General features: G+C 46.6%; 4 protein-coding genes and 1 long non-coding RNA gene across 9 annotated transcripts; 2 read left to right on the top strand and 3 right to left on the bottom strand.

Moving 5' to 3' along the window:
• Window positions 1-5,385: 5,385 nt before the first annotated feature.
• Window positions 5,386-10,432, bottom strand: LOC125335702. Its single transcript, XR_007207524.1, has 2 exons — window positions 9,236-10,432; window positions 5,386-8,265 (listed from the first exon to the last, which is right to left on the bottom strand). It is a non-coding gene; the product is annotated as an uncharacterized LOC125335702 (long non-coding RNA).
• Window positions 10,433-15,690: 5,258 nt separating this feature from the next.
• On the bottom strand, window positions 15,691-34,961 carry MFSD11 (major facilitator superfamily domain containing 11). Its single transcript, XM_048323527.1, has 14 exons — window positions 34,731-34,961; window positions 34,373-34,543; window positions 32,823-32,878; window positions 31,720-31,827; window positions 31,222-31,301; window positions 31,027-31,123; window positions 29,301-29,359; window positions 27,154-27,295; window positions 26,313-26,353; window positions 25,479-25,544; window positions 23,413-23,538; window positions 22,341-22,515; window positions 21,202-21,337; window positions 15,691-20,686 (listed from the first exon to the last, which is right to left on the bottom strand). The coding sequence occupies exons 2-14, from the start codon at window positions 34,466-34,468 to the stop codon at window positions 20,519-20,521; spliced, it is 1,350 nt and encodes a 449-aa protein (XP_048179484.1). The 5' UTR covers window positions 34,469-34,543; window positions 34,731-34,961; the 3' UTR covers window positions 15,691-20,518.
• A 3,801-nt stretch (window positions 34,962-38,762) lies between these two features.
• SRSF2 (serine and arginine rich splicing factor 2) lies at window positions 38,763-42,449 on the top strand. Of its 5 annotated transcripts, XR_007207519.1 has the most exons (5): window positions 38,763-38,865; window positions 39,001-39,409; window positions 39,967-40,277; window positions 40,629-40,732; window positions 41,394-42,449. XR_007207519.1 is itself a non-coding variant. In XM_048323511.1 (4 exons), exons 2-3 carry the CDS (start codon window positions 39,048-39,050, stop codon window positions 40,268-40,270), a joined length of 666 nt encoding a protein of 221 aa, XP_048179468.1. In that variant the 5' UTR covers window positions 38,763-38,865; window positions 39,001-39,047; the 3' UTR covers window positions 40,271-40,277; window positions 40,629-42,449. The 5 variants fall into 5 exon arrangements, 3 of the variants coding, with proteins under 3 accessions (XP_048179468.1, XP_048179469.1, XP_048179467.1); XM_048323511.1 differs by having other exon boundaries at window positions 40,629-42,449; XR_007207518.1 differs by having other exon boundaries at window positions 38,764-38,865; window positions 39,967-41,503; window positions 42,014-42,449.
• Window positions 42,450-43,233: 784 nt separating this feature from the next.
• METTL23 (methyltransferase like 23) lies at window positions 43,234-45,146 on the bottom strand. Its single transcript, XM_048323509.1, has 5 exons — window positions 44,798-45,146; window positions 44,614-44,718; window positions 44,288-44,525; window positions 43,866-43,950; window positions 43,234-43,563 (listed from the first exon to the last, which is right to left on the bottom strand). The coding sequence occupies exons 1-5, from the start codon at window positions 44,876-44,878 to the stop codon at window positions 43,362-43,364; spliced, it is 711 nt and encodes a 236-aa protein (XP_048179466.1). The 5' UTR covers window positions 44,879-45,146; the 3' UTR covers window positions 43,234-43,361.
• A 242-nt stretch (window positions 45,147-45,388) lies between these two features.
• Window positions 45,389-59,721, top strand: JMJD6 (jumonji domain containing 6, arginine demethylase and lysine hydroxylase). Its single transcript, XM_048323500.1, has 7 exons — window positions 45,389-45,639; window positions 46,409-46,797; window positions 49,671-49,957; window positions 51,236-51,371; window positions 51,489-51,627; window positions 52,266-52,393; window positions 54,020-59,721. The coding sequence occupies exons 1-7, from the start codon at window positions 45,511-45,513 to the stop codon at window positions 54,054-54,056; spliced, it is 1,245 nt and encodes a 414-aa protein (XP_048179457.1). The 5' UTR covers window positions 45,389-45,510; the 3' UTR covers window positions 54,057-59,721.
• Window positions 59,722-60,372: the final 651 nt, after the last annotated feature.

Here is a 60,372-nt window from a genome sequence, read left to right as displayed (position 1 = left end):
GGTCGCCCACCCCCTCCCTTGGGACCCGTCAGAGGGGACAGAAGCGCCGCTGTCCCAGTTCCCCCCCAAACGCTGGTGCTCGCCAGGCAAAGCTCTGCTCCTCCCGGCGCTCTGCTCCGCTCCACAGCCGGGCACTGGGAATCTCTGCGCCTCTCCATCTCACATTCCACAAACCCACGCTGCTCCTCGCGTATTCCACAGCCAACAAAGCTCCAGCTCTCCACCAGCGCTGCCCGGGCAGGCTGAGGGGGTGCAAGGCTGGGATATCCCAGGGCAGCTCCCATTCCTCTCGCCCTGGCTGTCCCCAGGAGGCAGCTGGGAGGGTTTAGGGCCAGTGCCATCATAACTGGGGAGGGGAGGTGACCCCCCAGGCTCCTGCACTGCTCATTAACACAGGTTGATTATCCGCAAGCAGAGCATTCACAAGTGGCATCTCCACAACACCGGCCCAGCACCTCACTGCCCTTATCTCTCTGAGATAACAGGGAAGGGGCTCCGCCAGTGCTGCTGCTGCTCCCCGGGGATGGCAAGAGGAGGGGACAGGCTGACCCTGGCAGTGCTTCGCTCCAGTGACGAGCTGAGCCTCATCTCCCTGGGACACCTTCTGGGGACACCTCTGTGCCGGGGACTGGGCAGGGCAGGATCAGACCCCAGCCAAGGCCTTCCACTGTCCTGTTCTGGACACAGCCAGGAGACGAGCAGGGGAGCCCAGCAAAGCCCAGGGCTTTGCCCCTGCTGCTGTGAGGACATCAGGAGCCTCCAGCTGAGTCAGAGGTCCCTTCCTCCTGCTGGGCTTCCTCCAGCCCCCCGGCACAAAGCCCCTGCCCTGCTCTGGATGATGCCCAGCCCAGCTGGTGGAGCAGATGCAGGACCTGGGCACAGGTGGCTTTTGTTGTCAAGATCCTGGGAGCCTCCAGCACCTTCCTCAGCGTCTCAGCCCCACTGTGAAGGTGATGGCAGCTCCAGGTACAGCCCCAGGAGCTGGTGGTGCTGGGATTAGTTGAGGATGGAGCTACTGGGGGCTGAGGAGGAGATACCAGCCCACAGAGCTCTCCAGCTCAAGGCAATTCCCTTGGGTGCCCCCCAGCCCCAGCTGTGTTAAAGGCTGCCGTACCAGGAGGCTGAAAGTGGGAGAAGTCTCATTTCATAGCCCCATCTCTGCCAAAAGACTTCAAAATTCACCGAGGAAATCCTACATTGTCCCGAATTATTCAAATTCTTGATGAAACAAATGGAAAGCCCCCAGCTATGGGCTGGGATCATGCAATTAGATTTTTAGAAAATAAACCTCTGAAACCCTCAGACATTCAAACCTACATGAAGAAAGATGTTCACTTTTCACATACAATGAGTGGAAATAATTTTAGATTTTTATTATTATTATTATTTTAGAAAGAAAATAAGCATATTTCAATCCAGTCAAGAGTGAAATTGAGTTTAACAACAAAGCAATTTCTATTAGTGGAGACAGAGGGGAAAAAATATGGATGAATAGGAAACTCACAAAGAAATGTGTCAGACAACGGTGGAATTAGGAATTAAAAGAGACTTTGCTTTACTGCTGATAATATAAGCACATAATGATCTACCTCATCCCTAATGTGCTCCCTTCCTGTAAAAACACTGTCAAATCACTACAGTGGAAAAGATTGGGGTTTAATTCTGCCCTCCATCTAGCAGGGGAGGGAAAGGGGTGCTGTGCTTTACAACCCCCATTAGGGCTGGTCCCCTTCTCCTAGAGAGCACCTGCTCTTCCCATCCCACTCCTGTTCACCTTGTCCACTCACTGCTGGTGTTTTTGGGGACAGGCAGCATCCAGCTCCAGAGGGTCCCCATCCCAGAGCACACAGCAGCACCACGGGTTCTCTCCCAAGGTGCCGCTGCCCCTCATCGCGAGTCATCCCCATTGCCAAGGATCTCCTTGGGTTAAAAATTTAAAGTTTGAATAATCTTAAGTATCAAATCTTAAAGCAATTACACTGCCCTAAATCTTTATTGGCTTTAGAGATTAACTTCTCATCTCCAACAAGGCAGCTCCACTTGTTTCTGCTCAGCAGGATCACAATTTGAATATGGAGACAAAGGAATATTGATCACGCCCTGTATTGCTAAATGGAATTTTTTGTACCTCTTTCCTTCATTTTTCTTTCTTTTCTATAGTTCTTCTCCTACAGACAAGCCAGTGAAGGCGAACTGCTGCAGGAGCTGGGGCTGGAGCCGCCAGGTGCTCTGTCACAGAGGCAGGGAGGAACGCAAAACTCAATTTCCAGCAAGTCCTGTTCCCTTTGAAATCAATTAGGCAGCTCCCGAGGCCCCGGGTTGAAAAGAGACGGATGGAGGCAATCAAGGGGAGAAGCACTCGAGTAAAAGAGCAGTAAAAGCACGGAGAAATTCCCTAAAATGCTGCTGATCCATCAGCTAAGAAATCATCCCATCATCCTGTGAAGGAAGCAAGGATTTGAAGAGCTGGGTTGGTACCAGCCCTTCCCAGAGCACGGCTGGGACACGCTGCCAAAGCCACCCCAGCGCCGTGGGACAGCTGTGACACAGCACAGGGTGGGTTTTCCCTGGGCTTGGATCCAGCCCTGGGTTAGAGATCCAGATGCATCCATTAGGGACAAGACCTCATTCCCAAAGGGCATTTTGCCCCATCCTGGGGGGGTTCAATTCCTTCAGGCTCAGCGTCCCCCTGGCACAACAGGCATCCAGAAAGTGGCATCACAAGGAGCACACAGTGGCATTTGTGTGACCCTGAGGGGCCCTGGCAGGGGGGAAAGTCAACAGAGGACAGGCAGCGCCTCAGGGAAGGATGGTTTGGGGTTTTCCCTCTCCATTTCCTTGCTCAGGAGGGAAGAGCACACTGCTGGCAGAGCTTGTTCCCACATTTACCCACGTCAAACCTGTCTCAGAGCCTCTGTCTTCCAAATTTCCAAAAGGAAGGGGAGAAAATCAAAATCAGCAAACTGAGGAGCAGTTGGAGCTGCACTTGGCCTTAAAGAGGATTGATAAGTCTCCTCCACACCAGTAAATAACCAGACTTTGCTCCTTGCCCAGAGATGGGAGCATCCCCCCTCCAAACACCTGCAATAAGACACTTGCAATTACTGCTTTGTCTCCTGGAAACTGGTAAATAATTCAAACAACCCTGCTTTTCTTTTTTTTTTTTTTTTTTCCCTTTTGTTTTTCATTTTAATTAATCCACATAGAATTTTGTCCTCCAAACACAATCACAGCAGCCCAGGAACAGCCAGCAGAGGATCTCATTACGCAGCTTCCCAGCCAGATCCTGCAGCCATTATTAATAGAGACTTCACCGAGCGAGGAATTAATAAACCCCGACGGCAAGGGGGAAGGGAAGCACTCCTTCTGGAGCACATCACCCTCTCCACCTTGTCCCTGGCATGGCTGGTTAGAGGCGCCAGGGGGCTGCCATGCTTTAGGAACAGCCAAATCCTGCCTCCTGCAGCAGCCGGGTGCTCGGTCCTGCAGCCCGGTGCCACCATCCTCTGTCAGTGCCGGTGGCCCAGGAGGAGATGCCGGGTTCAAACCAAGCGAGGAAGTCAGGAAAGCTGGCTCAGCACACACAGGTCACTGCACAGCCTCACGGCAGAGTCCAAGGGTGTGTTTTCACAGAGCTGTGCTAATCCTTCTTCTCCCTGCTCACACCAGGAGCAGCCACGTGTCTGGAGCGCTGCCTCAGCACCAGGAATTGCTCTCCCCTGGGGGTGGCTTTATGGAGTGCAGACACACAGGCCCCTCCGAGTCCCTGCCCTGGGAGGAGAGAGCAGGACTGTGCCCCCCAGCACCCCAGTGTGGGGGTAAAACCCTGTGTTCAGCTGATTTCGGGGGTTTGGATCCTGCCCCAATGCTCAAACCCACGTGGTGCCTGTGCTCATGGGTGTCCTGTGGTGAGCACCCATCCATGCATCCATCCGTGCTGGATCTGCTCCGGTTGACCCCTCAGGCAGAAGGAAACACCTCTTCCTTGGAGCACTCCCTGTTCCAATGGGGTTTTCCTGACAAGGCAGTCCGGATGGGACAGCACTGACTATAGGCAGGGACACAAGGGACACCCTTCTCCTGAGGGATGCTCCTGCAGGAAAATGCCAGCATTACCTGGAGTAACTTGCACAGGGACCAGGCACAGCCACAAAAGGCTGGCACCACACCCTTGCTCTGCCCTGCTTTTCCCTATCTGGATTCTTCTCTCCTTGTCCCCCAGCCCCGGACAGCGCCGTGCCGGCTGTGCAGGCTGCAGGAGGGTGTGATTCACTTTGGCTCCACGGCTTCTCTGCCTTGATCAGCTGCACTTAGATAAACAGCAGTACGTCAATAAGCAGCTCTAATTAAAGGTGTTAATAGCACTGGGAGCTGGGGGAAAGCGCATCGAGGCAGGAGGGAGAGCAGTTGGCAATCTGAGGAGAGCGAGGGGAGGAGCTGGGAGACCTGGGATGCTCAGGACTTTCCCCTTCTGCCTTGGGGAGCTTGGCACGCACCCCGCGGGTGGGACAATCAAGCTCCAGGAGCCCCCATGAAATTACCAGGGAAACATCCCCGTCCTGATTATCCTGAATAATTTATGCAGATGCTGTCATGCATTCATATTTTATGGAAGTCTTGCAAAGCCGTGGATATTCACAACCGTTCGCTCCCTTCTAGAAATCTCCATCTGTGAGGGGTGCTGGGAGCCGGAGTGGGAATTACACCTGGGGGACCTCAGCTCCCTGTGGCACTGGGGACAGGGCACGGAGCTGATCAGGGCAGCCACATTCCCAAGGCTGGGTTGTGCCCCTCCATGCCAGCATCCATCCCCCGGTAGCTCCTGGGGACAGCCACGCCAGGGCAGAGGGGACAGGGGACACTGGCACAGCAGCACCACTCCCACCATGACACCACTCCTGCACCTACCAGCCTTCCCCAGCCCTGATTCCCCAAAGCAAAGAGGCTCTGTGGCCCCATGGAAGGACTTGGGAAAGGGTCAGCTCCCACAGCACCATTCCCTGTGCCCAGGAAGCTGCCACACAGCGATGCTGAGCAGGACAAATGGGCAGGAGCTGCTCCCAGGGGTCCCTTTAGCCCCTGATGGGTGGGATGCAGACTGGGGCAGAGGGGACCCCTGCGCTGCCACTGCCTGATGGTGGGCTGGGCATTCCTGCCAGCTCCAGCACTTCCAGAGCTTTCCCAGCGGCTGTCTCCCTGGAAACTGGAAGAAGGAAAGGGCATTGCTTCCCTTCAGGAAAGGTGGGTGGACAAGCTGTGCAGCAGTTCCTTCCAAAAAGGGGGATGGATGGAAGGCTGTGGCTCCTCTGCTGCCCAGCTCCAGCTGTGTCAGGCAGGATCCTTCCTTCCCAGGGATCCTCCACGGATCACTGCACAACCCAGACCTTGCCAGTGCTCCACATCTCCATCTGCTTTGGGGTCAGGACGACTCAGCACCTGGACCCAAGGCCACATGGGGGAGGTGACAGTCACTGCAGGAGAAGCAAAGGACTTTGTGGAGAGCCAACAGAGCAGGAGGAAGAAGGAGCAGGTGGTGGATAGGGAGGAGGAGAACAGATGGGAGTAAGGGGAAAACTTGAGGAAACCAAGAAGAGGTGCTCAGAGCATGCTGGAGAAGGATGTGGCCTCAGGGGAGCCTGCCAGGACCCAGCAGAGCAGAAAGTCAACGATATTAAAACAAAGACACTGGATATTTTCATTCCCTGCAGCTCCTGCTCCTCAGAGGAGAGTGAGGATGTCTGAAACGCAGGCAGAAATTAAACCAGAGGCACTTCAGTCTGCTTGTTCGGCCTGTAAAACATCTGGGGAGAGAGCAGGGACATGGCTTAGAGGGGGCAGAAAGGACTGGCACAGGTCCCCAACCAGCCCCTGTGTCACACCCCCCCACACTCTGGTTCTGCTGTTTGCTTCCCCTTCGGGGACACCCCAGGAACCCTTTGCTCAAGCCCAGCTGCCTCTGCCTGCAGCAACTCCCATCCATTTCAATTAGTGAACCTGCCCCAAAAACGGAGCAGAGGCCTCAGCTCCTTGCGAGCAGAGAGGGGGGACACAGCTCAGGGCAGCCACTCTGAGCCTCATCCATCACACACTGACCACGGGCATGTCCAGCCTCCCCACGCCGGGCAGGGCACGAGCAGCACCCCAGCACCAGCAGCTTAATCAGGTTTGGCCTCTGCCAGCAGCATCTCCCAGCCCAGGGAAGGAGCAGGCTGAGGATCCAAAGGCAGGCAGGAGCCTGGGGACTCACCCGGAGCCAAATTTCCTCCAGGAGCTCGCATCAAGCTCAGTTAGAGCACTGGTGATTTATTAGGAGAGCTACTCCTGGGAGCAGCTGTGAGGCTGCAGAACAGGCGTCTGCTGCACCAGGGAGCAGCACAGGGAGATTTTGGGGGCAGAAGCTGCTGGTTTAGCTCTGGGTGTTCAGCACAGGGTCACCCTCAGGGCTGGCTGGGGCAGCAGAGATGCAAAGGAGGCTCCAAGCCCTGCTGGCAGCAAGTTGAGAAACAGGAGGTGGGGAGAGCACAGCTCAGCTCCAAACCCACAAATGAGTGTTTCTTTTTAATCTTTTCCAGGGAAATGGCTTCTCCAGTTTTTGTCTGGAACAGCCAATCAAACCCAAGGAGTTGCATCCAACTGTGAGTGAGGGGAAAAAAGAAATCCAGGTCTGTTAAAAACTATGAAAGACACCTTGACAGTGTCCCTTTAATGTAATTAAAAACCTATTTAAAGGCATGCCAAATGTTTACTAATTAAACAAGCACTTCATTCTGTAGCCATAATGAAAAAAGTAATTGGGATACTTCAAGCAAACCCCAGGTTTTTAAAGAAATAATTACTTTATAGAAAATTAGTTACTAAATTAAACCATTCTTTACCTGCTGTTACTTTGGCTCTTTTTCTCATTTTTGTGCAGTTGAATCCTGACATTACCTGGGACAGATTTTTATCCTGGATAATGAATATTTCAAAGGACTCAGGAAAAAAGAGGACAAGTAGGAAATGCTAGAAGGTGCCCAAATATTACTATGGGGCTGGTGGACAAAGCATGGCATGGTTGGAACAGACTGAAATGCGCCCTCGTGGCTGCACACCCGGTGCTCTGCTGGCTGATCTCCATCCCAGCACCCCACTGCTGCTCCAGTGCTGCCACTGAGGCAAACCAGGGCCACCAGCTCGGGTACAAACATGGGCCAGCCCCCTGAGCCCCATTGCCATGCTGCTCATGGAGTGAACTCATCCCCTGAGGGGAGAGAGGTGGTGTTTGCCATCCTTGGAGATGCCTAAAATCCAGCTGGAATAGTCCTGGCACACCTGCTGGTGGAGGCCTTGCTTGAGCAGGAGGTGGGGCCAGACAACCTTTCCAACCTCAGCCCCTCTGGGATGCTGTGATGACCAGAGGAGAAGGAAGGATGGTGTTGTAGGGCCACACCACAGCCCTGCCTGCAAATCTGGGCTCCACACTCAGGTGCCATCGAGCAGCCAGGTCATATCTTTGTGCCCTCCTTGCAAAGAAGGGTCCCTGGCTTAGCTCACGGATTCCTCCGAGGCAGAGCTGTCCCCCTGGTGACCACCCACAGACCTGACACACGTCCTAAGGCTTCCCAGATGCTGCCAGTGCTCCAGTGTGAACAGGTCTGAGGCCAGTGTCCAAGGACAGGTTGGATGGGACTCTGCACAACATGGTCTGGTGGAAGTGTCCCTGCCCTTGCAGGGGCTGGATGAGATGATCCTTAAGGTCCCTTCCAACCCGAACTGTTCTGTGATTGAGAGGCAGGGGGAGGGAAACCAAGCACTCCCAACCTGTGTCAGTAACAAACACCCATCACAAGAGGTTCTTTCTGTCTCCTCCTCCTCCTGCAGACTCTCTCCCACGCAATCCTGGCCAAGCCAAGGCTCTCATTTCCATACCAGAGCACGCAGCACTAAATTTAACGTGGCTCCATGAACCACCCAGCTCTTGTTTCCCAGCCAAGGTGTGCTTGCCTCAGCTTGTCAGCTTTACCTGGCTCTTCCCGAGGGCAGGCACGGGCTCTGAGCACGAGCCCACTAATCTGAGGTGACACCAGGCTGAATGCAGAGAGAGGCAGCGAAGGCACACGGTGACCAAACATCTGTGCAGGAGGCAGCAGGGGCTGGCTCCCAGTTGTGGGGCTTGCAGGGGCCTGGGATAGCAGATGGAGAGTCTGATTGCATTTGCTGATAATGGATTAGGAGGCTTTTCTTGGATCTCCACTTTCTCCTGGTTAGCCAGTTCCTTGAGGGGCTCTGCAGGGAGGTGTTACAAGAGATTTATTAACAAGATGAACTGCAATGCCAGGAAAAGCTACTCCTGAAAAATGCACTTTCCATCTCACGTGTGCACAGGCTGAAACCCACCCCATGTGAAAGCACTCAGCATCCTTCCTCCTCTGGCAGATCTGCTCCTTCCCTCCCAGCTGCTGTTTCACCAGAGCAATGGGAAAATGCTGCTGTGCGTCCTCAGCCACCCAACAGCCTCCAAAACATCCTTATGGGCCAACAACAGCAAATGTAAGTGCCTTAAAAGCAAGGCAAAAGAGCCAGCTTGTCCTCAGCACCCCCAGCATTGTCACTGCCTTTCCCCAGGGCCAAACTCCTCTTGGCTGCTCTGGCAACAAGGCACAGGCTCTTCCCAGGGCTGGGGGAGAGACAGCAGCTCCAAAGGTGTCCGTGTAAGGGCAAAGACTGGGTTTAACACCCACAGGCAGGTGTTGGGGAGCTGGGTCTGACTGGCAGGACAGCCTTTGGCACAACTTCTGGAGAGGAGTTGGATGCTCCCCGTTTACCTGACAGCCTCCAAAAATAACTGAGCGCTTCCAGCAGCATCACCTGCTCCCAGCTGTCCTTCAGGACACAGACACACAGTCCCCCCCTGGAGACAAGGCAGATTATTTGGGCTGCCTGAAGCCAGGGGTCACATCTGGAAGCCCTACCTGGCCCCCAGTGTGTCCATCTGCAGCCTAAAGCAGGGCTGTTCCTGCAGGGATCGCTCCCAGCCCAGGGAAGAGCACACTGAAGGTACACACTGCTGGCCAGCAAGTCTGAGTAATCCATTTTTCCCTGTTTTCCCTTGAATCTGATCCACCTCACGCTGCCCCAGACATGGGCTGCTTTAGCAACAATCCCACCCTGCAGGTGAGGAAGCCAAAACCCATCCTAAAGCCAGCAAAGGAGCCAGGATTAGAAATCCAAAGCTCAGCTCACCAGACTGACTCACCTGTCCCACACACAGACACAGCCCAAGGTGAACACTGCTGAACCTTTGAGACAGAGGTGGCCACAGCTCCCTGCCAAGCAGGAGCTACACGGGAAGGAAGGGTGAGGGAAAAAGAGATGAAGTGAAGGGGGAGGCAGACAAGAAGCAGGGAAAGTGAAGAAGAGAGAGAGAGGAAAGCAGGTGAGCACAGGGGTACAGGAACAGGAGTCTCCTGGTGCATGGTTAAGATTATGCTTCACTACAAGTGAGATAAATTGGCTTTTTCTGAAAGGAAGGATACAGAGCACACCATCACCATGTGTGGGAGCCTGACAGCACCTCAGAACCAATGTTCAGGGAGAGCTGAGAGAGTCACCAAGTGCCAGGTCAAATCAGAGTGGTTGTGCTGCCTTTCAGCAGCTCCCTGAGAATTAACCCCTTATCTTGTAACCTTATCCCCCTGAGGAGTGGTGTTGGACTGTCTGGTCCCCTGAATGCCATTGCAAAACCCCAGCACGGGTAATCCCCAGGGACAGAGCCCAACAAGCCCTGGATCTCCATCAGCTCATGGGATATCTGCAACAAATGAGGCTGCAGGTGGAGGAGTTACACCCGGGCTGCACAGGAACTATTCCTGCGCCTGCCATCAGACCCAAGGATGAAAAATGAATTCAGCAACTAAACCACAATTCATCTCAGCTGGCTGAGGGCTGCCTTTGCAGCCAGGATCCAGGCACAGGCACCACTTAGCCTGGCCAATTTCCCGTGTTGATGCTTCACCCGAGACCCTGGCAGGACAGAGCCATTAATTACAGAGGCTGGAATTGTCTCTCCTGTAGATAAGGGGGAACCAAATGCAGGTCAGGAGCTGTATGTGCCCAACAGGGGAAGGAACTCTGCCAGCAAGTGCTGTTAAATCCAGTCTTTGCTGGGATCACACGAGTGCTGCGTGCTCAGCCAACCCAGCCACGGGTCCGGCTTTGGTGGGTGGAACACAATTCCTCGGGGAGCAGAGCTGCTGCCATGCTCAGGATTTAATTGCCAGGTGTAGCCAGTGAGAAGCGGGTTCCCTGCTCTCCCCAGGCTCCTCGGAGCTGCTGATCCCCACCCACTCAGCTGCAGGTGCTTTGCAAAGGAGGTCAGGAGCTCCCAGAGGCTCTGTGCCCACGGTCAGGCAGCAGCCACGGGGCCAGGACTGTTCCACTGTGCAGCTGGGACCTCACCTCCTACATCCAAGGCCCAGCAGGGCCCCTGTAACTCCCTTGCTCCTGAGCTGGCTGTGCCATCACACTGGGAGGGTTGAGGGGACACAGAGGTCACACACAATAACCCCAGCCAGGCTTCTGATGATTCACTTAAATACAAAAATAGCACAAAGTGCTTCATGTTCCACCCAGTATCCTCAGAGGAGAATGCTTAGGAGATTCACCTTCCTGAACCAGCAGGATGAAGCTGCCACACCACAAAGAGAGGAATTTTCCAGGATGAGCCTCATCCTCAAATGCCCCACCAGACCAGTATCCTGCCTACCCGTCCCCTTCCAGCTGGCCATGAACTTCCCACCAATGCCACAACATCTCTCCATCCTTTCCTGTGTTGCTCTTACACTTCCCCCCTCCAAACCTCTCTCCTCCACAGCTGGGAGGATTTGCACTGAAATCCAGTCCTTGCCAGCAGAGAGGAGATCAGCCCCACACCTGTCCCAGCTCCTCCCTTGATTTCCCACTCGAGCTGACCCCGAATCCAGGACCTGGAGTCTCCACAGCCATTCAAAGAGGGACAGCAGCTCCTGCTGGCTCTTGGCTGGAGCAAGGAGTTACCTTTACACCGCTGGGTGCTGATGCAGCTGCATTTGTTGGTTTGCTCACCAAAGAGGGTCCAGCTCCTCTCCCAGCCCAGCAGCAATTCCTGGTTTGTGTCCTGGGACAGCAGAACAGGGCTGTTCACACTTAGTGCCTCAAAGCAAACAACATCACTTCGTTCCCCTCCTTTTGCTCCATACAAAACACACTACAGAGGACTCAATTATAGACTAAACCCATCTTCCATCTGTGCTGTGCCACACCAAACAACTTATTAACGAAGAACAATTGTAATTATTGACGCAGAGGTGACTCCAGAAACGCCACCAGAGCAGCTTGTATTTGGGAGCTGCTGTATCCCACAAAACATCCCATTCTGGGCACTTCAGGAGGATGCAAGGCTCCCTTTGCACACACACAGCACAACCTGCCCTCACTCAAGCCTCTTCCTGGTTTCCAGTACCGAGGAATTGGCTCAAATCCCGCAGCACAAGGTCTAAGAGCCCTTCTGCTATTTCTGTGGTCATTAATTATGACAACTGGGTCTCCATCAGGGTGTTACAAGCTGGAAGGTACAACAGCTAATTAACATTGTGCTCTCGGTCCCCACAACCTCCCATCTGAGCCACAGCTCTGCCAGAAGACTTCTGGAGAGACGGCAAGGGGAGGGAGGGAAAAAATATAAAGAAAGACAGAAAATCATCTTGGCTCCCAGCCCAAACCTTTCTCTTTTTAAGATGCATTTCAAGAATCTGGTGGCTGGTAACCTCGCCGAGTTACAAGGGAGGCTGCTTGTCAAGAGCTGACCTGAGCTGGATTTAACTGGGAGCCAGTTGGAGCGAGATCCAAAGGGCACCTTGGGGAGTAGCAGAGGATGGGAACAGCCACCACACGAGCAGAGAGCACCCTCTGCAGCTGCAGCCAGAGCCTGGACCTGCAGTGGGCTCTGGGCTTGGGCTGGAGAGCCCCGGGCTGTTCACAGCTCCAAGCAGCTCCCAGGACAGCGGTGCTGACTGGGGATTTGCAAACTGGATTAGCTGGGAGCAACCAGCTGCTAATCCCAGCTCCTCCTCTGAGGCTGCCTGTTGCCTTAGGCACAACCACTGCCTTTCTGCTTCAAAATTCTCCGGTTCTGCAATATTTATCTCCTGCACAAAGTTGGGGGTTGTTTTGTTGGTTTTTTTTTTTTTTTTGAGGAAGGAATATATTAATAGAGGAAAACCAAATCAAATATTCTCCAGCAGTACTTCCCAGTAGAAAATATTGACCGGTTTCCACATCTAAGTATTATCAACATCCTAAGACTTTAATTCCACGAGAAACAAAACAAGTCCATTTGAGACTTTCAGTCAATGACTTGGGAACATCATCATTCTTACTAAATATATCCCCTCAGGAAAATATTGACCATCAAACTGCACTTTCAGCTGGTTAAAACTACCCAGGGCATTCCCACTCCTTCATTCCACAGCCTGAGCATCTGCCACCTTAACAACTTCATCACCAGCTGAAAAGAAGTTTAATTTTTAATGGAGCAACATGACCTTTCTCTCTCCTCCAAATGAAGTGACACATGCTCACGCAGAGGAAAACCAAACCACACCACGACACGCTGTGAGTTCAAAAGGCAGTGAAGGCACAGAGAGCTCTTTCTGTGCTCTGCACAAGGCTGGCTCACAGGTTCATCTTCACAGACAAGCAGAACCCGAGCTCTGCTGATCCCTCGGTGTTGCTACCTATCAACACATCATCATTCCAGAACTCCTGGCTGCCTGAATATGAAAAATAATCCTCTTGTTTTCCTCCTACATATTTTAGCACTCCCCTCTGCTTCCCACCTGGCTTCTTACCAACCTCTCCTGACCACATGTTGTTACAGCCTTTGGCTCCCTCACAAACTGAAATCTTTGGCTTTGATCCTGCAGAGAATCCAGACCCAGAGTGGGGGTGAGCTATTGTTGGAAAGCCAAGAAAGACCATGTATATATATATTTTTTTTCCCCCACAGTTCAGACTGGGGTGTGTGAAACTGCCCAGTTTATGGCCTGGGAACCCTTTCACCAGCCCAGTCACCCAATGCCAAGCAAAACCTCCCCTGCCTGGTGAAAGAAAAAGCTCATAGTGGATAAAAAAAGGGATCTGGTTGTCTGTGGCCTTGTGTCAGCCCCAGGAATGCATCCATCAGCCTGGAGTTCTGCAGCAGACCCACTGGGTTCCCCAAGCACACCTGGTGACCAAGGCAGGTTGAGCTGCCCAACACTGGGAGCAGCACAAGTGACAGCTCTGCCAGGCGAGGCAGTGCCAGCCCCAGCGAGGGCACAGGCCCACAGCACCCAAACAAGCACTTTCACTATCAGCATGGCAAACACACCAGGATGTCCCTCGGCACAAAGGTGTTTAATCCAAGAAGGAAGAAGAACATGAACTTTTCAGTCTGGAAGCATCTTCAAGCCATCCTCCCCCTCACAATCCCTGCCACCGGTGGTTTATTTGTTTGCTGCACAACATCATAAACATTTTTACCAGCTAGCAAACTTAAAATGCAATTGCTTCCAAGTGAAGCCCAGTGTGCATAATGCTCTCTCTGTCCCTTGGAGTCATTTTTCCTCCTGTGTCTATGGAATCAGGAGCGTGGGCAGGCGCAGTCCCACGCGGGTCCCGCTGAACGCCTGCGGGTGCTGAGCCCTGTCCCTGCCTCTCTCTGCGAAGGGCAGCGCTTCGTGTCTCACTGCCACGTCTGAGAACCAGCAGAATTAAGCTCTTGTGAAGTATAATTATGATAATTATTCATAAATGTCGTCGAGATGTGCCTGTGATCGCTGCTCTCTTTCACTTTGCAGTGGGGTAAGGGTGGCAGATGAATGCAAGCGCTGGAATATTCATTTTTCAGGCTCACTCGTGCCCTATTTTCTCCAGAATTTCCAATTACAGCACAAGTGCCTGTTGAATGCCAGCCCTGCAGGGGAGGAAAAGCAGCCACTTCCATGGCTGGGTCACCTCCACACAGAGAAAACACCGAAATGGAAGCACCAGCTGGACGTGTTGGGTTTGCCCTGTGTGGAGCCGAGCACAGGAACACACCACAGCAGCCATTTCTATCCTATACAGATATTTTACAGGAATAGGTATCATGGGAAGAAAGGCAGTTTAAGAAGTTTGGCCTGCAAGTTTTAGATGTGTACTTGGAGAAATTCCAGCGAGGGGAAAGGCTGAGCACTCACTGCCATCCTCCACATGCACTTTGCTCCATCACAGTGGGAACAGGGCAGGGACACTTCAGCAGCTTCTGATTCTCTCCACTGCCTCTGTTTTCAGCCCCCAACACCCAATCCCATGGCTGGAGCATCCAACAGAGGAAATACCTCCTTAGCACCATCACTCAGCTCTGGAGCTGTGAAACAAATGCTTTGTCAGTCACAATTTGGTGAGCACAAAGCAAATAATGATGTATGGTGGCGAAGCTCCTTTCAACAGCTGATTACACAGATAATAACCTATTCGGTTTTAGGTGGTTTAGGGTTTTTTAAACAGATTAATAATCATAAACTCAGAAGGTCAGGCATTAGCACAAGATGAGTGGCTCTGACAACAAGCACTGCGTTTACAAAGGATGCTTAATTGAAGCTAATTTCACTAGGTGACCTTAAACAGCAATTTCCTTTTCATATGACAGAATGACAGATTTTTTTTTTTTAATTTTATTTAAGGCACAAACCTTCTATTTTTCCCTCCCTTCATGATTAACTTTGAAGTGCAAACTCCTGAATGTCCTTTTATCCAAGACTCAAAAGGCTGTGCACAGCAAAAGTTAACCTGCAAGGTTCTTTTCTATTTGTTCACATAAAGGATTGTGCAGTCAGGTATTGAATACAAATTCTTTCCCTCGGAAATCAGAATGCCAAGGCCATCCAAAGATCCCACTGGTGAAACCACAGTGGATTTTGACGAATCTTCAAATTACTGAATCTCAAGGAAAAACTTGCAGCAGGCAGAATTCATCTGTACTGGCCTCCTCCTTGTTACCTTCCCTGAGCACCTTCACCTCTGCAATTGTATTATTTCATGTATTATCCAGCCAAATGAGAGGCAGCAGAGCTGTTCCCTGCTGCTCCCTCCATTCCCGGCAGTTGCAGGATGGAGCCTGCACTGAATCCTGACTTTTACCCTGGACAAAGCCCTGCACAGCCACATTTAATTTCAGATAAGCAGGACCCGAGTACTCCGCGACTCCGATCGATTTTGTGGAGTCTTCCAGACAAGAGCACTTGTGTTAGGAGGAAAGTAACTGAAATCGTGGGAAAGGATACTGGAAAAGAAAACTAACAACAAAAACAAGCCCCAAACCAACATTCAGACATGTTCTACTCTTAACAACAGCATCTGTTTCCTTAAGATGGGCTCTCCATCAGGGTAAGGGAACAGGCTAAGGCTGAAGCAGCCACTGATTTCCCCAAGACGCTTCACTGGTGCGTGTCTACACCAGAATGAAGCATTTCCCAAGGACTCCTCAGCACTAAACCGAACACTTCTGTGTCCCTAAGCAGGCTCTAACAAAGCACTTCCAAGAGCCATCAGTTCCGACTGTGCCTCCCTCTCCCAAAGCCCCGGGCACGACTGTTTACAACAGTGACAAGAACAATTCCGACAACTTAACGAGCCTATTAACAAAAACAATGTCTGTAATTCGCTTTTATTTGCGTGGTTGTGACCATGAGAAGAAGAGGCAGTACACTCACTTGAAATCAGCGTTTCCATTAAGGATAATCATTGTGGGAGCCTGCTCTCAATTACCACCAATTCCAACGCAAGGACACCTTTTATTAAGGTAAAAAAAGGTTTCAATCATTTAGACTCCTGCACGGCATCAAAATGTAAACAAAAGAGAAAGGAGAGCTTGGAGGAAGACTTCTAACAGCAGAGATAACCAACTTAACAGAGGCAGTATGAACTAAACAGAAATCTCGATTTCCAATGCACAAACTCAGCTGAACAAAGCACCCCCTTCATGTGCCCACTGAGACTAATTCTCTCTTCCAGATTTGCTCTTTATTGCATTTTAAGGACCTTTTCCCCACTCTTATTGGTGCTTCTCTGTGGTACTAACACAACCTCTGAAACTAAATTTATCAAGGCACCATTCTGAATTTATCCACGAAAATCACAACAGTCTCTATCTTGCTTTTGGACCAGCACGGTCATATCAGAAGGGCAAGGTCCTTGTAAAGGAGCAAACTTCCCAGTTCAGCTCCATCTCTAAATTATCCCATCTTTTATTATTTTTGTCTGCATGTTAGACAGAGATAATGGAAAACGTGGTATTAACTGCTGCTGCCATTCAATTAACATTAGTGGGGCTACAAAGAAAACAGAGGTGTGGATAAAGCCTTCAAACACACATTTCACCAGGAAAATTAATGGTTGTGGTTGTAAGGTCATGCCTTCACTGACACACATGCACACTTTGGGTCCAGGGTGGGTACTGTGGCTCCTGGCATGATGCTGAACATTGCATTTCCTATTTATACTGACAGCCAACAGTGTTTGCCCTAACACACAGCATTTAGGGTTCTGTTCACACATCCCTCTGTGCATTAATTACTGGCACTTAGGCTGGAGTCCAGGGAACCACATTCCTCATCTGAAGTAAGCTTGTGGAATTCCAAGGAAGTCCAGAGGTCAGTCTGCTTAACTGGCACATGGTCCTGAATTTATGGCCTTCTACATTTAAATTACTTTCCATAAAGTCACAGCAAACCCCACCAGGAAGTTCTCTGTCCAGTATATTTTAAAATGGTCACAAACATTCAAAGAAGTTACCAGCACAAGACTTCTTGTTTTTCATAGCGGTACCACAGGAGGGTTTCTGCTAAGATAGGGACCTTGGTTAAGGATTTTTGGGGGTTCTGGTTGTTTGGGATTTTTTTTTTTTTTTAATATCCCTTAAGAGTTTAGCAGTACCTGCAGAAAATTATAGATTTGAATTATTTTAAAAAAAACTATAAATGGTTCTTTTCCTTATCTCAGCTCGCTAACATAGATTGTACCTAATGAAATTAACACAACAGAAGTAAAACCACATCATTAATTATGAACAAAGTCTACAGCTGTAGAAATTCTCCATGCATCCATGTATCAAAATGAAAACCAACTGGCAAGACAAAATATAGATATGTTTATATGAGATTCATTAAAGACATTTTTTAGCAGCTTATTTGGCACTCAATTGTCAAGAAAATCAGTTTTCATTTCCTGTTTAGCATTTGTTTGAAAAACTTGAGGATGTGATATGTCAAGATATTAAACCTTAGTAACACCTTAAAAGAATGAGGGGGAAAAAATGAAAGAGGACTTTTTAATAAACCAAAGCAAGCTAATGTATAATTTTGCATATAAAGATGAAATCTCTAATACAAAACAAAGCCACAGATAAAGCAAAAGCTTTTTTTTTTCCAATCCCACTTAATTTAACAGTGAGCTCCCAATTCAGATTAACATGAAACTGTTCAAAGGCCACTGAGGTGAAATGAAGGAGGTGCAGCCTCGTGGTTGGTAAATGATGATTAACAGATTAAGAGATGGAATCATAAATGGATGTCAGTGTTACTGCTCTTTATCTTGCTACACCAAAAATTTCAACCAAATTAACAACTGTGTATATTGGAGAGGATTTTTCACCTCTTGGCAAATCAAAAAAATATTTCACTAAGTGAAAAGCAATCATCTGTCAGCAGCAGCCAGAGTAACCGAGGCCTCTCTCTTCAGATCAAATGTCAAAAGCAATACTTACACAGTTAATAGTAATAAAGAATAGCTATCCATGATGCAGCTTGGAGATTGTCATGATTTCTTGTAGAACTTGTCACAGAGCAATAATACTTCCCTTTAATGACCCTATAAATAGTTCTGAGCAGCCTTCTAAGATTATCTGATACTGAGGCAGACCAGAAGAGAGAAAGAGAAAAAAAAAGTAAAGCACCAGATTCACAGAGGTACTGAAAACCCACAAGTCCTTATTCATTAGTATCCCTCTAAGTTTGTTTCAAAGTGCCTTTTGAAACTACATAAACATAGCACTTTTCATTTCTAATAGAATAGTTCATATAATTCTTATGTGGCAAATGAACATCACAGAAGTTCATCATTAAAAGGGATCAATTAAAAAAGCAACCTCATGAGAGCCTAACCTACTTACAATTAAATGGCATTGTTTAAAATGCACTCATAAGTTACTCATCATCACAAGGCCCAAGAATCATTTTTTCACCCAAATACACTGAAAGACAAAACTGCTCCTTGTGAATTTTCATGTCTTTCTGCTCTCATTAATGTGATGGGGGAAAATAGGGCCCAGAAAGGGTTTAGAGGTAAAAAAAAAAATCAGTAATTCCCTATCTGAAAAAAAAAAAAAAGCTTTATCCCTCTTGGTCCTCTGGAGAAAATACAAATGTGTAGCAACAAGAGAATTTTAATCACTGGCAGCATCCTTTAATCCACACCTTTGTAATGCTCAGTATATAAAAACCGTATGCTTCAAATTGCAGGGTAACAGGAGTGGGTGAGAGAGAGACTTTGCAGTGCTGCTGGTGCCATTAATCACATATTGATTGAACACTGAATGCTTTTTCAGGCTGCCTGACAAATTGGAATGGCACTGGTGACCCCTCACTCAAATACACGTTCTGCCTCATTCTCTTTTACATCATTCATTGAATCTCCTGGGAATACCCATAGTCTCTCTCTCCTGCTTGTCCTCACAGATTTCTCTGCTTGCTGGGTGTTCAGGTGCCCTCTCACCCCTCCATCAACACCTTGCTGATCACACAGCAAGAACCTGCCGTGAATTTAAAAATCCCTTTCTCTATCCCTGTAAGAAGATCCCTCTGGGCTCTTTGGCTGTGCACAACGAGGGCTGTGCTCCACGGGAGCTGTGACACTGCTCCTGGAGAGCAAAAGTGACAGCAAATGTCACAGGAGATGCCACCCTCCCTCCCCAGGATTAACCTTGGGAGCTCCTACACAGTTACAACACGTGGGAGCTACTGACACGTAACCAGCCGAGTCTTTCTAAACTTGTCTTTAAAGATAAAACATTCATATTCTGACTGTGCATAAAAAAGGGTTGGTGAACGGTGCTTTTCTAAAAATAGCTCCATGGAGTGTCTAAAAACACCTTCTCAGTGTTCCATGCCTGTTCTCTGCCCACCAGACAAACATAACTGCAAGTACTTCAGAGTTTTGTGTAGGCAGATAAAGTCAAGGTGAGTCAGTCAGTCACTGCCTGTTACATCATCTATAACAGTTCTGGATTAAAATGTAGCTACTATGCCAGTAACCTTCCTTTCCTATTTGGTGGAGGAAGATTACAGTACATTTTCCCCAAAACAGACTGAATAAAACAATTTAGGACCAGTGTTTCAGGTCATGCAGTAGAATAAACACTGCAGTATGATTCTGACAGTTCACATTCTCGGGCCATTTGTACTTTCTAAAGTTATCTCTGTGCTCCCATCACAGATTTTCATCATTTTATGATGAAAATGCCATTGAACTCAAAAGAACTATTTGGGATTCTGGGAGGGAAGCCATGGATTATGGTCCTCCATGGGTTATGGTCCTTCATGTAGCACTACCCTGAGGAAGGTTCAGCACCTTTCCCACCACAATTCCCAACAGTTCAATTCTGAGATGCTGAGCCAGAAGCTGTTTTCCATCATCAATATTTTACAGGCCTTGGCATCCCATCCTTCAGATGGCCAAGGGTCATTTCCTCAAATTCTGGTAAAATCTATCATGTAACACTATAACCTGATCGACTTCCTTACAAGAAAATTAAAAACACCAAACCCAAAAAAGCCCAAAACAGAAAAAAAACCCAACCAAACAAAAAACCCCATGGATCTGACAACTTGGGCACATGAAATAGATTAATAAACAAATGGTTGGGAAACAAGGAGCTGAGAGATACAGAGTAAGGCAACATTTCCCACAGAAATACTTCCTCACATCTAATTGTTGAAAAATTCAATGCCAAATTGATTTCTCAGCTGCGCAGACACGATCTGCAATTCAATCTACCTTATAAAAATATCACTCATTCTATACAGGAATTCCAATGTCTGCAGAACCAGAATATAGGAAAAATAATTTAAGGGACAAACCCCCAAACTAATTCTGTAGTGCACTGTAGAGTGAAATTAGGCAATTACATTCTGAAAGGGACATCTCAGAAGAGAATTGTTCAATACATGGATTCCTGCATTTCCTTCCATTTCCAATACCAGACTTTTAACAACACATATACCACGCTCAGTTGATCCAAGCAAGGAAAAAAAGCCTTTCAAATTTGGCTTTTTTTTCCCCTCCTGTCTCACATTCAGCTGGACTGAAGTAGCAGCTTCCTCCATCTCAACCTGTGCAGCAACTCGACCTCTTTCACCTTTTCACACTTCCCAAAAATCGTGCCTGTGCTGTTCCTCCTGGCAGAGCAGGCCTGGCACAGGGATCAGATGCTGCTGTAGTCTGAGCCACGGGCAGCCAGGGCTGCTGCTGCTCCCCACTCCACTGTGAAGAAGGTGATTGTTCCAAAGAAGCCCACGATCACCATGATCAGGAGCTGCCACTGCAGCAGGAAGTAGTTGCTGTAGAAATAGGCAACTGCAGCACAGATGGACTGAGAGGAAAAACAAAGTGAGAAGATTATCAGTGGAGATTTCCAGGCTGGTGCTGCTACAGAAGGATTATCAAACTGACACAGACAGTTTAATATGAAGCTCTCAGAATGCTTTTGTAGTAGACAGACAATCCTAAGGCTTCATTATACCTCAACATATGCCTCGGCATGTCCCACAACAGATTTAGTTTTTACTTGTTATTTAAACAGTGCACAACTGTAGAAAATGAACACCAAACTCCAAAGTGTTTCTAGCGTTGCAAGCTGGTATTTCAAACTGGTAAAAACACTACCAAAATCTCTGGTATTTCAAACCACTTTGTCTAGAAACAACACAGACAAAGCTTGAAGATCACAGCCCAGAAAACTGTTTCCAGCATCACAAAACTATTTTACACCAAAATTCAGGATGAAATAATTTGCAGAAACATTTTTTTTAGCTCATTAAAAGCCTAACCCAGTATTTCAGTAATATCCCAACAATCCTAGGTCCAAAAAGCTAAGTTAGGAAATACCTGAACAAATTTAAAGATGGCAAAGGCAGGAGCACTGTCCTCTGAATACAGGAATCCCAAAATACTGAGGAGCTGGGTGTTGAAGCAGCTGTCCCCCAGCCCCAGCAGGAAGCTGCAGAGCATGGCCACCTCTTTGCTGAAGGAGAAAGCAATTCCAATTTAAAAGCCATTCATTCAAACAGCTCACACATCTATAAACTATTTTTGGCAGACTTATTTGGAAACTGAGAATGGAAGAAAGTTATCACACTTTTAATTTCCCTAGAAAAGAACTGGGAACGCCTGGCTTGGCAAAAAGAGTGGCTGTTTCATCAGCTTTAGTTTCTTGAATGCCAAGACTTCTAATACTGTTACCTGCAGTCAATTCTACACTGAATCAGAATCTCTAAAAAGAACTCATTCTGGTGCTTGGAGCCACAGAGCCCACACAGCAGTGATTAAAAGCTGAGCCACATGGCAAGTTCACAAAATGTGCAGGAATGTTAGAGAAATACCAACTCATTTGGCAGAAAAATACTCCAGCTAAGACCAGTCACCTGCACAGGCACAAATGCTTAGAATTGCAAGTTAGCAGCTGGGTCTGCAGAACTGAAAATACAGGATTTTCACACAAAATGGCAAAAATACACCCCAAAAGAAAGCTGTAATGATGAGGTAAGAAAGCTTTCTATATTCTTCCCCCAAACACTGAGTGCTCTAAGGGACAGGATGCAGTTAGACCAAGTGGAATTTGACAATAAGCACTGGAAGACTTTGGAAACCAGTGCAAAAGTGCAAGGCTGGTGCTCCCTGATGTAAAACTGAGCCCAAGACTGTTTTGAAATAAACCGAATTCTTAACACCTACTGGTGTTAGATGCTGGTCTTGCTATTGTGCTACATGTCAGAAACATCAGTTGTCAAGTGACACAGGTGCTATTATTCATCCCCAGGCTTTTTATTCTTATGCCATTCAAGTTTCTTAATTGGGTGCGCACTGGTGGAATATCTACCTTTAATAAAAACAGAATTCCTGAAAGCTTTTTCTAGGGAGTTAGTCATAACACAGAAAAAAACTTCAAGGAATTCTCTGTAGAGAAAATTCTGCTGTTCACGTACATCCTGAGTTACAGCAGCCAAAGGAAAAAAAATCTCACATACCTTGGAATCATATAAGCAACTTGATCTGTTCCTTCCATAGGAGCGATGGGGGCATCATTTGGCATGTTGAAAAAAATTAAATAAAAGGCTATGAAGTGGACAAGGATGCCCAGCATCACCACTGGGTTCCTGCCAGAGCGACTCTTCTTGCTCAGCAAGCCAAAGATTCCTCCCCCTGCAGGAGCACAAACGAGGAGAAAACTGAATCAGAAGTGAAGATTGAAATCCCAACAATTTAAATTATAAACGTCCCCACACTGGGTAACAAAGATTGACTGACATGCAAACAGCCCCAAGGAGTTTGCCAGGGAAATGGGGGCAGGAGATTGATCAGATGGTTGCTGATGAAGATATTTCACCTTTTAGCAAGTATTTAACCAGCAGCCAGCTTCCTTCAGTATTGCAACAGCACTAAGTGAAAATGGACAGCCTTGTGCTCAGCTCTTAATTGCAAACCCATGCAACTCAATGGATCTGAGCTGCTAATGAACAGTGGTTTTTTGTTAAACACCACAGTACTTGAGTCTACAGAAAAAAAAGAAATATTTACTTAATGAATATTACCTGCATCCAAATTTATTCAAATATCACACCTCATTTAACACAAGCAAACTTTTTAAAGAAAGAAATCCTTAGTGTAACCATTTATTCAAAAATTTGAAAATTTTATCACCCAAGAAGTAATAAAAATGCAAACATAATACTATTTCAAAATAGCATTTAAAATGGCAAAACGGTGTCAATTCCCTAATAACACTGCAGCCCAGTGTTTCTCACATTTTAAGTCTGTGTATTCCTCCACAGTAACCCAAAGAGAATGCAGAATATCAGAATTCATAGGCATCAGATGTTGGTCTACATCCACTTTACACAGTGTAAGGTACAACTCACAGTGCAGTAAGGAACCACAGTGCCAATTCTATTGCTACTATTTCATTTTGTGTTCACATCATTATTGCTGGAAGCTCAAAACACACTGTTGAGTTAAACACAAAAAAAACCCCACCCCACTTTGAATAACTACATCACCCTAATCCTTTTTGCTCTCAAAAGGCAGCAAATTCAGACTCACCCAAGATTTCTCCAACACCAATAAAAATACCAGAGAGACCAATCAGGCTCTTCTCTTCACTGCCAAACCTGTTCACAGCACCAATGCATGTTCCATACACTCCAGAAAAGAACGTTAACACCAAACCTTGGAAGGAAACCAAACAGAACTGACAGTTGAACTTTCATGGAAGTCATGAGAAAATCTTTATGCTAAAGGCTGATTTCCCCTCAGGTATCTTTAAATCATATATTTAAACAAGGTGTGGGTAATAGAAGCAAAGAGGGGATTTTAAACTCTGTAATTATTATGTTCTTCTATACCAGTTCACAAAAGGCACATTACAAAAGTGTCACTAATTGGTGTCACAGGCACTCAGGTTCAGTGCTGCTACTCTTGACACAACCCCTACACACAGTTTCTATTTCTACTTCTCAAGAACTCTGGAATTTTATCAAATGACAAATACCATGTGAAATAACACAAAGTAACTGATGAAATAAAGCACAATTTCAGTATAGGATTTCCCCCCCTTCAAGTTATGGCATTCCTAAAAGTCCCTGCATCCCCAAATACCAAGAAGGAGCAAAGAATCCTAAAATGAACTTTTCTGTACATAGATAATGAATTTAAGCTGAGGAAGAACTTCTATTTGCTTAAAATCCTCTTTCTTTCTTTCTATTGCCATTAGTGTGAGGAAAGGTGACACCACTGAGTCCAGCTAACATGACCATCAGGATAAAAATACCAACTCAAGAAAAAAGTGTATGTAAAACAATGCAAACTGTTATTCCTAAACAGCTCAAAGTAAAACTTCCTCATTTATATCCTTTGCCTTTTGCTACAGCCAAACTCTGGTACAGCACACCCTGCCCTGCCTGGATAAACTGCTTCAAAAATAGGGGTGCACTTGGAGCCTCTAAACCTGACCAGTAATTTTGGAATAAAAGTCCTTGATGGCCTTATGGAATTTTCTGTTTTCCTACACAAAGTGGCAACACCGACCCAGATCCAGAAGATGGCAGCAGATATTTTTTCCCCAGTCTGGACTGATGTATTTCTATGCCACCTGTAACCCCAAATTTCAGGGTATTCAGGCAAAACCTTGACTGACTCCCTTCCCTTGTTATCTTGCTCCACATTCCCATCCCCAGAGGAATTCAGGTGAGTTAATCTGGGTTAGCACAACACTTGGAGATGCTGTGAAGTAATTTATAACTCAGATTAGTGGCTGGAGCAACCCAACGCCAGAGCTGCTCCTGCTGTTTCTCAACCAGGAGCTGACTGTAAAGTGCAGTGTTTATATTTTGTTCACATCAAAGTTTTTCTTTTCACCTAACAGTAATTTCTCATAACAGTGACTCAGAGCTTAGGTTCTGAAAGTGCACCTATTTAATAAAAAACCCTAATTTGATCACAAACAAAACTACATCTGAAGGCAAATAAGGAGCAAGAACCACCCCCCCCTCCCCCAAAAAAAAAAAAAAACAATTCAAGGATTTTACAGTATTTTTTTGGTGGAAGAATCACTTATATGGCAAAAATATTTTTTTATTTTACAACTCATACATTGGTCCAAGGATGGCAGACCAAGTTTAACTAAAAATTGTTAAAAAGAGTAAGAACTCTTGCCACAGCAAATACTATTGAAAAAACCAGCTGAAAATGGCTAAGCTGCTTCCCAATAGAACCAAGACTAAACTGAAGAGCATTAGGAATCTCCCATGCCTTAATGAAGGTGTGATGTACAAACATTCCCTTAATTCAAATGCAATACAACTGCATTAAACAGTCTACAAACTATTGATAGTGCAGTATCAAACCCCTTAAAAGCCAGCTCTGTAAATTTTGTCTAACCCTCATTTTGGGACCCAGAACTTCACTGAACCAGCACCTTCAGATTTGGATGCACCCCTCCTCCTGTACAGAAACACTCACCAGGACCCAGAAATGTCATGAGTAACCCAAAATTAATTAAAATATCTAAGTAATGTTTGCAGAGGTATGGGTTAAAATTCCAGTCTGGGGTTAAAATCCCAAGCAATGCCTTGCCACTGCTCCATGGTGAAACTCTGCTGGCTTCATACCTGTGTAGGCTGTTGTAACACTGAGAAGCAGCATCTCTTTGGTGAAGCTCAGTGTAATAGATTTCTCTGCAAAGAAATAATAAAGAAAATTAATAAAACTTCCGATCATACTACTAAGATAATCTACACTTACTTTTGCTCTTTGCTTAAAGCAAAAATTGGTTATTATACAAACTGTGCATTAAAGTTTTATTTACTGTTTATTACAGCAGAGTGCTAAATAAAACAACCCTGACCTGCCATCTAGAAGAAATGTGGCATGCAAAACTCATTTCTTGTAAGAAATGTAGTAGGGGAAATATTAAAGAGGAGATACACAGTTTTCAATTATCAGACAATTTTCTGCTCACTGTATTTTTGTACTTTCAGTTCATGGCAACTGTCTCCTGAAAGGATAAATAGGTTTTCAGTGAAGATCCTCATGTTCTCACAACAAACTTAAAAGTCTCAGGCAGAACACATCAAGCTTCAAAGGAAACTGCCGCTGCTTCAGTTCTAAATTGTTAACTGGTATCAACTGGTGACAAAATCAAACACCATATGACTTCTTTTTTATCTTGATATGTTTGTTGATTTTTATTTTTCAATCTCACACTGCCTTTCCCAAGTTGTAACCTGCTCCTTTTGTGCTCATCTGTACAAGGAAGCTGTTGTAAAGCAACAGCTTTGGATCTGAAAACACACCAAAGGAGGAGCACTCCAAGTCTGTCCTGGACTACACAGGTACGTGATTGAAGTGGTTTGTACACGATCACATCATCAGCACAAACACAGAGAGCTGGGAAGGAGATGCCAGGTTTTGCTGAAGCAACTCTAATGTGAAATTGTACTTACTGAAGGCAGCCACTGCTCTCATCATTTTGTTTCGTGCAGACCTGGGTAAACAAATTACTTGGTCAAAATGGAAGAGAATAACCACACTTTATTGCTGTGCTGGAAGGCACCTTCATTTTTCAAACCTTCTGTGCATTTTCTAGCCCTGTACTATACACTGGAATATGACAATGTATTTTAAAAGTTTCTGAGATCTGAAGTAACCACAAAATCTATTTGCTGCCCACACTAGTGAATGCTTGCTTAACAGAATCTTTCTTTTGAACATTTTCAGCTTTCAACATTTTTTCCACAGGCATGCTCACTGATGTTTTTATAACATTTTCATTGCTCTTTAAATAAAGCAAAAATATTTAAGCTGATGCCTCAGGCAAAACTGCACTGAATCTGTGTAACTGTGCATTTCTAATGTATTTATCAGGGTAGCATATATATTTAGAGAAGATAGGAAAAACATGTTCCAGTTTGTAAAACAACCTATAAAAAAAGGAGTACTTTCTGCTTATTCCAGCCTTTCAACTGGGCTGATGAGGGCAAGAGAAAACATAAAAGTGTTTCATAATAATCAGTGGAGAAGAGGTGAAGGGTATCTTTCACAAGGCACTTAACTTATCAAAGGAAAAACTTCACGTGCAGTACTGAACTTCACCCTTGAGAATGTGCCATATCAAGAACATTATTTTTCATACATTCTCATTGCTAAAATACAGACACTTTTCTATTAAATCTGTGAATCCTCCAGGTTGTTGGTAACAATCATGTTTCCAGCACAGATGTTCCTCTGCAGAGTAGGAGCACAAACGAGGAGATGAGACACCATGTTATTGCCATCAACACTTACGAGCTCTCCCCCAGGATGTCATTAGTGGAATCATCATCCCCTGGAGCTTTTGCATCCTCTTGTTTCCTAATCAGAAAGAACAGAACTGTGCCCACAAGACTGATAACAGTCAGAGCAATGAAGACAGTTCTGCGATCGCTCTCTGTGGAAAAACAAACAAGAGCCATAACCAGATGTGCAGAAGTGACTCAAACCAATCCAGCTACCTCCAAACAACTAACACACACATGCTACAGCGTTTAACACACACTAATTTTCTAGCTTACCTTCCACATGGAGCTGCTGGCAAACTCCTGTCTCAGTTTTATGGTGCTAATAAAATATCGGCAAATTAAAGAGGTCTCTCGCATTTTCTGCCATGCAAAGGCTATGACCAAGGAGCAGCCAATTAAAGGAAGTGCATAAATTATTAGCAGAAGAAATTACATATTGGAAGACTTATATAGTTCAGAGTGGACACAGACTGCCCCAAACCCCTTCAGATTTCTAAAAGAAGCTCTTGACCAGCATCAGAACTATGAGCACCGTGGCATCACAAACTCATAGACTGGGAAACTACAGAGGCATTGAAACCACCAAAACCTCAGTAACTGTCACAGCAGCTGGAGGGGACAACTCTGCTAAACAAGCTGCTTACTGCAGCAGAGCACAGACACATCTAACACAAAAGCCACTCCCATTTACCAGTATTAAGCAGGGAAAAAAGCCAGTAACAGCAAATAGTTGTGATTGAATTAATGCATGACCCTGAAGATACTACCTAAGAATGGATTTCCCTCCCCTTTAGCTCAACAGCAAATGCAAGCTTGTCCTGAAAATAATTTGTGTATGATCACAGTTCCAAAAAGAGAAGGTGTGCTTCACACCTTGAAATGCCTGTAATATTTTCATACAGGTAGTAAAAAGATTTGATTTTTAAATGCTGTTAGGGTTCAATATCAAATTTTCTAATAAAGAGGAATCTCAAGACATTTAAGATGGAGGGAAATGTAACAGCAGAACTGCCTCATAGTTAATTGCTCTATTCTGTGGTTAGCAGAGCAGGGAAGTTTGGAATGCACAGAATTTGAGAACCCCCAGGTTCGAAGTGTGTCCAGTAACACTTAAGCCTTTGTGTTACAGGTGAGGGAATGCAGAGGATGACCTTTAAAAAGTAGCTGGTGTTTCATTACCAAACCTGTGTCTGCGGAGAACCTGAAAAGATGGAGCTAACAGAAACAAGAAGTGGACTGTTCTTTCTGTTCTGTTATTTCTGAAGCCTGATAATTATCATTTAAAAGTCAACATCTTACTCCTTACACCCTCATCTGTTAAAGGTTAAAAGAATTGACTATTCTAGTAGATATTTTACATTAGGACTAAATAAGGAAAACCATCAGTAATTATAGAACAGGAAAATCAAACTTATCTGTTTACAGAGCACTGATTTCCCAGCAATGCTCATTTTTGTTATTAAAATCTATTTTCACTATTGCAGTTTTTTAGTGAAACCCCCTCCATACTTTGCCTGGCTTCAACAGTTTGAAATCAGTATTAAATCTTTGCTTTAAAAACACTCTCAACACTGTCCAGCTCAAGAACATGAATAAAGTCCACTGTTCTTCAATTCCTGCTCTTTGCCAGTGTCAAATGGAAAAAACTACAGTATTAATTACAATCCCATCAGGAAGTTTGTCTTCATAAACTAAGGAAGAGCAAGTTCTTTCTCTGCTCTCCCAGCAGTGCTGTCCCATCTCAGCCTCTGCCTCCTACACTGCTTAGTGCCAGCACAATGATTAGTGCTGCCATGAAGGGAACTGGGATGGGTTTTCATTATTTTCCTTTATTTCATAGCTTAATCAATCTCCAATACGATTTAGGAGGACACTCTACACCAGGAGCTTACTTTGGAACAGGATAATGTGTATAATATTACACATACAGCCAGAACACCTCCCCCCTAAACAGGTGTACTTTGGCACAAGTGTGTCTGCACAGTGAAAATCCCAGAGTAGCTACCATGGAAAATCTCCAAGAAGAGACTATCCACAATAAATAAATAAAGTCTGCTTTAGTAGAAGCTTCCTGCCACTTTGGAGTGCACCATTTCATCTGTTTATTCATGCTACTGTATTTCAAGGTTGGCCATATAAACAAGCAGTACCCACCTGATATGTGAGTTTTTCCTTGCCAAGCAAAGTAGATATACAGATTTCCAAAAATCAAGCTGTAAATAAAAAGAACAAAGGTCAGAAACACATTCTATGAAAAAGTTAGGGTTGTAGCACCACAGGAGTAGTATTCTATACAAAAATAAACAAGGCTGTGCAATTGTGAAAGAAATAAAGACACGAGTCACTCTCCATGTCAGCTCTTTCTATATAAAACTTCAAACAAATCTGAGGATTCTGCCCCATAGTGCTGGCTATTCCATTTTCATCAATCAAGACACAAGGTGGTGGCAAAAATGAGGAAACCTCCATCTAAGTTGCTTCTAATTTTGGAAAGGTATAGGTTAGAAAGCTGACATGTTTCTAGAGGTGATTTTGTAATACTTCCTCTGCAGGGTCATGTGTCTTGTCTGAAGTATTGCATCAGCTCAAGGAAATTGTGTCCCTCACTACCTCTTCCCAAATTACAGTTATTCTGAATGAATGATTTAAAAGAGTTTTAGAGCCAATTTTCCTTATATTAAGCCATGCATTTTACTCACTGTAAAACACACAATCAGCTGGGTTTGTGGAAATTGCTACCCTGATAACATACTGAGGGGTTAATTCTGGAACTGAAAACTTTAGAAACACAAGTATGCCCCTGGTTCAGGATGATGTTCTCTCAAACCAGGATCCCATCCCCACAGCAGCATTAGCAATGCAGGCTCAGCACCCCAAGCATTTCTGCAATTCATTCCCTGGTTATCTCCCAGTACTCAGAACTGTTGCATTAAAGGTGGTAAAAAGGTTCTCTCTTCAGGAACCATTTGTGCACCTGTCTCCCATGAATTTTTTTAATTCATTTTTGACCTTGCTGACACAATCCAACTCCACACACAGTCCTGTGGCTGCAAACTCCAGAAGTTTAATCACCCACAAAGCACTTTACCTGTTTCAAACCAGCCCTCTTTACTCTCACCAAGTGACCCCAGCTCCAGCACAGCAACATTTGGTGAGCAACAGTTCCACACTCAGCTCCCCTCCTGCCCTCATGTTTGGGTAACACATTGGTATAACCCTCCTCAGCTGCTGTTCCTCCACAGGAAAGAGTCCCAGCCTTTTCAGTCCCTCTTCAAGCCATCAGCTCTATCTTGTTGCATAATGTCATTATTTTCTCAATATCCTAATGGCATTACACTCCCATGAGAGGCATTAACTATGCTGCACAAAACACTTAATGGCCACAACACAGCATTCACTGCCTTGTTCTCACTGCCCTGCTTGATGCTGAGCCTTTTGTGGATGTTTTTAGTCAAGCAGAACTCAAATAATATCAGAGAGCCATCAAAAACAAGTACAAAATTTCTTTTCTGGCTTCTGACTGACAGGTCTAACTTCAATATCTTCACCTTGGCAGCAAGAACCAGCTTCTGCCTCAATAAAGGACACAAATTGGCACAGCCCTCCACAATCAACAGGATTGCTGTTACATCCCTCGAATGCTCCCCTAACAGAAATGTATCTTTTTAGCACCTCAGAAGCAGAGATTGCAATATCCAGCTTTCATTCCCTGTTCTGTAACACACAACACCAATAAAAATGTTGCTTCCATCTCTCCTTCCCACTGACTGCAAGGTCCCAGGGGAGTACTTTTGGATGCAGTGTCCCACGTATAAAAAGATGTAAAAAGCAGAATGGGTACGCAACCAAAAAAAGAGAAAAATTAACAACTAAAGCTTACCTGAATTGTAGGAGTGCCCAAAAAATTCCACTGTTCCTTCCAATGGTGTTTTCATCAGAATTTTCAGTCAAGCAATTTCCCTGGGCTGTCCAGAGGACTGAAACAGATGGAATATATTGCTCAGGAAATAAAAATACTTTAAAGGTATATTCCAATATCATAAAAAATAGTCAGCAGAGTAAGAGCAATGCTTACCAGCAGCTGCAATGCCAATAAGCACAGAGGCAGTGTAGAAAGCCCATGTAGCTGGTTGGATAAAGACTGCAATGTATAGGCTAGAACAGAACAGATCAGTTTATTGGATACTGACTTAAAGTGGACAATGCTCTTTAACAATCAGATACCTCACTTAGGTGCTTCTAAATCAGCTAAAACTCTCCTAAGGGACGTTGAAAAACAAGCTGTACGTGAAAAATCTTTTTACCCTTCTAAGCACATAGAATTTTTTTTATCTAGTTATTAATTTGAGACCATAACCTCAGTTCCACAATCAGCAAAGTCTGGGAATGCTGTGGAAAAAAATGTGCTGTTTCCAATGGGCTGAAGTACTCTGCAGTTACACATCTGCAGTATCTCCGTGAGATGCTTTTCTTAGCCAGTACAATTTCATGTTTGGCACAGGAGCCTTAGATGCGAAAAAAACTAAAGAAATATTTCCAAGGAAGCAGGCAAAACCTCAAAATTAATACTTACCTGTAAAACACGCCACTAATAACCATGGAGAATTGAGGTCCTACTATTGCAACCAGTGAAGGTGATATAAGATTTGATGCAGACAATACTCCATAAATAATGGACATGCTACAAAAATAGAAAATAAAGATGATTAAATACTTAGAATAAAATACAGGCTATCACTATAACTGATTTAAGAGTGTTCAGTGGATTTCAAAATATTCAGTTAAGTACATACAGAACTTAACAGCAAAACTTTGATGGTCAAACATTTCCTTACTTTCTTCTGTTCCCTTCACCCACTGCACTGCACATGGGAATACAGGAGTGTACAGTGTTCCCTGGAGTGCTGAGTAGAGTCCCAGACTACTGCAGGCAATGACATCCTGTAATTTACAGCATGCACTTGTCAAACTGCTTGAACAGCAGTTATTGTATTTTGTACCCTGTACATCTAGAGGAGAATGTTCTAGAGCCTCATTTACCTGTCAGCGAGGTTTTCATCTTCTGCCAAATACACCACAGAAATTTTACAGACATATTTTGTCCCAGTGGGATTTTTAGTTTAAATTAAGACAGCAAACCCTTCAAAGGAGCAATCAGGTTTTCCTACATGACAGATTAATTTGGCATGCAAAAGGTCCCTGATCATGCCTGACAAGTTTGAGTCTGCCAGTGCAACAAAGAGAATGGCTTATTGTGGCTTTGCTTGTCTTTCTGACTGCTCCTTTCACATTTATGTTGTACTTCCTGAGAGCTGATCCACACCACCTGTCCTACACAAACACAGAGTGTGCAAGGGCAAACAACCAAGGCCTGAGTTAGCAGTTGGATTTATTTTTAAACGTCCACCTTCTTTGCCTCCTAAGGCAAAATGTGGAGAATGTGATGAGAGTGGCTTTTTTCTCCCTACAAAGAAAGCATGCACACCAGATATGTAGTTCAACTGGAAATAATTCAGAGCAGAACTGTGAGAAGCCTGTTTTAAACTGCTTTAAGTCTGCCAATAAATTGTGAAGTCAGCAGAACACTGCAATCTCGAGAGGGTCTCTCTACTGGATGAAACTGTAACTAAGTTCACCCTGCAAGGAGCAAAGTAAGAAGAAAATCTGTGTAATTACCTCGTGTAGCCACTGCCATGAAAGTCTGTGTTGTTTAAATTTGTGATAACAGTTTGCTGTGAGGAAGAGATCATACATTGTAATATATTAGAATCTGTCTTGTATTTTGAGAACACCTTCATCGGTTTGAAATCAGTATCAAACATTAGAATTATTCATTAATAGACACTACAAAGTACTTTAAAAAATTTTAAATGTTAATTACAACTCACACCACCTCCACAACAAAGATGCAGGAGATACTTGGCAGGGAGACATCTGTTTGAACAAGGAATTAGTACTTTATGATTAAATCATGATTTTGCAAGAGACCTAAAATACTTCACAAAACTTTTGTTTCACTTAAGACCTCTCTTACATAGATAGGTATGACTATCTTAGTTTTAGAAATGGGGGAAAAAAAGGAGAAGTTTCAGAATAATCTTAACGTGACCTAACTGTGAATCTCTGATAAGAGTTTCCACTCTTTTCAGCTTCCCGTTATTTCCTCATTCCTTTTTTTTTCCCCTTGAATCAGCTTTAGTGCTCATGAGACCATGTAGTTAGTTGGACTGGCAGATCTGATCACAAGTCACTTGCTAAGACTTTTATGACAATGAATTGCATGATTGCATGATCACAAAGTCCAATTCAGTGAGGTGCTGAATTCACCACAGAATTCCTGAGATCGCTGGGCTGCACTTAAGAATTCACATCAAGTATCACACTGCACTAGGACTTACAAAAACCACCCCAAATAGTTATTTCTATAGTGCAGTGAAGGACATTTATCTGTCTGAACCCAGCAAGGACTCTTCTTGCATGAAAGAAAAGAGCTGTAAGACCTGTGGGCTCAAAAGGGATATTGAAATCTAACTGCCCTGCAGGCACAGAACTAATAATCCTGAAAGCAGCTCTGGAAGTTAAAGGGCTAAGCCTGGCAGTAGCAGGAGTCTAAAAATTTAAATAGTAACAGTAAATTTGCATTATGCTGTGCTCAATTTTTTGTCTGCAAAGAGATACTAAATAGCAGCAAATAACTTCTTCAGCTGGAAGGTGACTTGGCAGTTTAGCAATTGTAGAAGTCTATTTGTCAGGTGTTATCCTCATACTCCCCCTCAATATCTAGTTTGTTAGATTATGAAAATCTAGTTAATAATAGCATGGTTAATAATAACTTAGGCAAATATTTTGAAAGGGACTATACAGAACATGGAATATAGAATATGCAAGGTTCGGTGTAATTCAATTGTTCAACACTGCAAGTGTCAAAGCAGGTACTATTTTAAAGTTCAAACATTTTATAAGATTAATTTTCTACTTTCGAAGCAATCGGGCACAGTTATATATGTAGCTATGCTATCTTAAAGAAACAACCTGCTAAATTATTTGGTTAAACACATTAATCTAGTTAAAACACAACCAAAAGAAGATAAAATGTCAAAGTATCTTGAACATTAGAAAATCCCAAATAAAACAACATTAGAGCACACAAAAGACAAGCCAAGATAACTTGGCTTATATATCATAAATGAGATAGAAATGTGGCATGTTTTGAAAGTCACACCTACCGCGATATTTCCACAGGATTGGAAAGCAGTAAATATAAACATAAATGAGACTCCCAGAATAATGATGTTGAAAAGCTTTTTTCCTTCAGAAGACATTTTGTGTTTTCTTCCCAAGTCCTCAGCCTCAGTCTGGAAAAACTCTTTTTTCTTTTAAAAGTTTCCTCTTAACCTCTGTTTTAAAAAAAAAGCAAAAAGAAAAAAAGCAAGCTTCGAAAATGATGATTAGTTAGGGCTACTTATTAGCTGCTAGAAAATATCAATTAATCAAGAATTCTGGTAACTCTTTTAAATAACGTGCAACAAAATCGGTAACTTTAAAAAAAACAAAAGGTCTGGTACAAAAGGTAATTCCCTCTACCTGTTCCCATGAAGTTAACAGGGCTGACTGCAGTGTGTTACTTCATGACATCCCTTTCTCCCAAAGGAGCAGTTTTCCCAACATCGAGCAGGTTAATCGGCTCCGCTTCTCGTCATTGTTAAAATCAGGATTGTGGTCCCCGGCCTCTCAATCACCTGACGAAGGAAAGATGAGCCACTCGCACCCACGAATCATTTCCAAGCAGTGCACAGGAAATAAGGAACATTTCGGTGTCTCGATCAGCTGACCCAGCCCTGAAAGCCCTTGTGCACTATGGGAAATGCAGTTTCAGCGAAGCAACCTTCTCCTACTTGAAGCGGTGAAAATCTCCCAGTCGTTAAAATAAAATTATTTGTACTAGTTTTTGAGGATTGTAATTTCTATCCACTAAATAACACCTGGTAAGATTAAAAGAAACAAACAAGCAAACTAAAAAAAAACCACACACACACACACACACAAAGAAACCCCCACGAACCAAACCAAAAAATAAAAACCCCACACAACTACAGAATCATGGAATCACAGAATGGTTTTGATCAAAAGGAACCTTAAAGCCCATCTTGTCCCACCCCCTGCCATGGGCAGGGAACTTCCACTAGACCAGGTTGCTCCAAGCCCCCTCCAACCCGGCCTTGAACACTTCCAGGGATGGAAGTGATACCATTAATCTTTTACTTCACAATATTTCTAAATACTAGATTTAAGATCAATTGATCTTCGAGTCATGAAGACCTCTGTTAAAACATCAGCAAAGCTGAGAGAGGATCAGACATTGACTAAACGGCCACTTTTTCCTGTTACCATCCTTTGTTCTGTTGGGCCTCTGGAATTGGAGAATTCAACTAAATCAGTTCTACTTTTATGCTGGCAAAAAAAGACAGAGAAGGAAATGCAGAATTGATTGAAGTAAATGACAAATCATCACATTTTACCTCTGCTGTCTACAGTAAAGGGTTTAAAGAAACAGAGGTCTCAAAGGGAGAAGAGGATTTTAGCCCAGGAGTTAGAAGGGCTTGTTGGGAGAATTTAAACTAGATTTGAAGTGGGATAAGGTTTGCTTGACCAACCTGATCACCTTCTATGATGAAACAACTGCATGGATGGGTGAGGGGAGAGCTGTGAATATTGTCCATCTTGACTCCAGCAAGGTTTTCGACATTGTGTTTCACAACACTCTCCTGAGGAAACGCAGGACGTGTGGGTGAGACGAGTGGGCACTGAGGTGATTGAGAACAGGCTGAATGGAAAATCCCAGTCATAATCAGTGGTACAGGGTCTATTTGGAGGCCTCTCACTAGTGGTGTCCCCCAGGGTTGTTTAATTTCCTCATCAATGACTTGGATGAGGGGTCGATGCCTCCTCAGCAAGTTCGCTGATGGCACAAAGCTGGGAGGGATGGCCGATAGCCCAGAGTGCTGTGAGCCCTTCAGAGGGACCCGGACAGGCTGGAAAGAAGGGCAGAGAGGAACTGTCTGAAGTTCAACAAAGGCAAGTGCAGGGTCCTGCACCTGCGCAGGAACAACCCCAGGCACCAGCACAGGCCGGGACTCACGGGCTGGAAAAGCAGCTCTGTGGGGAAGGAGCTGGGGGTCCTGGTGGCCAACGAGCTGTCCGTGACCAGCACTGTGCCCCAGGGGACAAGAAGGTCACTGGTGTCCCGGGGTGCGTCAGGAAGAGCATTTGCAGCAGTTCAGGGAGCGATGCTGCCCCTCTGCTCAGCCCTGGCGAGGCCTCCCCTGGAGCAGCGTCCAGTTCTGGGCTCCTCGGGATGAGAGAGACACGGAGCTCTTGGAGAGGGTCCCATGGAGGGCCACAAAGATGATTTGGGGACTGGAGCATCTCTGTCCTGGGGAAAGGCTGAGGGAGCTGGGGTCAGAGGGGCCCTCGGCCCTGTCTGTCCCTGTCTGCAGGGAGGGGGCAGAGCAGGGACCAGGCTCTGCTCCGTGAGGCCCAGCCATGGCACAAGAGGCCACGGACACAAAGCGATGCCCAGGAAATCCCATCTGGACACGAGGCAGAATTTCTTCCCTGTGCAGTGACCAAGCCCTGAACAGATTCTCCAGAGAGGGTGTGGAGTCTCCCTCACTGGAGATATTCCAGAGCCATCTGGACACAATCATGTTCCATGAGCTCTAGGATGACCCTGCTGGAGCAGCGAGGTGGGACCAGATAATCCCACTGTGGTCCCTTCCAACCTGACCACCCTGTAGTTCTGTGAAATAAAATCCGCACCCCAGCTGTGGTTATGTATATTTAATACATGTATTACATGCTTTTTTAATTCCCAAACTGTATTTTTTTAAATGCCAGTGTTTTTCAAAACAGCACTAATTTTCACTTGTGGAGGAAAGTCAGTGTGATTATTCAGAGGCTGCCATACAAAGGTGCAATTAAAATATCAAGGTGAAGGGTCTTAGCACAAGAAAAGCTCTTTTCTTCATTTTTGATATTATTAATTTTTAGTAGCAGAATTTTAAGATGCTCTAAAAATAGTGTCCCACTCACATCTTTTCCCCCTTGTGCCAGTACGAGCTTCCATCCTGCAGCACAGCAAACTGGGCTGGTGTGCTGGAACAATTCCTTTGGAAACAGCAGCAGTGTGTGTTGAACCGACTGAAACTGGGAGGAACGGGTATAGGAAACCTCCTCTATCATTTTAGGGAAATCACTGTAAAGATAAAGTTCAAATTTCTCCTTTCATCAGATGAAACACAACATTTTTTAATCAAAATTCTCTGGAAAAGAAAGAAAAAACAAGCATGAGACAATACAAAACGTGAAACCAGTACCAGTTTATTTGTTTTCTGAAGTCATTTGTAGCAGGAAACAAACGGTTGCTTCTGTATTTGTACCCACATCGCTGCTTATTTTTATACTTCTTCAGTGCAAAAAAAAAAAAGAAATAAAACAATTTTAGTAAGACTAAGAATTTAAATTCTAATACTGAAATAATTTTTCATATCAATGCTTTCATTGGATTAAACAGATCAGTAGAAAATAATCTCATTTCTATTCCTTTTTTAACCTAGTATGGATACACCTGGATAGAAACTTTTAACGTTGTGAGATGACAACCAGGTATTACAGCTCAGAAAAGGAGTTTGGACATTTTATTAGTGTCTGAGGTGCCAGAGCAACAACTTCTGGGGTGGGGGAGCAGCTTTCACGGTATTCCCTGGACTCTGGGAAGTCGCTTGTCACCTTTACACAAGGGCTGTGCAAATCTTCCTTGTTCCTCCACAGCACGAACTTGCAAAGCGGGCCGGTGTGAGGATTATTTTAATATTTCCCTGCTCGGCTCTCACAGGCACCGAGGAGCCGGCGGGGACCGCCTGGGCTGCAGCGCGGATCCACCGTGGCACATCCAGAGCCGGCGGGGCCGAGGAGGCTTCCCCGGGGGGAATAAAGGAGAGCCCGCCGAGAGCCAGCTCCGGGCTGCCCGGCCCCTCACAGCCGCCACAAGCACACAGCGGAACCCGGGCACGAAAGGCACGGAACACCCACAGCAGCTGCTCCGGGAGAACCGCCGCCCTCACAGAACTCGAGCCGGCCGCCGGTTCCCTCACGGAGCCCCGGCCCCATTGCCCTCACGGCTCTCCCCTCCGCGTCCGCCATTTTAAACCGTCCCCACCCGCCCGCGCCACAAGAGATTCCCTTCACCATCCTTCTTTTTTCCCGCGGTTTCTCGCCCCTCTCCTCCTCCTCCCACACACACACACACTGCTCTGCCTTTATATTTTTTTTTAATTGTTTTTACTATTGTCTGCGGTTTTTTACAGCTTTTAACGCACATTGTTCAAAAATTTCCCCGCCTCCACCGAGCCCTTCCGGGTCACAGCGGCGGCGTTTTAACAGCCACTTTCCAACCACACGGCGAATTATTAATTTAGAGGCGGATTCCCCGTGCTCCCTCCGGGACCACCTCGGGGAAAAGAAGGAAAAAGGGATCGGGGGTCGCTCCCGCGGCGCCGCGGGCGGGGCGGTGCCCCGTTCCCTTCCGGGGCGCCGCCGGCCATTTTGTGGCGTTAAGCCGCGCGCGCGGGCGGTTCCCCCTCATTTCCTCGTCGCGGCGGGACGGGGTGGCCGCTCCTGGCGCTTCGCTCCGGCCTCGGGCCGCCCCTCGGACCCTGAGGTGGGTGCTGCTCCCTGCGGACCCTGCGGCTTTCCCCTATGCGCTGTAGCTCTCCTCCTTTTTGGACTCGCCCTGCGGTGTGAGGCGCGTCGCCCTCAGGGCCGCGCCGGCTGCTGACCCCCCTCAACCCCTCAGGTTTATTCTCTTCGGCCGCCGCCGCCCCTCAGGGGCTCCTGCCCACCATGAGCTACGGCCGCCCGCCGCCCGACGTGGAGGGCATGACGTCCCTCAAGGTGGACAACCTGACCTACCGCACCTCCCCGGACACCCTCCGGAGAGTCTTTGAGAAGTACGGCCGCGTGGGCGACGTCTACATCCCCCGGGACCGCTACACCAAGGAGAGCCGCGGCTTCGCCTTCGTGCGCTTCCACGACAAGCGGGACGCGGAGGACGCGATGGACGCGATGGACGGGGCGGTGCTGGACGGCCGGGAGCTCCGCGTGCAGATGGCCCGCTACGGCCGCCCGCCCGACTCGCACCACAGCCGCCGCGGGCCGCCGCCCCGCCGGTACAGCAGCAGCGGCTACGGCCGCCGCAGCCGCAGGTGAGAGCCGCGGAACGGGCAGCGGAGTTTGGGCAGTAAACGAGATGAACCTTAGCTATGCGCCTGTGCAGTGGGAGCCGTTTGTTTTCATGTTGGTTGCCTAGAGAGGTGGTGAGGTCTCCGTCACTGAACCGTATGGGCATAAACTTGAGCCGTGTGCTCTAGGACGACCCTGCTTAAGCAGGGAGGTTGGAGCGGGTGACCCACTGTTGTCCCTTCCAACCGGACCGATTCTGGGGTTCTGTGTTCTTTTCCCGGCGAGTTTCGCGGCGGGGCTGGGAAGAGGAAGCGGGGGTTTACTGGAGGTTTACTAGCAAAGGCACCTGGGGTTCCCTCGGAGTGGAAGGGTTTCGCCCTTAGTAGATTTAGCCCCCGGCCATTCGCTCTGAACAATGGCGCCCTCGTAACACTCATTTTCTTGCCCACGTGCGTCCTGTTCCGCCTTCCCTGTCCCGCAGCACTCGCTCCAGTCCGTGCATGACCCGTGAAAAACTTTTAACGCGCCTTTTTTTTTTTTTCTTTTTTTTTTTTTTTTTTTTTTTTCTTGTATGTTTTAGCCCTAGAAGACGCCGTCGCAGCCGATCTAGAAGCAGGAGCCGCTCTAGGTCCCGCAGTCGGTCCCGCTACAGTCGATCGAAATCCCGGTCTCGCACACGCTCTCGGTCTCGCTCCACCTCCAAGTCCAGGTCTGCCAGGAGATCCAAGTCAAAGTCCTCATCTGTCTCCAGATCCCGGTCCAGGTCGAGATCCCGGTCCAGATCTAGAAGCCCTCCCCCTGCCTCAAAGAGAGAATCCAACTCTAGATCCAGGTCTAAGAGCCCTCCCAAGTCTCCGGAAGAAGAAGGAGCTGTATCCTCCTAGGAACATGGTAATGTACCTCGGGATCAGCACAGGATGCATGTTACTTTATTAGAGCACTTAGGTGGGGTGTTGGGTAGTTCTTGGAACATTAATAGCCTGAACCAAGTGAATCCTAGTGGGGCACATTGTTACTTGTTGGTTTTGGTTTTTTTTTTCTTGAGCAGTGCTTTTTGGTTATTGATTTAGGGAAATAATTACTGAAGGGTTTTTTGCGGAGAATTTTTTTTTTAACAGAGAAAATGTTTTATTGCAAGATTAATGCCTTGGTTTTAATAAAATATTGTATGAGACGCAACCTATGATGAAAATGACTATTTCTTACTGTATTTATCCAACATCTGCATTTTCCCCTTTAAAGCTGCGGTCTCCTGTTTGCTAAAAGAATATTGGCCAGTATTGCAGATTTTAACTGATTTGGCTGATCCTCCAGGGACCAGTTTCTGTGGGCGTGTGTTGGAGCAGGTTTGTCTTACACTGTTAAAGATACACTATCCTTTTAGAACGGAAGATCGGTTCAGTGGCCGTTGTACTGACTGGAGGTAATAACTGTCCTAGAAAAGTGGCAAATTCCTTGCAAGAGAAAACCACGGAAACTAGTTTTTCCTCAAGTCTACATCTTGAAGAGGCATCTAAGGATACACCGGGTGGGGAAAGGATAGTGTGTCTTTAACCTTTCAAACTGTTTGGTCCTGTTTTTTAAAAGGAAAGGGCCTGAGCTAGCTCTGAAGTTAGGTAATTGTAGCAAAATTAGTCACATTTTCGGTTTTGAATGCTAATTAGAGTTTAGTTAAGTCTTTATGAAGAAGTATTAGTTTTGTAACTTTTATAGAACTTGGAATAATTTGAGTGTTGAACAGGCTGAATTGAAGTTAATGGTGGCTTGATCTACAGCCTGGTGTTTATTCTCCTTTGTAACTAAACTATTTTGACCGAACCCTACATTTGGCCTCTGAAGTAAAGCAACTTCAAAAAGAGGGGGGAGGTGGAAGACTGTGGAAATTCCTAAAACTTAATTAAATTAGGCAAAGCCAGTTGAAACACAACTAGAAGTATCCCTGAAGTCATCCACACCCAAAATAGACAAGGTAGAAACCTGGCTGAACTTTCCTCTCTTCAAACCTAGATGCTTCAGCTAAATGAGAACCCACATAAAGGACGCCTTTGGGGGGAAAAGATCGCTTGAGTCTTCAGCCCATTGGAGAGACCCTGGCCGAGCAACCAGCTGTTGAAAAGGTTATTTTGTAACATTTTGTCTAACTTTTTACTTGTTTAAGTTGCGCCTCAAGTGGCAGATTTTACATTTTATGTGCCATTTTGTTGCTGTTATTCAAATTTCTTGTAATTTAGTGAAGTGAACGACTACCGATTTCATTATTGGCTTGGATATTTGAGGTAAAACTTCATTTTTGTTTATATAGTGCTGACTTCTATTGGAAATAAGAACTAATGGTAACTTGCTGCCTCCAGTTTCATACTGAGGAATCATGCAGCCATTATATGCTGATAGCTAACTGTCAAAAAGTATTCTCAATTTTGTCTTGATTCCTTAAATAAAATTCTGCAAAACTTCAACTTGAAACTTACTGTAAATGCTTTTTTTTTAAAGAAAGAACAACTTTGACTTAAAATAGCATCTTCAAATTCAAATTGGTAGAAATCTTTTCAGGTGACAGTTGATATTTGCAAGGATTGTTTTACCAGACTCAATTCTAATCTCTTCTCTTATGTATTTTTGTGCACTAGGCGCAGTTGTGTAGCAGTTGAGTAATGCTGGTTAGCTGTTAAGGTGGCGTGTTGCAGTGCAGAGTGCTTGGCTGTTTCCTGTTGTCTCCTGATTGCTCCTGTGTAACGATGCCTTGTCGTGCAGAAACAAATGGCTGTCCAGTTAATTAAAATGCCTGACAACTGCACTTCCAGTCACCCGGGCCTTGCGTAAAAAAAATGGAGCATACAGTGAGCACATCTAGCTGATGATATACACACCTTATTTTTTCCAGAATGGTAAAACTTACCAACCTACATTTATGAACTTATATATGAGAATTGTAATGTTAAGCAAAGAAATGGTTCATTCCTTTGTAAGTACTGATTGGTGTATCTTTTGCTTAAGACATTCTGTACTATACCCACTGTCTCTGTAGTTAATATTAAACATTTTTTCTGTGTTAACTTTTCTCAACTTAATGTCTTGGGTCAGCTTATTTTAGCTTGAAAAGATTTCTGCAATTATACTGTCAATGTTTAACTTCTATATAGTAACCAAATGCATTCTACTGCTTATAAATTTTATCCACTGGGGTTGCTTTTAAATTACTGTGGGCAAATTTTAATTAGCATTGTGACTAACCCAATATTGTGTGGCAACTGGTAACACACCAGGCCACGAACGCAGAACCAGCCAGGTCCTGGGATGGTGTTGTGGGAGGTCCACACTGAGCAGTACTAATAATTGCATTGCTGTGTGCTTGCCCTGGCTCGCCAGGCTGCTGCTTGACGGGGGCTGATCTTTACAGTGATGATTTCTCTTGATTTGGTACCAAATGACTTGTAACTTCAAACATCCTGTGTCAAGGGTTATTGTAATGCCTTGTTTTATCTTATGCATGTATGTTAAATGGGAATGGAAACATCTGAACACTGGCAGTGTGGCTTTGTTGAGGATTAAAAGTACTTTTCTACAAACTGAGGAGTTTGTATGTTCCAGGTTAGCGCAGTAAACAGAGGGGCTGGCTTTTGTATGTGGATCTTTGGGAAGGATTCTCCTGGTAAAGGGATCTTAAAGGGATGGTTTTCATTTTGAAAAGAGTGCAGTTACCTTTTCATAGCTGAAGTTGTGGATTTAGGTTGGATCTTGTGGATTTCCAGGTTAAATTCTGTTGTGTAGTGGCTCACATGATGGAATTGAAGCTCTGAACTATTTCACGGGCTTGGGGGAGGAACAGAAATTTCTCAAAAGCCATAGCTGGGAAACCAAACAGCTTTATTTTTACAGTGCATGTTTTAAGAATTGCTGCTTCCCCAAAATATCCATGAGGTTTGCTGTAAACAGGACTGTTCTCTGCAGCTCTGTGCTACAGCGAACAGCTGAGTATCACCTTGTACTGAAATCTAAAGTGGAATAAACTGAAGTGCCATCTGACTGTGCTAGTGAGATGATCATCATTTCAATTGTGTGTCTTCCTGGCAGAGAGGAGCTGGCCAAGTGCTCTTTGTCTGCACCAAAGGAATGCAAGGGAACGTGGATGCTCTTCAGTTTCCATTTGTAGAGCAGAGCCTCGATAGACCAGTCAGCACTGAGGGGAGGAAACTGTGTGAAAACCTAACCCAGGGTTTGCTACAGTAACTCGAGCAGGCTGTCACCAAACTTCAGTACAACACAGCTGGGTTTGTAACAGTTGAGTAGAACTCAACAGCAAATTGGTGGTTCTTGGATTATTTTCAGATTTTGTTACCTCCAGGATTTACTGGGCAAAAGTAGCCTGACTCACAATAAGGAGCTTTTCTGAGGCAGAGTGGTGCTGCCACAGAGGAGTTAACACTCGTCCACAGCTGAGACAGGAGTTAAGATTTGAGTTTTAAATACGTAAAAATTTACCTTCGGACTTGATAAGTTGTCCAGAATTGAGCATGTGGGTTCTTCTCCAACAAGAAGTAAATCGTAGTTAAAATATCTTCAAAGTCTGTGGAGTTTGGGGGAGATAAAGCAGTTTGGGTTAGTCTTTGGATTCCAGGTGGGGAAAAATTTGCTTGGTTCTATGCCATGGTAATTACAAATCAATGCAAGCACAGTGTATCTGTATGAGAGACCCAAGCACGGCATGCAGGGACTTAGTTAATTACTTCATCTTCTCTTCCCCCACCCTCAGCCACATTTATGACAGCTCTAAACTAGAATTACCCCAGAGTAACAAGGTCAGTAACACAGTGTCACCTGATCTATTGACACTGCTCCCAGCACTGCTTGGACACGAAGTCTTTGCAGTCACAAACCAAAGATACCTGAGAGCATTAACGTACCTTTAGGGTCAAAAAAGACATCTGAGCCTAAAATAATGTCTATAGGAGCAAGAGAGAGCAGCTCTGGAGACATCCGGCCCCAGGTGAGGCCGAGGACAGGCACGTGGGGTAGGTGGTTCATGAGGCAGCTGCTGCGGCAGCTCTGCAGGCAGCGGGGCAGCTCCTCGCTGTCGGACAGGATCACCTGGGCACCGCACCTGGCGGCCACCACGCCGGGGAGACTCACACCGGCACCGATCTGAAACCAGAGCGCGTTCGTGGAGACCGCGGGCGGAGCCTGGCCCGCGGGTCAAGAGAGGGGGTACGGGGCGGGGAGCGTGCGGTACCTCCAGCACGCGCTTGCCGGGAAGGCTCCGCCTGTGCACCCACAGGTACTGGGCCAGGACCACGGCGCAGGGCCACACGTACATCCCGTACTGCGAGTCCAGCACCTGCAACACAGGGAGCGAGGCGCTGTGCCGGGGTCCCGGGAGCTCCCGCTCCTGCCCGTGTCCCGGCTGCCCGCGGTACCTCGGGCACGCGCACGGCCAGCGCCGCCGGACCCTCCTCGAAACGGTACCGCCGTGCGCGCCGCCGCTGCGGCTCCGCCATGGGCCAATCGTGGGCGGACACGTATTGCCGCCGGGCCGCGCTGACCAATCGGCGCCTCCTCCGGGCCTGACGTCACGCGGAGCGCCGCCGCGGGCGCTGATGGCGATGGGCCGCTCGCCCAGCCGCGGCCTCCCCCGGGCGCCGCGGTTAAACCGGGCCGCTCCCGCCCGCGCCGCTGCCCCAGCGGGGCGGGGCGGGCACCTCCGCGGGCCGCTGCCGGGAGAAGGGAGGAAACCGGGTGACCCGCAGCCGGCCCGCTGCTGTCAGGGCAGCGGCAGGCGCGGAGCGCGGGCCCGCCGCGGGAAGGGCAGCGGCGGCGGTGGGGTCCCGGGGGGGCCGCGGGACTGCGCGACCAAGGGCGCTCGGCGCCCGTGCCGCCTCCGTGCCGCCCGCGCTGCCCTTCCTCAACATGGCGGTGCGGGGGCGCCGCTTCCCCAGCTGCGGCCAATCAGCGCCGAGGCGTGGCGGAAGCCGGGGGGCAGCCAGCCAATGGGAGAGCGGCGGGGGCGGGGCCGCGGCGACAGCGGCGGCACGGGGTGAAATTTCTGGAAGGTGCGGCCGGAGCGGGGCCAGGATCGGGATCAGGGTCGGGCCGGGGGTGACGGGCGGTGACGGCCCCCAGCGCCGCCAGTATGAATCACAAGAGCAAGAAGCGGATCCGGGAGGCGAAGCGCAGCGCCCGGCCCGAGCTGAAGGACTCGCTGGACTGGACCCGTCACAACTACTGCGAGACCTTTCCTCTCAGCCCCACCGCCTGCAAGGTGCGTCGGGCGGAGGGTAGCCGGGGGCTGAGGGGAAAGAAGGGCGTGGGGAATGGGAGGGTGGGAATGGGGAATGGAGATGGGGAAATTGGGAATGGAGGGGGGCGCGACCCAGCGAGTCCTGCGGGGAACCGGGGAGAGACGTGAGGGGAACGGCGGGAGCTGAGGGAACTGTGGTGGGGACACGACCGGGGGTTGGGGAGCCCTGAGGAGACAGGGATGGATGGGCCCACTGAGGGGATTGGGAATGCCTGAGGTGAAGGGGGAACTGCGGGATGCGTGATGGGAAGCAGGAAGAGGCCCGTTCCCGAGGCTGGGGTTGCCTTAGAGCTGGCAGGAGGGAGAGGTTCGGTGAGGGAGAGGACTTTCTTCCCTCCACGTGGCGAGGCGTGTGGGAAGGTCAGGGCCCGCCGGGATGGGACGGGCACCCGCATAATTCCCAGGAGCGCTTCCCCGTGTCCCGAGGGGGTGAAATGCAGCAGGGGATGTGTCAGCCGAAAGGGCAGGGTAGCCTCTTCGCCCGGGGAGCTGGCTCGGTGGGGAGCAGTGCCAAAGGCTTCGGGCTGCTCGTGTCACTGATGTGTGCAGGGAGCGGGCCAGGAGAAATGGGCCTGCAGCCTCGAGGAGCTTAAAATAACACAGAGGCAGCGCCATACCCTCGTGGCGTGTGGAGCAAAGGATATGTGTGAAGCTCCCCCACAGGCAAGTGCAGTCCTAGGATGTCAGTCTGTCCTAATATCTGTACTGCTTTCCTCCCTTGGTTTCACAGGATAACGTGGAGAGGGCAGATGCACTCCAGTTAACAGTGGAGGAATTTGTTGAGCGTTACGAAAAGCCTTACAAGCCCGTGGTGTTGCTGAATGCTCAGGTGGGCTGGTCTGCCCAGGAGAAGTGGACGCTGGAGCGGCTCAAACGCAAGTACAGGAACCAGAAGTTCAAATGCGGGGAGGACAATGACGGTTACTCTGTGAAGATGAAGATGAAATATTATATAGAGTACATGGAAACCACACGGGATGACAGCCCCCTCTACATCTTTGACAGCAGCTATGGAGAGCATCCCAAGCGAAGGAAACTCCTGGAGGACTACAAAGTCCCCAAATTCTTCACTGATGATCTCTTTCAGTACGCAGGGGAGAAACGACGGCCACCCTACAGGTAGAGTGACAGCAAGACAAAACTGGGTATTTTCCAGCTCATTGGTTGTTCCTAAATACCTGGGACTGCCTTACATAAAAAAGGGATATTTTTACAGAATCTCTAAAATGAGTGTACATCTGTAATCCTGCAGGAGAGAAGGGCAGGTTTGTGCATCACAATTTCTCTTTCAGCAACGAGTATTGCTACAGATTTATGGTGTGGGTTTTTGTTTTTTCTTTTCTTTTCGTTTTATTAAGCCAGTTTACATCACTTCTTATATTTTTCAAAAATTACATAGTTACTGAGACTTACAAAGATCAGTTTTTCTTGCTCTGTGTGTGTGTCTTCTGGCGTTCAAATTTTAAGTACCTCAGGAACAGCTCCTGGGTTTTGCACCAGTGGCTTATGTACAGCGTGGAATTTTGTTTAATTATGAGTCAGTCCTTTTAAGGTAAAGATCTTAAGCTAGATTGGGATCTAATGTGGGCACTAGTTCTTAGCTTCTCTTCAGATGGTTTTGAGAGAGAACAGTATTTCACATCTATGTAGTCTTTTCAACTCTTTCCTTATTTTTGCTTCAGATTGGAAGAGGGTGAAATGACGTTTCATTCATAAATTCGAATGCAGCAACCTTGTATTTGGGCTTCTAGATACAAAACCTTTTTTATCTATGTTACTGTGACACTTCATAGCAGTATGAATGAGCCCTCCCAAGAAATTAAAGCCTTTACAGTGACATTATAATTGTCAGACAATGCCCGTTGCCCTTTGAGTGACATGAGGCTCTGATGTGGTTTATTTAAATAAAATTGAGCAAGTAATGAGTAATGGTACTTTCCTCTGCACTCTCTCACGTGCCTGTAGTCCAGTTGTGCTTTTGCAGGAGTGAAGCAAGAACCTAATTCCATTTGAGGTCACTGAAGGAGGTGTTTTTACAGTGCTTTTTGTAATTCTCTTCTAAGAACATACAACACAAAACCACACCAGGTGTAGTCTCTAGTAGAAACTGAATACACTTAATTAACTAGAGATCATTTACCCAAGTTAGAGGTAAATGAGAGAATCTGGTTGTGACTCATTTATTTTGCTGTCTGTGTCCCCCACACCCTCTCCACCTACAGGCACATGCCGAGCTCTTTGCTTGTGATCTTGGTATCCAACTTCTTCTATTTCGTCCTAGAAAATGTGGGGTTTTTTTCAGGCTGTTGATGTTTTTTGAGAGCTGACTGATGCACAAGAGCAGGTAATGCCTCCTGGAATTAGAGGGTTCATCTAGGTACAGAAAGGAGTGTGCAGTACTCTTAGAGCATAATTGAAAATCTGACAGGAAGTGGTGCTAATCTTAGTATGAGGAGGATACGACCTGTACAGGTTGATCTCTGGGCTGAGAGGTGTGTGATAGTGTGTAGACCTTAAAAGAAGAATTGGTGCTGTTTAGGACATTTTTATTGGCATTGTTCCTCTTCAAAATAAAGACAGTAATTTTTGGAAGCCCTTTACTGAAGCAGCTGTTTTAATTTGGGGAAGGGGGCTGGGGTTTGCTTTCAGATTGAATTTAGGAGTTGTGAAGTTTTCAGTCGTAAATTTGATGTCTTGGGGCAAACTGTGTTTCGTTCATTGTAAGTTAAATATTTGGAGGAGGATGCTGGTAAATGGCAGTGTTGCTAAATAAGGGTTTTAAAACCTTCTGTGTGTGTGTGTAGATTACAGTTATTGTCAGAAAAATGATATTGGACAGTGCCAGTGCCAGACAGACTTTTATGTGTATAATTTCTTCTGATTTCTTCATGAAAGCCTTGACTGTTCTACTTGTAGTTTAAGCAGCTTTCTAAGGCTAATATAAATCTAAAGAGTAGATTGGCAATAGAAAGGACAAACACCTGCTTATTTACAGCTCCTTTGTGAAGCAGGAAGAAAGCAGCTTGATAAACAAACTTGCTGTCCTACAATTGATGCTGGCAAATGATCCTTCAAAACCAGCTTGATTTACACCTGCACTGGAAAGGAGAGATGGACAACCTGGTGTATTTTCTGAACCTTTGCATTCCTCTTGCTGGGCGTCACCTGCCTGTCCCTACACCATGGAGGGATCATATTGGTGCTTTAGTTTCTGTACTCTCTGCTGCCAATTAAACAATTATTGTCATTTTTTTTCCTCTTGATCCCTGGTATGAAGTCACTTCACACTGCTTTTTCTGGCGTGGTTGGTCTTAGTGCTCCGTTTCAGGGAAAATGAGCAGCTGAAGGTGCTGCTGCAGTTAAACACGTACAGTAGATAAAGTTCTCCACTGGGAGAAATAAACCTTGCAAATGGGCAGTGGGAATATAAACCTCAAATCCTGAATGGTCACTGGAGAATAAGCTCCATGTAGTTAAGTGTTGGAATGAAAAGCCTGTTGTGAATGAACAGAAGGCGCAGAGAGAGGCCAGGGTTGCGTAACTTGCTCTGTTCCTTGTGTTGCCTTTTGTTCCTCATTGTTCTGCAGTTCTGGATGTGCTTGAGCAGGAAATTTTAGAAAACCATAGGAGAGTCCCCCTGCCTAGGAAGAATCCTAGCACAGGCTGTTGGGACTTAATTACACTCATAAACTTTGAAATCACTATTTTGCTGAAGAACTGTTTGAAACAAAAGAGCGCTATGACATTTAGAAAGTCATCTTCACTTGCTCGTCCCGCAGTCATTCCTGTCCCAATTCATAGTGGTTCTTAGGTTAAACTCCTGTTGTACCTTTTTGCTGCAGTGTGAACTTAACAAAATCAAGAGTGTAAATGAAGGAACTGTAATTACTTTAATTTCTAACTGAAAGTGCAATGAATTCTCTGTCTAACATGAAGAAAGGGAGCTACCTGCCTGCTCTATGACTGAAGCACTTTTCTTCCCCCTCCTGCAGATGGTTTGTGATGGGCCCACCTCGTTCTGGAACAGGAATTCACATCGATCCCTTGGGAACTAGTGCATGGAATGCCTTAGTCCAGGGACATAAGCGTTGGTGCCTGTTCCCAACCAGCACTCCCAGAGAGCTGATCAAAGTGACACGGGAAGAGGGAGGGAACCAGCAGGACGAGGCCATCACCTGGTTCAATGTCATCTATCCCCGGACGCAGCTTCCCACCTGGCCCCCCGAGTTCAAACCCCTGGAAGTCTTACAGAAGCCAGGAGAGACAGTCTTTGTGCCAGGTATGTGCAAATCTCTCCAGGAAGGAAATCTGGGAGAGAAAAAGCATGTATGTAATATTCCTGTGTAATAGAGATGAAGGGAATATTTCAGCTTTCTTACACGGCCCATCTCTTAGAAAACAAACTCTCCTGAGCTTGTTTTGAGACTATTCAGTTACTTGCTGAACGTCCCAAAGTGTGTATGGCCTGTGGCATAGGATTGTATGTGGTACAGATGGCAGAACAAGTGGAACTTGTGTTACAGCATCACAGGAATGTGATCCTGAGCTAAATTGCAGTAATAGGAAGCTGTCAGGGCATAAAATAATGGCATAAAATAATAGAGGTGTTTGAGCCCCTAGTAACTCTTAGACAAAAATGCTCGAGTTTATACACACTGGAGCAAATTCATGACTGAGTTTTGCATGTGAATTTTTCTTAGCTGTGGGAAACGAACTACTTAAAGGCACTGACACCTTCCACCCACTTCTCTGTGGTTATGCCTCATCTTGCATTTGAAATCAAAAGCTAAATAAAGCTTTGCTAAAGATGCCTTTCTCTCTGAGTGGCTGCACACTGTGTGCCCATTGTAAGCAGGGGGTGAGGTGAGTTCAGTGCCAGATTCTAACCTCTGAATCTTGCATCATTTATGTGCAGCACAGCCCATAGTTTCTGTCCACATTGCTTGTCTCTAACATCCAGCTGACTTGGTGTGTGAAGGGTGCCTTTTGATTGTCTTGGCACTTATTAGTGACTCCTGAGTGTACCTTCTGTTAAGAGTTTGTAGCTGTCGGGTTCCATTAAACTGTTCCCTCAGTCTTTTATGAGGCTATAAGTGGGTTGTAAGAACTCCACTATTTTTATCCTGTGTGGAGAAACGATTTTGCATCTATTTTTAAATGAAAGGTTAGTCTGTAGTCATAAGAACCTTACCAAATCAGCGTGGAAAGTGCTCTCCAGCTGAACAGAAAGGATCCTCTGTGCAGTCTGGGTTACAATGGCTGTTGCTGTTAAATAAACCGTCAGCAGCCAGCATGGTGCTGTCAAGTCACATCTTCAGTCCTGTGTGTGAGCTGGGTAATTTGGTCAGAGCATGGAGCAGCATTGTGTAACAAGAACCTGTCAGGCATTGGGGTGGAAGCTGAAATAAGGCTGAGGAAAGATGATGTGTTGGCAAACTCACCTGGGTTTGGGAGATAATATCCAGTTCCACCTGCATTATGGGAATAGTGTTCTTGGATGTTCTTGAACTTGCTCTCTGCTGTGCAGCCACCAATGGTCACTGGTGTTGTGTTTTAGGTGGCTGGTGGCACGTAGTCCTCAATCTTGACACGACTATTGCCATCACACAAAACTTTGCCAGCTGTACCAACTTCCCAGTGGTGTGGCACAAGACAGTAAGAGGGAGGCCCAAACTGTCACGGAAATGGTACAGGTAAGAGATTTAGTAGCTTTCTTTGCATATTTTTCATTGAAAACAAAACTTAAAAATATTCATTAACATGCAGTGTTACAGTTCAAGGGCTAACCCTGAAATTTCAACTGTATTTAGGATTCTAAAGCAGGAACATCCTGACTTGGCAGCCTTGGCTGATTCAGTTGACCTGCAGGAATCTACTGGTATTGCTTCTGACAGTTCTAGTGATTCTTCCAGTTCCTCAAGTTCCAGCTCCTCAGACTCTGATTCAGAGGTAATGCTTTTTACTGCAATAGGTGATCCATATTCTGGAATTACATTGTTTTTCCATACCTGATCCTGTGCCTTCATCCTTATATTCATGCCTTATGGAATAAATTAATGGACAGCAGATAAACCAATCTACATGGTGGAAGAGCCTGTGATCTTAGCAGGTTCTGTTTGCTGAAGCCTCTCTTTGCATTGCTGAGTGGCTTCAGTCTGTTTGATCCATGTCTGTATTATACATGAATCTGTCACTCATTTAGCTTGTGGAAAATGGCTGCAAAATGAATGTTCTAAAAATTGGGAGAGGGAACAAAATCCAAAACAGATCAGTTATGACATGGGACTCTTCTCAACACCTAAATCCTTCAGAAGCCAGAGTCTTCTCCTCGAAGATGAGGTCCTTCTAGGGGCCCAAAGGAACACGTTCATTGTCTTGCTCCAAATCAGCTTTAGTCAGTGATGAAATCCAAGAACGTTTCTGTTCCTGATTTTTAAATGCTTAATTTAAAATTTCCTTGATGTGTCTAACCTAAAACAGTACGTTCTTTGAGCTCAGGGTTGCTGAGTAGCTCTTGCGGTGAAATGCACAGCACAGGCAGTTCATGAGGTTCCTCTGAATTGTGGTTTCATCTTTCCATCCTTCAGTGTGACTCTGGCTCCGAGACAGAGGGGATGATGCACCGGAGGAAAAAGCGGAGGACCTGCGGAATGATGGGGAACGGGGACACAACTTCCCAGGATGACTGCGTGAGCAAAGAACGCAGCTCCTCCAGGTGACCCCATGGCAGCTGTTGGTTTTAAACAAGCACAGGACAATGTGAGGGAAAGCTGGCACCCTTCAGATAGGGGATTCCTCAGCAGCGAGGGATGGAGAGCAAGGGATTCCTTACAGGACATAAAGCAGTTGACTAGTGCTATCTTCTATTTTAATTGTTCCAAGCAGAAAACTAAGATTATTGATGTTTTTTTTTAAATCAGGGGTTTTATTTAATAAACAGTTTTACTACTTTTCCTAGTTGTCTCTTTTAATAGATGAAAGAATTTGATTTTTTCTTTGTTTAATGGGAGAGGTGGGATGTTTTAACTGCTCTTCAGAGAGCACAAATGAATAGTGAACAGTTAAAGATGAAGAATGATCAGGCAGCACTCAGATTTCAGTGGCTTATTCAAACAGAAAACCTTTAAGCAGTTGTGTGGTTTCTCTTACTGCTGCCTGGATTATTTCAATTTGTTCCACTGCTTTATCTGTTAAAGGCAAAATTCATCCTAAATTCCAAAGGTCTGTGTTCACATTTAAAATAAATAAATAAACAAATACATAAATATTGAGCAAATTTCAGTCAGTGTGGAAGGAGGCAACATTAATATGGCAAAATTGAGGATAGATACACTTAGGGTAAAGTTGCTGAGGAAAGCAGTTCTCTGGACTGGCCAGGTTAAAAACAGTGGAGCACTGGGAATCGGGGAGTATACTGCAGGGAAGAACTTAAACATTCTTTCCTAAATAAAGCATTTTTCTCATACAGCAGAGGCTTGCCAAAATTCTTAAGCAAATTCCTCGCAGCTTGGTTAACCAATGCTGCTGGATTGGCTGCCTGCCTGCATTAGAGTGCTGGCCAGTTCCTGAGCTCTTGGATGCTCCAGGTTTGGCGTGGATGCAAGTGCTGTGGTGGCTTAGTGCGTGGCTTGCTGAAGAAGGTGTGCAGCAGTAGTTTACCTGAGGAAGTCCATATTCCAGCATGATGCCTGACTTCCCAGTCTAGGGACTGCCTGAAGACCTGTGTGCTCCTGTAGATTGCTCTCTTGTTTCCAGGAGTTGCTTGTAACTGAATACAATTGAATTACAAGTACAGAGCATCATTAAAGGTTGGGGAGAGCTGTACTGACTGCTTATTTTGCCCTAGAGGTTTTCACAATTTGCTTGTGACAGCATTGTCAAATCCCATTTTGGCAGCCAGTGTGACTTCAGGCAGGGAATGAGCAGCAGGAGAGAACAAACCTTAATGCAGACCCTGGTTTAAGAACAAAAGCTGTAAAAGTGCAGATCACGATGCAGATCTGTTCTTCTGAAAAACCCGTGCATTTTAAAATTATTTGCCATTCAAATTTTGAAATGAATACCCTAAATATTAAAAATTAGCACCTTGCCTAGAACATTTGCTTTCTGGGTTTCAGTGTTCTTCCTCCTGTATGTTGATTGTTTCACTCTGTGAGGGTGGGTGGGCGTTCTCTTCCAGCTATCTGATGGCTTAGTTGACAGAAACACTTCCAAACATAAAATCCTAACCCTGCTTGTACAATGCTGGAGGAAGAATAAGCCTGAGATTAATCTGCATGCTGGGATCTTGTGCCCTGCTATGAGGGGAATGCTCAAAGGCAGTTGTACCTTTTTTTGACAGGATTAGGGAATCCTGTGGAGGCCGCAGCTACCCCTGAGGGATAACACCACCTGCCCAGAGGCAGCTGCCGATCGAAGCTCCGTTAGCAGCCAGCCAGCTCTGTTCTACCCCCTTCTGCTTCTATTTCTCACACTCCTTAAGTTTTTGTCACTCTTCCTCGATCCAGACATCTTCGTTACGTGCTGTCCAAGGTTGGCTCCTGAATAACCTGTAGGGGAATGCCCCAACTACGTCCTTTGTGCAATGCTTTGTCCCCTCTGCGCCCCGGGTGAGTGCACTAAAACCCAGCTGTGGGTAAGGACATGCCAAGTATTTAAAGGGTCACGGAACTGGCAAGGAAGACAACGGTCAGTTTTTAAAGAAGTCTTTCTAAAACCAGCAGGTAAATGTAAAAACCTGCCTTGCTTTGACACTGTCATATGTTTACATGTTGTCCTGTACACTTGAGGAAAGGAACACCAGCCCTTTTGGCCTATCGGAACGTCCGGCGGATCTCACACCAGAATTTCAGGAGGAGCAAGGAAGAAACGAGCTTCTGCAAGAACTGAGCTGTGGAAAATGGGTCCTTGAATCTTACCCTGCTGCAGGAGAACACTGCTGTCGGGGCTGGAGCTTCCAAGTGTGTGTCTCATAGAATCCTGGAATACGGGCACTTGGAAAGAACCCATGAGGATCCTCGAGGCCAATTCCTGGCGCTGCACAGAAACCAAGAACCCCACCCTGTGCCCAAAAGCATTGTCCAAACACTTCTTGAACTCAGACCATTGCCCTGGGGAGCCTGTTCAGTGCTCAGCCACCCTCTGGGTGAAAAACCTTTCTGTGATATCCAACCTAAACCTGCCCTGACTCAGCTCCAGCCATTTCCCTGAGTCCTGTCATTGGATCAGTACCTGCCCCTCTGCTGTCCCTCAGGAGGATGCTGAAAACTCAAATGAGGTCTGACCTCAGTCTCCTTCAGGCTGAACAGACCAAGTGCCCTCAGCCACTCCTCATACAGCTTCCCCTCCAGACCCTTCACCATCCTCATGGCATCCTTTGGATGCTTTCCAATGGCTTAATGTCTGTTATATGTTGTGGTTCCCAAAACTGCCCCCAGCACTCAAGGTGAGGCTACCCTAGTGCAGAGCAGAGCAGGACAATCCCCTCCCTTGCCCAGCTGGCAATGCTGTGCCTGATGCCCCTCAGGACACAGTTGGCCCTCCAAGCTCCAGGGCGCTTGTGACTCAGATCCAGCTTGCCACCACCCAGGACCCCAGCTCTCTTTCCACAGCTCTGCTCTCCAGCCTCTTGTTCCCCAGTTTATCCACACAACCAGGAGTACCCTGTCCCCAGTGCAGAATCCAGTCCTTGCCCGTGTTAAGCCCCACACAGTTGGTGATTGCTCACCTAATTTGTTGAGGCCTCTCTACCCTCAAGGGAGTTGACAGCTCCTCCCAATTTAGTGTTGTCAGCAAACTTCATATTCCTTCCAGTCCCGTGTCCAAGTTGTTAATGAGGATCTTGAAGAGCACAGGGATGAGGATGGAGCCCTGCAGAACCCCACTAGTGACCAGTGCCAGCTTGGTGTCACCCCCATCACTGTCACCCTTTGTGTCCAGCCTGTAGGCCAGTTGCTCACCCACCCTGTAACACGGTTAACCAGCTGTGGGCTTGACAGTTTGTCCAGAAGGTCTTTGGGAGAGACAGTATCCAAAGCTTTGCTGAAGTCCAAAAGGTGACATCTACTGGCTTTCCTAGATCAGCAAGGTGGGTCACCCTGTCACAGAAGGAGATCAGATTCAACAAGCAGGACTTTCCCCTCATGAAGCTGTGCTGGCTGGGACTGATGTCTGCATTGTCCTCCAGGTGTTTTTCAGTACTTCCCAGAATAATCTCTTCCATGATTTGGCTGGGCACTGAAGTGAGACTGACAGGCCTGTGGTTTCCAGGGTCCTCCTCCTTGAAAATTGGGACAACATTCACCAGCTTCCAGTCAGCTGGGACCCCTCTGGATTCCCGAGACTGCTCAAAAATCATTGAGAGGTTTTGCAATGACATCAGCAGCATCTTGGGGATTCTCAGATGAATCCCATGAGGCCCCATGAATTTGTAGGAGCAGATCCTGCACAAGTTTGGGGTCGACTGGGAGTTGAACATTCTCACAGTCACAGTCCTCCAGCTCTGGGCACTGAGACCCCCTTGGTCCATCATCTGTGCTGAAGACAGAGGCAAAGGAACGTTAAACGCCTCTGCCATGTCCATGTCCCTGTTTGTGAGGTGACCATCCTCATCCTGGAATGGGCCAGTGTTATTTCTAATTTGCCTTTTGCCATTAATATATTTGAAAAAACTCTTTTTTTATTGTCCTCCATGGTTCTGGCTGGTTTAATCTGCAGTTGAGCTTTGGCCACGTGAATTTTCTCCCTACAGTGGCAGCAGCATTTCTGTGCTCTTCCCATGTCACCTGACCTTGCTTCCACTGGGTGAACACCTTCCTTTTTCATCATGTTTCCAAGAGAAGATCCCTGTTCAGCCAAGGAAGGGAAGGTGGTGTGAATGCCCCAAGCACTGAAGCAACTTCAGCAGAGGTGACCACCAACCTAAAGCATCTTTCCTGGTCTTAATCTGCGTGCTCCATGCACACACCTGAAGTGCAACACCTGAGCCAGCAGCAGTCCATCTACTTCACTGTGTCTGTCACAGTGACAGGTAACAAAGCTGCACTAGCACCTTGTGATGGGAAGCTCGACGGAGCAGGGGAATCCTGGAGTTTCTTGCATGGAAAAAACTGGGTGGGGGGAGGGGGGGAAGTCAGCATTTGCCAGCAATTCCAGTCCTTCAGGTGCAGGTGTGATGTTTAGCACAAGGCAACTGCTGACAAAGTCTGACTCTGGCACGATCACATTTGCTGGGCTTGAAACACCAAACAGTTCCGAGGCCGTGGGCTTGCTCAGGCCGGTGCAGTTCACATCCCTAAACGGCTTTTCTTTGAGATTGTGGCTTCAGATGTTGCTGAAAGTTGCAGTGCCAATTTTAAAGGACTGAGGGGGGGGACATATTGTTGTTTTATGCTTTTTAAAAATGCAATGTGTTGCTTAAGTCTGTGTAGATGCATTTGTGTTATGCCAGGTAAAGCTCTTGTCCCCAAGGGATCTGTTGGAGCTGCTGGCCTGTTTTATTAGCAGGAGCTTGTGCTAGTGGTGTCAGTGGTGTCTCTGTGTGGCTGAAGGTGCTGCCAGGAAATCTGAACTTCCCATGGGCTGCTTCCATGGGTGCTCTTCTGAGCCCTAGGAGGTGGATACAGAACTCACTTCAGCCGTTCTCTGGGAGAGGAGACTTGACAGCAGAATTGCTGTGCATGTAGTAAACACACAGCAATGCCCAGGCACTGCTGAAACAGCAAATTAAAAAGAGGTTGAAGCCTCAACTGTGACTTTATTAAACGTGTTGGGTTTGGTGGAACCTGGAGCGTTGCTTTTCTGGATTCTCTGATCCATTTTTAACCTTGTCTCTTCCCTATTTAAACACTCCTAGGCCATATCCTTTTGTACAAAGGAATCCTAAATATGTTTGTCAGGATCTCTGTTTTTGACTTTTCTGTGCCAGTCAGTTTGTGTAGGAGCAGTGTGGTGGTGGGGAAACGGAGAGGGAAGGTTTACTGATACATTCTTTAGCTGTCCAGACTTCTGAATTTCCTGTGATAGATAGCCAAGCATAAGCAAGCACACTTGCTCTGTAGCCGCTGCAAATTCTTCCACAAGATTACTTAAAAAAAGCCTCTAACTTCTCCAGCTCCTGGCATTTCTGGCCGAGGCTGAACAGCCTGGGAGCCTGCACAGTCTGTGTGTGTGTCCTCTCAGAGCAGGCTGCAGCTGCTGCCTTTTGGAAGAATGGAGAGGCAAAGGCTCACAAGACTCAGCTCTGTCAGGGTGAGGGGAGTCCGTGGACAGCTGTCCCTGCCCTCTCTGGTGGCTGGGCAGCACCTCAGTGAGATGCAGCTGCATTTGGCACAGTCTTAAAATCTAATGTGAAAGCCTGATTGCTGTGCTGGGAAAGCCACACCTCTGCCTCTAGAAGCACAGTGGGAAGATTCAGTGTGCAGAGCATTCTTCCATGCCTGTGAACTCTTCCATGGTGTGAAATAAAGCAATTCCAGGTGAAGCCTGTGTTGGTGTGACACCCCTCACAGAAAAGCAGCTTGTTTACAATGGACTGCAGATGGCATGATAGCAGCAACCCTCTCCTGACTGCTCCACAGGGCACTTCCTGCTGTGAAACAGTGTCTGTTCAGGCTGCCTGGGAATCAGGACTCTGGGATCTCCAGTTCTTCCACTTAGGGCTTTTGCCTCAGCCACTTTGGTGAGTCTTTGTTTGAGCAGTGAGGAAAATCCCTACCTCGCAGGGCTGTTGTGAGGCTGAACTCTAACTGCTGTGTAAGATGCTTTGAAGCCATCCACCCACAAAAAGTGTTCCATTCATCCTGAGCAACCTGAGACTTCCGAGCCTGGTGGGAGCTTTTTGTAGCAGAAAACATTGGGGATGTTGTCCAACACTCTTGGCCACATGGTGTTCTGTGGTGGCCCTTCCAGAACTGCTGTGTGGTACATAAATTGTAGCAGAACAAGACTTTCTGTTTTCACCAGGGTTGAACTGTTGCTGTTCCATGGCCTGCTCTAAACAGGAGGTCCTGCTAGAGCAGGATCTGTTTCTAAAAAGGTCTAGATGCAATTCTCTCATCAGGGAGTCAGCTTCACTGATCTTACAGGAATGGGGGGAGCTGGTGCTTCCCAGGCCCTCATTCCAGGCTGGGTGAGTGAGGAACAGTTAAAAACTGTGCTCCCTTTGTGCCTAGCTCCGTGCTTGTGGGAAGCTGGCTGGGGAGAGCGGGCTCTGTGCTCTCATTTCTCCAGGCTTGTGCTTCATGTCTCTTGTTCCAACCCCACTGCTTTTGTACTCTGGAGGCCCTGGGTGCAGCAGGTCCAGCACCCCGTGAGCCCCTCATTTCCTTGAGCCCCAGAGCAGCAGCACAGCTTTGCCTCAGCCCCCTGGGGCTTTGGGGGCTGCCCTGTTCCCCAGGGATGGGCAGAGAGCCTCAGGCTGGGTGTCACTGTCACAATCCTGCCTGCTCTGGGAAAGGTGATGGGATTTGGGAGCTCTGGCTGTGCTTTAGAGCCTGGTAATGGACACAGGCTGTGAGAGTTCAGGAGGAAATGACCCAGCACTCTGTCAGAACCGCAGATGTGGACAAGAGGCACCAGTCCTAGCACCTGTTCCCTGCACAAGTGGTGTGGGAGCAGGTGACACCGAGGAGCCTCTGGCAGACCTTCCCTTCCCAGCTCGTGTGCGCTGGCTCCGATTTGTCTCCTCAGTTACATCAAACCTCTCCAAATGCTTCAAGGAAAGACTACAACCTCTTTCATAGTTAACCTCTGCTCTCCTCCCTGAGTCCCCAGCCATGGTGGGCTGGGAAATGAGACTGTTGGCTGAATCCAATCTGAAATGCCTGTGTGGGCACATTGTAACGGGAGTTTTTTGGCATCCTCCTTGCAAAGGCGGGGAAGGAAAGTGCTACCCGTTCATGTGACAGTCCCACTGTCAGCTCCAAGCCCTGCCACTGCCCTTAGCTGCTTTTATCACCCATCCAGCAGAGCTGGGATACTTGTCTTGTTCGGATGATTGTGGTTTTGCTTTTTATTTTAAATAAAATCAATTATTTTGCATTATCCTGTCACTTTCTTTCATACTGTGATCTGAAAAAACCTTACAGGTGTGCACTTCTGTTTCCCAAAGTGCTAAATGTGTCAGGTGACAACTCTGGGGGTGCTTGGGGGTTTGCACATCTGAAGCTGCTGGGGTTGCACTGACTTTGGGAGGTGAGTTTTGTTGGTAGGTTTATTACCAGACTGCCCCACCTGCTCTTTGTCCCCGCCCTGGCCTCCCCAGTCTGTGTCACAAGAGGTTTCTGTGTTGTGTTTCTGGTGCCACCTCACCCCGGTGAGAGGGGGTTTCATCTTCCAGGTGTCGTGTGCTGCTTTGGGAGGGCCACCATGGTGATCAGAGGGATGGAGCACTTCTCCCATGAGGAAAGGCTGAGAGCAATGGGATTGTTCAGTCTGGAGAAGAGAAGCTTCCAGGATGATCTAATTGTAGCCTTCTGCTACCTGCAGAACCTACAAGAAAGATGGAGAGAGACAAGGGCCTGGATGACAGAACAAGGGAGAATGGCTTCAAACTGACAGGAAGTAGGTTTAGCTTGGATATTAGGATGAAATTCTTCTCTGTGAGGGTGGGGAGGCCCTGGCATGGGTTGCCCAGAGAAACTGTGGCTGCCCCATTCCTGGCAGTGTCCAAGGCCAGGTTGCACAGGGCTTGGA

Source organism: Corvus hawaiiensis, chromosome 19 (assembly GCF_020740725.1).
Source record: "Corvus hawaiiensis isolate bCorHaw1 chromosome 19, bCorHaw1.pri.cur, whole genome shotgun sequence".
Lineage (NCBI taxonomy): Eukaryota > Metazoa > Chordata > Aves > Passeriformes > Corvidae > Corvus > Corvus hawaiiensis.
This window is presented reverse-complemented; position numbering and strand designations above follow the sequence as displayed.

Bases quoted from the DNA above. Each gene is read 5' to 3' on its own strand.
- SRSF2 (XM_048323511.1), top strand. From the start codon at position 39,048: ATGAGCTACGGCCGCCCGCCGCCCGACGTGGAGGGCATGACGTCCCTC. The intron at 39,410-39,966 runs GTGAGAGCCGCG...TGTATGTTTTAG, and splicing joins TACGGCCGCCGCAGCCGCAG to CCCTAGAAGACGCCGTCGCA.
- METTL23 (XM_048323509.1), bottom strand. From the start codon at position 44,878: ATGGCGGAGCCGCAGCGGCGGCGCGCACGGCGGTACCGTTTCGAGGAG. The intron at 43,951-44,287 runs GTACGTTAATGC...CAAACTCCACAG, and splicing joins TGTCTTTTTTGACCCTAAAG to ACTTTGAAGATATTTTAACT. The intron at 43,564-43,865 runs GTAAATTTTTAC...TCCTCCCCTCAG, and splicing joins ACAACTTATCAAGTCCGAAG to TGCTGACTGGTCTATCGAGG.
- JMJD6 (XM_048323500.1), top strand. From the start codon at position 45,511: ATGAATCACAAGAGCAAGAAGCGGATCCGGGAGGCGAAGCGCAGCGCC. The intron at 46,798-49,670 runs GTAGAGTGACAG...CCCCTCCTGCAG, and splicing joins AAACGACGGCCACCCTACAG to ATGGTTTGTGATGGGCCCAC. The intron at 51,628-52,265 runs GTAATGCTTTTT...TCCATCCTTCAG, and splicing joins CCTCAGACTCTGATTCAGAG to TGTGACTCTGGCTCCGAGAC.
- MFSD11 (XM_048323527.1), bottom strand. From the start codon at position 34,468: ATGTCTTCTGAAGGAAAAAAGCTTTTCAACATCATTATTCTGGGAGTC. The intron at 25,545-26,312 runs GTAAGTACAATT...ATTTCTTTGCAG, and splicing joins GAGAGCAGTGGCTGCCTTCA to AGAAATCTATTACACTGAGC. The intron at 21,338-22,340 runs GTATGTGAGATT...TTTCTCCTTCAG, and splicing joins GTTGCTTATATGATTCCAAG to CAAAGAGGTGGCCATGCTCT.